The sequence below is a fragment of the Carica papaya genome, chromosome 4, assembly GCF_054855325.1.
Source record: "Carica papaya isolate Zhongbai chromosome 4, ASM5485532v1, whole genome shotgun sequence".
Taxonomy (NCBI): domain Eukaryota; kingdom Viridiplantae; phylum Streptophyta; class Magnoliopsida; order Brassicales; family Caricaceae; genus Carica; species Carica papaya.
In genome coordinates this window covers 14,341,700-14,405,596 of record NC_142312.1, presented here as the reverse complement: position 1 = coordinate 14,405,596, position 63,897 = coordinate 14,341,700, and the positions used below count along the sequence as shown (strand labels likewise).

The 63,897-nt window shown below is 34.9% G+C and overlaps 2 protein-coding genes across 3 annotated transcripts; both read left to right on the top strand.

Annotated features, from left to right (window-relative positions):
• Nucleotides 1–11,862: 11,862 nt before the first annotated feature.
• On the top strand, nt 11,863–12,818 carry LOC148266301 (uncharacterized). Its single transcript, XM_088219074.1, has 2 exons — nt 11,863–12,036; nt 12,165–12,818. Exons 1-2 carry the CDS (start codon nt 11,863–11,865, stop codon nt 12,816–12,818), a joined length of 828 nt encoding a protein of 275 aa, XP_088075200.1.
• A 16,053-nt stretch (nt 12,819–28,871) lies between these two features.
• Nucleotides 28,872–34,243, top strand: LOC110820074 (Transducin/WD40 repeat-like superfamily protein). Of its 2 annotated transcripts, XM_088217925.1 has the most exons (9): nt 28,872–29,120; nt 29,217–29,307; nt 29,717–30,883; nt 31,058–31,148; nt 31,301–31,458; nt 32,318–32,369; nt 32,776–32,855; nt 32,976–33,069; nt 33,275–34,243. In XM_088217925.1, exons 3-9 carry the CDS (start codon nt 29,744–29,746, stop codon nt 33,856–33,858), a joined length of 2,199 nt encoding a protein of 732 aa, XP_088074051.1. In that variant the 5' UTR covers nt 28,872–29,120; nt 29,217–29,307; nt 29,717–29,743; the 3' UTR covers nt 33,859–34,243. The 2 variants fall into 2 exon arrangements, with proteins under 2 accessions (XP_088074051.1, XP_088074052.1); XM_088217926.1 differs by lacking the exons at nt 28,872–29,120; nt 29,217–29,307 and having other exon boundaries at nt 29,717–29,819; nt 29,920–30,883.
• The last annotated feature ends 29,654 nt before the right edge of the window (nt 34,244–63,897 follow it).

Sequence of the window (63,897 nt, the reverse complement as noted above, 5' to 3'; positions counted from 1 at the left end):
AAAATATTTACGAAACATTTATTCTAATCTCATCCAAAAAGTTAAACTCTAAACCTAACTTGCAAATCAATGTTACGTGATAATACTTTAGGGGTTGTATATACATAATTTAATTCGTGTATTGTTAGAAATTTATTATTTTCATATCCATAAATATGTAAATAAAACACAAGTAATCTTATTAGTAGAAATGAAATGGGTATTTGTGCGTAGAGCGGTAGCGTGAGTCAGTATCCACACACACACACATATATATATATATATATATGTTTTGTGGGTAGTGACTATACATTAATTAATACATTTTATATGTATATCCATTAATAAGATTTTGTCCGTCTACTATACACGCATTAATTTTGCTATGCCTTCTTAATTAACCACCATTTCCAAACAATGCAAAAAAAGGAAATTACCAGTCACTTTGCTGTATACGTTCAAATCAAATTGTTTTCATATGATCTTAAAACATAAATTCAGGTTTAAAATTTTATATATTAATTGTTATCAACAAGAACTAAATCTTATTAATCTAATTTAATTATTCTTATTTTCTCATATAAGACTAAGGATAATACTTTAAATCTGATGTTCTTTTAATGTTCTTCAATGTCAAAACACTTTATAATTAATGAAATATTTTTATCAAAGGTAAGATCTTTTTTCACTTATTGCCTTTTTATACATTCTTTTTTAGTTCATAATTTACAACTAACTAATTCTATTTTAAAATAACAATATTTTATATAGTTACAATAGTTTTTTTTTTTTTTTTACTTACATTTTCAGGGAACAACTATTTATTAACTGCCTTAAATGAGTGTTTAAGTATGTTGTAATTTAATTAAAAGTAATATGGCAAATAAGTGTAATTAATAACTGTAATTAGATTAATGATTTTGCTTATTAATTAATGTTTCTATTGATGAGAATGATTAATTTGATTTGAATTTTAAGTCCAAAATCACACGCATTTAATGGATGAAGACGTACACATTCAAATATTTTATGACTTGACTGAACCACAATTATCTCTTTAAATTGCTTTTCTTAGAACCTGCCAATATGCAGTACAAAATTAATCTCCCTTTCCCTTCTCATTTGCATTTTAATTATACAACCAAACGAGGCATAAAACTCTTTTTCCAAAAAGGAAAAAAAAAAAAAGAGAGAGATAAGATATATATAATGAATTGCTTAAGTACTTGGAGGATCTCAATGAAAGTCAATGTTATATTATTTTCTCACTTTTGATGGGTGTCTAAAAGGGTAATATTATTGGAAATTGTCAAAAGATATAAAATTATATTCAACGAATACGAAAATCTACACTAATCAATTTTATCTCATAGTTTGATCATAACACTATATGAGGAGGAATGATATTAAGGAATGTGATTTTATTATCATTATATAATTTTGGATTACCATGCAATATAAATTTTTATTATTACGAATTTAATTGGTTTAATCAGTTTAAATATTAAGAGTTTAGAATTTTTATTTTTAATTTTAATGATGTAAAATGAGGTATAATTTAACATGGCTTTGGTTGAGAAATATTTTTTATTTTTCTCTATGTTTTGAGAGATAATAGATAAATTTATTGAAATGTAACCTTCAATTATCTTTACTTTTGTCTGATATTGAGAACCTATCTCAATATTCCACTATGTGAGAACAAACCATAATTTCCAGCATGAATTTTTTGCACTAAAATTAAATATTAGTTAAGCATATGATAGGATTTTTTAGAAATGATGATCCTTAAATTAGGGTTTGGCTTGAGGCTTTTATCTTTTGTTATAGAGTGTGTAAGGATTGCGTGTTATTCTATTTTAACCAATACAGAGTTAAAAACATGTTTTACACCCTTGTAAAGGTATTCAAACAAAATGATCCTTTATTTCCTAATTTATTTTATTCTATTTCCAGAAGGTTTTTTAGGAATACTTCAAAAAGCTGAGGTTGAAAGCAAATTACAAGAAGTTAAGATTGCAGGCTCAACACCACATATATCATATTTGTTATTTCCAGACGATAGTATGATCTTTGGTTGAGAATTTGTGGTAGATATTTCAACCTTTTTTATTATATTAAAAACTTATAAGAAGGCATCAGGGTAGGCAATCATTCATAAAAGTCTACCATATGTTTTTCTAAGGGAATAAGATGGTAATTGAGGATTGAGCTCTAAAATATACTTGGAGTTAACTTGATGGACAATCATAGTATCTATTTGAGCTTCCCAACTTTTGTTTCGCAATTAATATCTAGCATTTTTCAATTATTGGTGGATCATGTTGCAAAGAATATACACGGATAAAAGATAAAGAAATTATCACAAACAAACATGACAATTTTATTGAAAGTAGTGATGTAATCAATATCCACTTATTACATGAGTATTTTCTTACTTAAAATGTTTAAATGCTTACAATTGGAAATGATTATCTCTAGATTTTAGTATGAACAGAAAGGGGAGATAAAAGTATATTAGATGCCTTATCAAAGCTTTTATTCTAGAAAAATAAAAGGGGCATGGATTCTATGATTTTCACAATTTCAACCTAGTTATTCTTCAGAAGTTAACATACTGATTGCTTACTAACCTAGATATACTTTTATATTTGTTGCTACATGCAAGATATTTCATAGAGGAATTTTCAAATATCCCTTATAAGTTCAATATTTAGTTATACATGAAGAAACATTTTGGCAGAAAGGGACTTTATGGTTGAGGGTCTAAGATGGGGAGTGGAGAATGGTTAATCTAATTATTTTTAAGAAAAAAAGTGATTATAGAGCCATGAAAATTACAAGATACGAATCCCAATATTAGCTTCTTTGGCACCATCAAATGTCTCTTTTTTGTTTTTACCATAATTGACATGATATATACCTTTTATTAATAATCTATTTGTGCTTTGTGAAGATGAATATATCCTTAGTTTTTCTATAATTAGGAGATTACCATAGGACAAGTTAATTTAGGAGTCACTTAAATGATGGCAAGTACTTGGTAAAAACTTGCTACTAGATAGCTTGGAATGCAAGGTGTTGACAAATAGAGTGTATTTATTTAAGCTCTAATCCTTTATAGAAGAAACTTTAGCATGCCTTGGTTTTACGCTATGGTAAGCATATGATTTGGCGGGTATCTAAAGGTATTCTTTCTATTAGATTCAATTAGAGAGAATGAGTTTAGAAATTTTATGCTTCATGTATGAAGAAACTGATGAGACGATGGATCATTGACTTAGAAAATGTGAGTTACACATAAGGTTTGAGAGGTAAGTCCTATCAAAAGTAACTCTTCTTCTTTGGTCCTTTTTAATATGTGGCTACCTCAAGAGGTCTCAAACCCACTGGCTGATTATACTTTCGTTATGGGTACTTAATGGGATGAGAATATGTGGGTTCACTAACAAAAATGAGTAGATGCTAATATCTTGATTAAGAAGTTACATGCACTTTTTTAAATATAATATTAAGGTAGAAAATTTTAATCCTAAGAATTTGTCTAGGGTGAGACACCATCAGATGTGGTATCCATTATCTCTAGGCATTTATAAACTTAATTTTGATGCAACAATGGAGAAAAAGAAGTGGATAGGTATTAGTGTAATTAGTAGAAGATGAGACACAGAGGTGCTATTTACAAGAATAAATAGGATGCTACACCCTAAAAAAGTGGAGCTCACTAAGATTATGGCCATGGTATATCATCCCAACAAAAAACAAATACTGACACACTGTTAAGGATTAGAAAACTAATGAAAGAAAAAAGAAGTTTTAGAGGAAATCTCTACACTGAATTGAAATTGCCTTACATAATAAAATATAGTCAGAATAATTTGCATAAGTCTATCAAATTCTAATGGCGTGAAAAGACTAAATAAAACAAACATGAATCTCAACAAAATAGAAATTTATTGATTCATGTTGCTTCTTTTCTATCTTCTTATATTTAGTTTTAAGAATTTAACATTATATTTACATTACTAGATGCGAATGAAGAAAATATAATTAAACATTATTTATAAATAAAATATATAATATCAAATACCTTTAAAACTCAAAAACTTAAAACATAAAAAAGAAATGGAAATGGACATCATGTTTGGTTACTTGCTAAAATTTATTGTCTTATTCCTTTCGTTTTTGTTTTTCTGCTTCTAACATCTTCAAATGTAATTGAAGCTTTCCCTTTTAAGTGCCTAAAAAGATTACTTGCTAGTACAAGTATTATGAGCTCATTAACTTAAAAATTTTAAGAAAGAATTCTTAAAACTAAGGTTATAATCTAAAAATTATGTTTACAAAATTAAAGAAATTTACTTAAGGGACTTTTGAAAAGAATGGAAAAGAAAATTCTTGTGAAATATGATTTTTGGCTGAATCTTATCAAGAGAAGTGTTACTTTTAATTCCATGTGGAAGAAGAATAGAAAACAAAAAAAGAACTTGTCTTCTCCCAAGGGGTTCTCTTTTTCCAACTTCACTTAACATCAAACATAAGGTATGTAAATGTACAAAATTTGTTAGGTTTAAGTCTATGCAAATCTGGAAAACATTATAATAAATAATTTTACATGTTTAGGTTTTAATCAAATATTAAGATTCAATGTGATTAAATTAAATATACATCTCGTCAATACTAGTAAATTAATAGGGTTGATAAAGTTTATTTGAAAATATATGTTAAGAAGATCGATATCATATATATTAGGGCAAATCTAAGGTTGAGAAAACATTAAATAACAAGTAAAGGTTGAATATTTTTCAAGTTAATTTTTACTATTATCTTAACTTGAAATAACAAGTAAATTTAGTTTTACCCACCTTATTGTAAATGTGAAGTGATGTGGACATTGCAACTGTGAATTAAAGAGAGGCAGGGTAAATGGGTTTGACATTTTTGTTTTAGGGAGAGTAACCAAACCTGGTGAGAGTAGGCTAGAGGTGCAGCACCCACTAAAAGAGGTAGAGCCCATATGGCCATAAAGTTGGACCACTTTCGGCCTTCATTCTGATTGGATCAGAAATGTTGAATCCATTCCTAATTATTTATCTACAAGTTTAAATCGAATTATATAAATTATATATTTTAATATATTCATTGTATCAAGAAACCAAAAGAACATCTTATTTTTCTTGAAAGAAGAAGATTGTCATTCATTTTAAATAAAATTACTCTTTTATTATACGATTTGAATTTGAATTTTATCTTTTATCTGCTCTTTGAAAAAATCGCAATTAATCTAAACATGTTTTAAACAGCCTTCTCAGCTCATTCAATAGAGACTTTAGAGGACCTAATAACCGGGACTAGACGAGGAGGTTTCGAGCTCAGGGCCTTATGGGATCGTCTAGATAGTTACTACTGGGTTGGGCTAGGATGACAGGTTATCAATGTTGTTATTACTATGAATCTTAAAATATTGTTTGAAATTTTATTGGGTTTTCCTAAAGCCCAAGTATAATTTGTATAGAGAACAATAATTGTTCAAAGTCGGCTTAACTTAACTTGGTACCAATTTGGGCTTCAACTTGAGTAAGCTTGGATTATGTTCATGATAAAAATTTATGTTCTTTATATTTTCTACTATAATTATTTAAATAAATACGTATTTATATTAAAGTTTGATGTATGTAGATTCTTTGTTTTCTTTAAACTATTTTATATTTAATATAATATTTATTTATATATAAATATATTTGTTGAAAATTAATATAGAAATTATAAATTATTTTATTTATTAATTTTAATTCAAATATTATTTATCTTTAATTAGTTTTAGAACATGTTTATTTTTTAAATAACATGTTATAAGTGAGAATTTATTTTTTAGGAGATTTGATTTATATTTATCTCTTAAATAGTGGTAGATTATTTTTCAGAAATTTTAAATTTGATGTAAACTTATTTAAAGGTACTTTAAGTTATTAATTTTAAGGAGTAAGTGAAATCAATAGAAATTTAAATTTTCTTCATCCTGAAAAAATTATAACAAGTGGTATCAGAGCCTTTCTTAATCATGAGTCTGTGAGAAAAAAAATATACAGAGAAAACAATGAAGTTTCATACATCAAATATAATCTTAAACACTTTTTCTTTGGCTTTACCTCCCATTTTCATATGAAAAAATTATTAATTATGTTGTGTGAAAATGCAAATATATCTACAATCTTTTAATTTGCGAGATGTGATTAAAAATGATGGAATTTGGAGAGAAGTACTCCAAGAAATTTTGATGAAAAGTGCATCAAATAATTAAAAATTGATGAGAAGTGCATCAATAATCAGAGGTTTGTGAGAAATATATCAACAATTGAAGAGAAGTACTTTAAAATATAAAAATCAAATAAGAAATATTATAAAGAATTGCTCCAATAAAATAAATTTGGTGATTATAATTTATACATTAAGAGAGAGTGTAAAAACCAAAACTAAAAGAAAATGATTTATTATCTAAATGCAGAAGCGAACAATAAAGTTTAGGTTTTCATTCTTTACATAGTAATTTGAAATCCACAATAGGGTTACGAGAATGCCCTTCTACATTGGATCATAAAAAAAAAAGAAAAACGATAATTAAAAACAAATAAATAGATATCTTAGGGGTTAACTTCCACTAGCACTTAAAGGGAATCCGGGAGGTGAACTACCCACAATTTCTTATTGATCGGGATCTGAATCTTGGTCTTCTTGATATGAAATGATTAATGAAAGAGTGAGCTCTATTATCTCAATAAGAATATTACACTAATTACTGAGACGGAAAACTGAAAGTTGATAAAAATTACAAAATAACTAATGAAGTCCTATATTTAAGTAAATTCGTTTGACAATAGAGAAAACTGTTTATTCCATACTTATCGTTGCAAGTTTTTCAAAATCAACCTATAATGACAAATACTCAGATAACATTATGATTTTATGTACAAGTGAACAAGATTAGCAATTCTCATTTTAACCTGCTTACTGGGACCCCTGGAGGTCCATATGGATATTCTCCTATTCGTGAACAAAATATCTAAATTTATCAGTTAACTCGGCCGTCTTCATAATCCATCTGGTAATGGGCGTCAAACACACCATCGCCTCGATACACCGTCCGGTATGAGGGAGAACCATATCTCCCAAACCCTTCTGGTATGAGATTTCTCAGCCCCGTCCAGCTGAGGTAATGTTCACAGTAGGGTTCCCTATGTATCGAGCTCGTCCACCATTTTCCAAGGTACTTAGTAAGTCTTTCATACATATATCTATATCATCAATCAATCGTCAATTTCATGCCAACATTTCGTATTCACAAATCAATAGTAGGTTATGTAACCAGACGATATGTACATTAAGAATATAATTGAGATATTTTATTTCAAAACAGACCAACACAGGAATGTGAAATGAGGTAAACCAAACAATTGAGAGAGCAATTCAAAATCATCAATTAAATATACACAATTTAATAGTAAGCAATTCAAACAGTACAGAAAAATATACAGTGAATCAAGACAAATATGAACTGACTGGTTTCGTATCCACTAGTGACTTGTAATTATTTTTAGAATTTTTAATTTTTCACAAAATATAAGATATTCGATTATTAAGTTTTAATTTACCATAATAGGGAATAGGGTGAGGAATTTTTATCGGAATCAGTATTTTGAAATGTTGTGCTATGCACTACGCCTCCTAACGGGCCCGGAGTTTCCCGAATTTTTCCTGCAAGAATCAAAATATTTGTCACGTACCCAAAAATACCCTAAAACCCCAAAATCGGTGTTGAAAATTCTTTTCAGCCAATTTTAGGGTTCCAGCATGGCGGCACCGCCATGCTCCGGTGCTAGCTCCACTGCCCAAACGGCGATTCATCTCAGTCTAACCGGCTTAGTCATTTTTACATGTATCCTTGCAAAAAAATACATTAGGAAGCCTTGGTTGCTAGAAAAATAAAAAAATTGAACGTATTGGCTGGGGTCTTCGAGTGCAGCGGCTCTGCCGGTTCTCCTTCACGGTTGGAGTTTCTCCTTCGCCTAACCTGCATAGAAAGGGATAATGAATACAATGGTCAAAGAATTGTGTGAAAGGGAAACAGGAATGGGCTCATCAGATGGGGTTTAGGATTTTGGCCACAATGGCTCCGTTAGGCTTTACCCGCCATTTTTGACTCACCCCCAGTCCTTTTTGCTCCGATATAGCTATAGGGAGACTCAGAATCGAATTTCAAGTGGAAATGAGAAAATTTTACTTTTTTTGGCTGTCGACGGTGGCTTTGGTGCTGCGACGACTGAGGTTCGATCTTTTTCTCCAGCATCTGGTTCTTCTTCTTCGGCGGGGCCTGGCGGCTAAGATTAGGTTCTCCAGCGAAGAGGAGTTTAAATACCCTCTCCTTTTCGATCCGAGCTGTCTGTTTATGTCGATGTAGAGCGAGGAGGACCGTTCGATGGTTTTCCATTTAGACTGATGGCGTGGGCGAATCCAGGCCGTCCATCACGATTCACCTCATTCATCCAATCACATCTAGATACGGAATGCATCTAGGTCGTTCACGTGCGTGGGACGAGATCTGGGTCGTCGGATCACTGGGCACACGGATCACTCGCATGGCTTCCCGCGTGGTGCCGATGTCAGCGGAGTTGCCACACAACGGTTCCTATTCGTCGGGGCTACTGACTGGACCGTCCTTCGTGGTTGAACTTTTTTTTTACATTTTAACCCCATGTTTCTAATTTTTCTTTCGAAAATACCTTTTGAATTCAAATTTTCATCTTTCCCCAAAATTCTTTTCAATTTTGTCCCTAATTTATTTTTTAAAAAATAAAATAAAATAAATTATTTAAAAAAATTTATAAATAAAATATAAAAAATCATCATGGACTGATTTTCAGGCCTAGGTATTACAACTCTTCTCCCTTAAGAAAATTTAGTCCCTCAAATTTGTTACACTTTCTCTTAGTTAAACAATTAGGGGTACCGAAATTTGAAGTCTAATTCTAACTCCCTAGTGGCCTTTTCCTGTGTGTGATTCTGCCATAGGACTTTGATGAAAGCAATCTCTTTATTGCAAAGGACTCTACTCTTTCGATCCATAATGCCTACTGGTACCTCCTCATATGATGATCCTCCTAGAGTAAGAGGGACTTGTGGGACAGGATGTGTGAGGGATCAGGATTGTACTTACGTAGCATGAACACATGAAACGCATTATAAACTTTAGATAGCTCTAGAGGTAGTACTAGTCTGTAAGCAGACATACCAATCCTGTTTAAGATTTCCAATGACCCAATAAACTGGGGATTTAATTTTTTCCTCTTGTCAAACCTGCTGATTTCCTTGAAATGGGTGACCTTAAGAAACACTCGATCACATTTTTCAAATTCTAAAGCCCTCATTTAGGTGTCTGCATAACTCTTCTGTTTGCTCTGAGCTATCTGGATGTTCTTCCTAATTTTAACTATCTTGGTTGTAGTCTCCTCTACAAGATCCAGGCCAAATAATTTTTTATTACCCACCTCTTCCTAGTAGATCAGCGACCTACAAAGTCGACCATATAATGCCTCATACAGGGCCATGTCGATGCTTGCTTGATAGCTATTATTTCTAAATTATACAAAATACCATATTATTATTTATTTAGACTTCAATTCCATACAAAGAATAGGGTAAGGGATTCTTACTCAATTCGATAACCAAAAAATGGAACTTGTTGACTGCGCTTACTAGTGGTCCCCAGATTCTCTGAATTTTTCTTTAAGAATTAAAACGCGTTATAAGTACATAAAAATGTCCCAAAAAATCCAAAATCAGTATGAGGACCGGCGACAGCCCCACCGCCCGCAATGGTGATTAGTCTCGGGTTGGCAGTTTTTTGGCCATTTTCGATAAAATTTGACTGATTTTGCATCAACTCCTGTAAGAAAATACGTTAAGAGACCTCGGTTGGCCAAAAAACACAAAACTGAAACTCACCGGTGGTAGGGCTCTCATTAAAGATAGGTGATCATCCCAATGGCCCACAAAGTCTAGAATACAAGCTCGCAGTATATCTTCCAGTGTGCGAATCGTTCTCTCTGATTGTCCATCGGTTTGAGGGTGGAATGGGGTGTTAACAGACAGTTTCATTCCCATGGCTTACTGAAGACTAGACCAAAATCAAAAAGTGAATCTAGAGTCTCTATCGGATACCACTGTCACCGAGACTCCATATAACCTAACTATTTCCCGTATATAGATTTTTGCTAACTTGTCCAATAGATTGGTCATCTTAATAGTTAGGAAGTGAGAGGACTTGGTGAGTTGATCGACAATTACCCATATATCATCATGTCCTAAGCGTGCCTTAAGTAACCCTATCATGAAGTCCATTGTAATATGTTCTCATTTTCACTATGGGATCAGTAATAACTGAAGTAGCCTACCTGGGCATTGATGCTCTGCCTTAATCTGTTGGCATACCAGACACTTGGAGATAAAGTCATCTCTCTTTTCATCCCGCTCCACGAAAATTGGGATTTTGATACATCTTAGTACTTCTGGGATATATGGCGAACTATGAGCTATGAGCCTCTGTTTTGATGTCCCTCTTTAGTTTACTATCATCTGAAACACACACTTTGTCCTGAAATCTGAATAACCTATCGACAAAGACTCGTAATTTTGGATTTATTCCCTATTTTGCATCCTTCTTGAGCTGCTATGTGGAATCGATTAATTGAGCTTCCTCTATTCTCTGGATCAATTCGAGCTGGATAGTTAGGTGGGCTAAGTATGTAACCCTCTTCAAGTCCTGAAGTCATATTTGTTGTGCAACCCTTGTTACCCCTCATTCAGAAATCATTAAGTAAGCCAACATACCTGTACTTTTTATGCTTAGCATGTCGGCTACCATATTGCTCTTACTCGGGTGATACAAAATCTTGCAATCATAGTCATTAAAGAGCTCTATCTAATGTCTCTGATGCATATTGAGATCATTTTGAGTGAATGTATGATTCAAGCTCTTATGGTCTGTATAAATATCAAAAGTCTTCCTATATAAGTTGATGATTTTACCGATCTTCTCCATTTACTTAATTCAAATTTAAATTCAAAAGTAGGTTGTGAAGAAAGTGCCTCACTGCAGCCTGCGCAGCTGCCATGCAGCCGCTTAACATGAATCTCTGAGTTTTATTTTATCGAGTAATCTTTGGTGTAATCAAGCACAACTCCGTGCTTATAAATGTAATCGTGCAATTCAATAAAGTTAGTTTTTTCCTCTCTTCAAAAAAAAAACGAAAAGAAACCAAATTCTTCTGAAATTAAAGAAACAGAGGGTGCTGCAGCCTTGGACTCTATTTTGCAGTTCTCTCTCTCTCCTTGACTCTCTCTCTCTAAATTTGCTCACCTTCTCAGTTTCTTTTGAAGCTATTACTCATCCGATCAAACAAGTGGTATCAGAGCCAGGTTCTCCTACGTATCAGGTGAATCAAAAATTTCTCAAACCCGATGGCTACCTCAGGAACTACCCCTGCGCCGTAGTTTAAGGGAGAAAATTACCATGTGTGGGCAATAAAGATGCGAGCTCACCTCAAAGCTCTGGGTTTATGGGATGTTATTATAGACGATAGCGAACCAACCCCACTGCAAGAAACTGCTACATTGAACTAGATTAAAAGACACAAGGAAGAGAAGGCCAAGAAACCAAAAGCAATTGCCTGCCTCTTCTCAGCGGTTTCGGATAGGGTTTTCTATAGGATTATAAACTATGAATCACCCAAGGAAGCGTGGGAGAAACTGAAGGAAGAGTTTGATCGAGGAGACAGAAGCAAGAAGATCAAACTACTAAGGCTGAAAAGTGAGTTTGCATTACTCAGAATGCAAGAAAATGAGTCTGTTAGGGACTATGCCTCTAAACTCTCGGATATTGTGAATAAAATGAGATTGTTGGGGGAGAATTTTCCTGAATCAAGGGTGGTAGAACAAATTCTTATAAGCTTACCACCAAAATTTGAGTCTAAAATCTCAGCCTTGGAGGAACTTGCAGATATTGTAAGATTTCTTCTGCTGAACTAATCAATAAGCTGCAATCACAAGAGCAACGTGTCAACATGCATGCTCGTGTACCTACTGAAGGAGCCTTATTCTCGTCTTAAACCAAAGCTACCCCTTTAAATCAGTATCAAGGCAGAAGGAATGAAGGAAATCAAACTGGAAACCAAAGTTTCAGAAAACAGAAGAAGTATCCTCCTTGCAACATCTGCTCCCTCACAAATCATTTTGAGAGTGAATGCTGGTATAAGGGAAAGAAAGCTGTTCGATGCAACTTCTGCAAAAGACTTGGCCACAAAGAGAAGTTCTGTAGGCAAAAACAAAAGCTGGAAGCAACACAATCTAAGCAGGAGCTACAACATGTAAATGTCACTGAGATATCCAGTGAGCAAAGTAATACAATTCTTATTGCTTCAAGTGAATTGACAGTGGAAGACGACAGCCTCTGGGTTGTTGATAGTGGTTGCACTTCTCACATGTGCAAGAATGAAGCCATGTTTGTGTCACTTGACAAATCAACAATAGGCCAAGTAAGAGTTGGAAACGGTATGCTGGAATCCATAAAAGGAAAAGGTAATGTTGCTACAAAAATGAGGGAAGGTAGGAAACTTATCATTATTGTGAATTTCGTTCCCACTCTCTCTCAAAATATGCTTAGTGTAAATCAAATGACCAATAATGGATACTCAGTTTCATTCAAAAACCAATGCTGTAGAATCCATAATCCTGAAGACAAATTGATTGCTCTCATTCCAAAAAGAATGAGAGCTGGGTTACTTTAGTTGCAGAAGGGAGACCTAACCAAGGATCTTCCAAATATAGGAGCTACCGAAAAGGTTTGTGGTGTCTGTCAGTTGGGAAAAATGGCTCGACAAGCATTTCCTACTCAGACATATTGGAGGGCAAATCAAAAGCTTGCACTAATTCACTCGGACATATGTGGTCCAATGAGTGAAAACTCAATGAATGGAAACAGGTATTTTGGTTTATTTATTGATGATTTTACCAGGATGACCTGGGTGTGCTTTCTGCAAAACAAAGCTCAGATAGTAGACGAATTCAAAAGATTTAAAGTCATGACAAAAAAGGAATGTGGTTGTGTGTTGAAGTGCGTAAGAACAAATAATGGACTTGAGTTCAATTCCGGTGAATTCAAGGAATTTTGCTCCAAAAATGGGATCAAACAACAACTTACAGCACCATATTCTCCACAATAGAATGGTGTCTCGGAGAAGAAGAATAGAACCATCGTGGAAATGGAAAGAAGTATGCTTGCTGACAAACATTTGCCAAAAGTACTTTGGGCTGAGGCAGTAAACACTGCTGTATTTCTGCTCAACATGTTGCCCACAAAGGCAGTGGAAGGAACGACACCCGTGGAGGCCTGGAATGGCATAAAACCATCAACTCAGCATCTAAAAATGTTTGGGTCGATTTGTTACTATCATGTTTCAAATGACAGAAGAACAAAGCTTGACGAGAAGGCTGACTTGGGTTTATTTTTAGGATACAGTGCAGAAGCAAAAGCATATTGGGTTTGAGCTTGAAAAACAATAAGCTCATGATCCGAAGAGATGTGTTAGTAGATGAAACAAGCTACTGGAACTGGGAGAAAAGAAAAATAGAAACAGATTGTTTAACTGTTGAAGCTATAACCAAATCCAGTCCAACTCTAACATCTAGCTCAATTGATGTAATAGAGGAAGAAGGTGACGATTTAGATGAGGAAAGCATAAGACCAAATAAAATTAAAAGCCTCGTTGATATTTATGAACGTTGTAGCCTTGCTGCGGATGAACTTGTAACCTTTGAAGCAGCTACAAAACAAATTCAGTGGGTTAAAGCTATGGAAGAGGAAATACGTGTAATTGTGAATAATGGAACCTGGACCCTGGTTTCAAGACCGGCAAACAAGAAACCAATCGCAGTAAAGTGGGTATTCAGGCTAAAGCAAAATCCTGAAGGTAAAATTAACAAATATAAGGCTCGGTTGGTTGTAAAGGGCTTTGCGCAAGTACCTAGTGTTGATTTTGCTGAAACGTTCGCACCAGTAGCAAGACATGAAGTCATACATCTTATTTTGGCACTTGCTGCCCAGTTTCAATGGCAAGTAATGCACTTGGATGTCAAGGCTGCCTTCTTAAATGGTGACTTGAAGGAAGAAATATTTGTGGAACAGCCGAAGGGATTTTTAGTTGCAGGAAAAGAATATCACGTGTATATCCTGCATAAGGCTTTATATGGATTGAAGCAGGCACCCCGAGCCTGGTATGAGAAATTGAATGATTATCTTCTATAGTGTGGCTTTAAGAAAAGCAAAACTGAATCTACTTTTTATGCCAAAATTGAAGGAGAATTAAAGATATACACTGTTGTGTATGTGGACGACATATTAGTCACGGGAAACAATGAAACAGAGATAGATGGATTCAAGAAGCAGTTAGAAGATCAATTTGAGATGTCAAGTCTAGGGGGAGCTGCTTATTTTCTTCGACTGGAGATCAATCAAATAAAGGGAGGGATCTTCCTAAGTCAGTCCAAATATGCTCGTGAAATACTGAGTAAATTTAAAATGGAAAGGTGTAAAGCTGTAGGAACTCCATTAACACATAATCTAAAGCTGTCAAAGGATTACGGTGGAAGTGAGGTTGATGAGGGTACCTATCGAAGTCTAATTGGTAGTCTTCTCTATCTCACTGTTTCAAGGCCAGACATGCTATATGCAGTGAGCCTTCTATCAAGATTTATGGGGGCTCCCAAACAGATGCACATGGCAGCAGCTAAGCATGTGTTAAGGTACCTGCGGGGATTTGTAATTTTGGAATATGGTATGATGCTAAAGTAGGTGAGCTGCTAGGATATACAGATAGTGATTGGGTCAGTTGTATTGATGATGTAAAGAGTACTTCAGGTTATGTATTCTCTCTTGGCTCAGGAGCTTTCTCGTGGGCTTCAAAGAAACAGGAGGTAGTTGCACAATCAACAACTGAAGCAGAATACATTGCAGCTGTTGCGGCTTCAAATCAGGCCATCTGGTTGAGGCAAGTAATGGCAGACATGGGGTATGCATTACACAGACCAACCGTGATACAAGTAGATAACAAGTCTGCAATTGCTATCACAAAAATCCAGTCATGCATGGACGAACCAAACATATCAAAGTAAAGTTCCATGCCATTCGAGATGCTATGAAAAACCAAGAAATTAGTCTTCTACACTGCCCAACTTATGAGCAGCTTGTAGACATCTTTACAAAGTCGCTGCCTAAGGCTAGGTTTGAGGACTTGCGAAGAAAAATTAGAATCAGAGATAAAATTGTTGAGGGGGAGTGTTGATTTTACCGATCTTATCTATTTACTTAATTCAAATTTAAATTCAAAAGTAGGTTGTGAAGCAAGTGCCTCACCGCAGCCTGCGCAGCTGCCATGCAGCGTGTTAACATGAATCTCTGAGTTTTATTTTATCGGGTCATCTTTAGTGGAATCAAGCACAACTCCACGCTTATAAATGTAATCGTGCAATTCAATAAAGTTAGTTTTTTCCTCTCTTCAAAAAAAAAACAAACAGAAACCAAATTCTTTTGAAATTAAAGAAACAGAGGGTGCTGCAACCTTGGACTCTGTTTTGCAGTTCTCTCTCTCTAAATTTGCTCACCGTCTCAGCTTCTTTTGAAGCTATTACCCATCCGATCCAACACAAGTAGTGGTGTCAGGCCTTCAAGGCGTTGATAATGACAGCAAGTTCGAAGTCGTGGGTGGAGTAATTCTTCTTATGACTATTCAACTATCTAGACCCATAGGCTATGACTTTCACATACTGTATCAGAATACAATCCAACCCCAAGTAGGAGACATCACTATATACTGTGTATCTACCTGTCTTACTCGGTAGAGCCAACAAGGGTGCAGTAGTCAACCGCTTCTTGAATTCTGTAAAATTTTTTTTACAATCGTTCAATTCAAACTTAACATTCTTCTTTGTGAGCTGGGTTAAAAGAGCAGTTATGCTAAAAAATCCTTTCACAAACCTGTAGTAATAATATGTCATTCCCAAAAAGCTATGAATCTCTTTAACTGATGTCAGTTTCTCCTAACCAAGTACTGCCTCAGCTTTTTAGGGATTCAATGATACTCCATCTCTCTATATGATGTGCCATAAGAAGGTAGTATGCTTAAGTCAGAACCCATACTTGCTCAATTTTACATACAATTTCTTTTCTCTAAGAACCTGTAAACCTGAGTTAGGTGATGAGCGTGTTCCTCTCTACTCTTTGAATAGACTAGAATATCATCAATAAACACAATAACGAACTGATTCAGGAATTATTTGAAAATCTTGTTCATCAAGTCCATAAAAATTATTGGCGATTTGTTAGCCCAAACAACATGATCAAGAACTCATAGTGTCCGTACCTAGTTCTGAATGTTGTCTTAGGAATGTTCTTTACCCTGATCTTTACCTGATGATAACCCAAATGTAAGTCTATTTTAGAAAAAATCTGGGCACTCTGCAATTAGTCAAAAAGGTCATTAATTCTAGGGAGGAAGTACTTATTTTTTATCGTGACTCTGTTCAATCTCCTATAGTTAATACATAATCTCAATGTTCTATCTCATTTTCTTACAAATGTGTCTCTAACACCCCAAAGAGACACACTATATCAGATGAACCCACTATCCTGTAATTCATTAATATATTTTCTCAACTCTTCTATCTCAACATGAGTCATGTGGTAAGGAGCAACCGAGATAGGCTAGGTATTAGGCTGAAGATCTATGGTGAACTCAACTTTTCTGTCTATTAGCAATTCGAGCAGTTTATCAGGAAACACATCTAGAAAGTCTCATACTCCATAGATCTCTTAAATACAAACTTCTTTCTTATGTTTGCCTAATGTAGAGAAGACAACTGAGTTAAAACGCTATGTAATAAGAAAATTTTCATGAAGGAATAATATTTAAAACTTTTATTAACTTGTAAATGACTTTTCGTTAGGAGAGTTAAATACAATTTTCTTATGAAAACAATCTACTGTGGTGTGATACGCCACTAATTAGTTCATTCTCAGAATTATTTCAAAGTCCCCCATGTCTATCTCTATCAAGTCTACACTTAGTTTTCTCTTTGCTTTGTCTATGATATAAGCTTTGTATATAATCTTCCCTACTAGTGTCCTACTTCTAGGAATAGATATAAACATCACATAATCAAGTTCTTCAGGTAATACATTCAAGTTTTTTGCAAAGGCATGTGAGACAAACGAATATAAAGCACTAGTATCAATCAAAACATATGCAAGGTAATTACAGATAGTGTACGTACCCTATATCACATTTGGGTAGCTTCAGCATCCTACTGGTTGAGTTATAAGCTCTACCTTGAATATAAGGTCTGGCCTTATTCTGATTTCACAGGCACTCTCTCACGTAGTATTGGACACTCTCATATATACGACAGGTGTTGTTGAGACGATAGTAGGGTCGATCCCCATAATATTAAGTACAGTGCTGGCAAGTTCTATCGCGTCCTGTTGCCAGAGCTTGAGAAAGAGTCTGAGTCACTGGCCTAGGCCTCTTGTTCTGCTGAATCGATATAGTGGATTCTAGTTTACGGTGTGAAACCGAGAGTTTGGGATTTTTCACTGTTAGAGGGAAGATACGAATGTTTCTCTCTACTAGCTGTGTTTTGGTCAGAACGGCTGAGTAGGTACTGAGCTCAAATATGTACAATTGCTGTCTGATTTCAGGATGGAGGCCCCACTCGAACTTCCTTACTTTTCTACCTTTATCCATCATACTCTCGGGGGAATACTGGTCTAATTTTAGGAACTTTCAAGCATACTCTGACACAGTCATATCACCCTAGACTATGTGTGAAAACTTTATTTCTTTCAAATGTCGAAGGTGCTCTGGAAGGTACTCTACATTGAAGGCCATTAGGAACTGTTCCCAAGTGACTGGAGTGGGCAGGGTGGCCCGCTTGAGCTGTTACCAGCGACCTGCCTCTCCCACGAGCATGTAGGTGACAAATACAACCTTCTCTTCAGAAACCACCCCAAGAGTCACGAAGGCCTTCTCTGTCTCAGGTAACCAATACTCAGACTCTTTGAAAGAGGATGCCCCTACAAAGGTAGATGAATTTAGTCTTTTATATCTTCAATGTAGCCTAAGTCCATAATGGGTGGAATCGGGTCCCGTGAAAGAAGGACTAGATTGTGCTAGAGAGTGGCTGAGTGGTCCACCCTATGACGGCACCTGGTTGTATGGTAAGGACACCAAATTGTACTGTAACGGTGCCCGATGATGCGGTGGAGGAGCGGGGTTGTACCGGGGTGGCTTTGGATCTTTTCGCTGCAAGGGTGGCTCAAACTGTGGTAGCTGGAGAGGGTCAAACAACTCCCTCCTTTCCTCCCAGGTCTGTAGGTCAAAGATGAGTCTCTCCAGCATTTTAAAGAGTCGATCAACATCCTCTTGAAGTGAACCATCTCAGGCTGTTCGGTTTAGTGAGGGCCTTACTCTCCTTATATCCTTATACCTGCATTTCACAAGAAATGATTGAGTGACAGTATGTATTTGGTGTTTTTAAGTCTTTGTGTAAGGAAAGGTTCTGAGGAACGCGGCTTTGATACCAACTGTAAAAGTCTGAAACTAAAATAAAATGATTTATTATTTAAATATGGAAGCGAATAATAAAATTGGGGTTTATATTCCTTACACAATAATTTAGAATACCCAATAAGGTTACGAAAATATCCCTTCTACATTGGTTCATAAAAAAAGAAAAATGATAATTAAAAATAAATAAGTAGATATCCTATGGGTTAACCGCATTAGTACTTGAAGAGAATTCAGGAGGTGAACTACTTACAACTCTCTTACTGATCAGGATTTGGATCTTGATCTTCTTGATCTAAAATAGTTAATGAAATGGTAAGGTATACTAGCCCAGTAAGAAGATAACATTAATCACTGATACTGAAAATTAAAAGTTGGTAAAAATCATAAAACAACTAATAGAGCTCTTTTATTTAAGTAGATTCGTTTGACAATAGAGAAAATCGTTTATTCCATACTTATCGTTGCGAATTTTTCAAAATCAATCTATAAAGATAAATACTCAAATAACATTATGATTTTATGTACAAGTGAACAAGATTAACTATTCTCCTTTTAACCTGCTTACTGGGACCCCTGGGGGTCCATAGGGATATTCTCCTACTCGTGAACCTAATATCTAGATTTATCAATTAACCTAGTCGTCCTCATACCCCGTTCAGTAATGGGCACCAAACACACCATCAGCTCGATACCCCATCCAGTATAAGGGTGAACCATATCTTCTAAACCCTTCCGATACGGGACTTCTCAACCCCGTCCGGTTGAGATAATATTCACAGTAAGGTTTTGTATGTACCGGGTCCGTCCACCCTTTTCCAAGGTACCCAGTAAGCCTTTCATACATATATCTATATCATCAATCAATCGTCAATTTCATGCCACCATTTCGTATTCACAAATCAATAATAGGTTACGTAACTAGGCGATATGTATATTAAGAACATAATTAGGATTTTTTATTTAAGAACAGACCAACACGAGAATGTGCAGTGAGGTAAACCAAACAATCAAAAAAAATAATTCAAAATCATCAATTAAATACGCACAATATAATAATAAGCAATTCAAGTAATGCAAAAAAATACACAATGAATCATGGCAAATATGAACTAACCATTTTCGACTCCACTAGTGACTTGTAATTATTTTTAAGATTTTTTAATTTTTTACAAAACACAAGATATTCGATTATTAAACTTCAATTTACCGTAACAGGGAAGAGGGTGAGGGATTCTTACCGGGATCAGTATTTTGAAATGTTGTGTTACCCACTATGCCTCCTAGCGGACCCAGGATTTCTTGAACTTTTTCTGTGTGAATCAAAAGACTCGTCACGTACCCAAAAATATCCTAAAAATCCAAAATCGCTGTTGAAAATTCTTTCTAACCAATTTCAGGATTCTGGAACAGTGGCATTGTCGTGCTTCGGCGCCATCTCTGTTGCCCACGGCAGCGGTTTGCCTTGGCTAGCCAGTTTTTGGCTGGTTTTGACCGGTTTTACATATATGCCTGCAAAAAAATACGTTAGGAAGCCTCAATTTGGTAGAAAACCAAAAAATCGAACCTATCGACGGGTCTTTAGGTGCGATGGTTCTGTCGATTCTTCTTCGCTGCTGGAGTTTCTCCTTTGACTAACCTGTACAAAAAGAGATGGTGAATACAATGGTCAAAGAATCGTGTGAAACGGAAAACGGGAAGGGGTTCGTCGAAGGGGGTTTAGGGTTTTGGTTGTGGTGGCTCCGCTGGGCTTTGTCCGCAGCTTTTGACTCACACACTGTCCCTTTTGCTCTTATATGGTCATAGGGAGACTCAGAATCAAATTCTGAGCGAGAAGGAGAAAATTTTATCTTTTTTAGTGATCGGTGGTGGCTCTAGCGCGGCGGCAACTGGGAGCCGGTCTTCTTCTTCGGGTCTGGTTCTTCTTCTCTAGCAGAGGCTGGCGGCTAGGGTTAAGTTCTCCTGCGAATAGGAGTTTAAATACCCTCTCCTCTTCGATTTGAGCCGTTCGTTTATGTCGACGTGGGGCGAGAAGGACTGTTCAATGGTTTTTCGTTTAGGCTGGTGGCGTGGGCGAATTCGAATCGTTCATCACGATCCATCTCGTCTATCCGATCACATCTAAAGGTGAAACGCATCTCGGCTGTTCATGCACAGGGGATGAGATCTGGGCCGTCAAATCACTAGGCAGACAGCTCGCTCAACGGGGTTGCCAAACAGCGTGCTTCGGTTCGTCGGAGCTGCTGACTGGATCATCCTATGTGGCCAAACTTTTTTTTTTGTATTTTAACCCCCTATTTTTAATTTTTCTTTAAAAAATACCCACTAAATTTAAAATTTCACCCATTTTTTTCAAAATTTTGTCTCTAATTCTTTTTTTTCCTAAAAAATTCAATAAAATAAAATTAAAATTAATAAAATTAATTATTTAAAAAATTTTATAAATAAAATAAAGAAAATCATCCCGAGTCGATTTTCGGACCCGAGTATTACAGAGAGTGTTGAAAATTAATGTAGAAATTATAAATTATTTTACTTATTAATTTGAATTCAAATATGATTTATCTTTAATTAGATTTAGAATGTGTTTATTTTTTAAATATCATGTTATTACCGAAAATTTATCTTTTAGGATATTTGATTTATATTTATCTCTTAGATAGTGGTAAATTATTTTTAGGAAATTTCAATTTGATGTAAGCCTATTGAAAGATACTTTAAGTTGTTAATTTTAATAAACAAGTGAAATAAATAGAAATTTAGATTTCCTTCATCGTGAAAAAAATTCTAACAAGTCCTTGTTGAAGATTAATGTACAAATTATAAATTATTTTATTTATTAGTTTGAATTCAAATAAAATTTATCTTTAGTTCAATTTAAAATATATTTATTTTATAAAAAAAATTATATTATTAGTGAAAGTTTATCTTTTAGAAAATTTGAATTATATTTATCTTTTATATTATGATAGATTATTTTAAGAAATTTGAATTTGATGTAAACTTATTTAAAAACACTTTAAGTTGTTAATTTGGTGGAATGAAGTCAATGAAAATTTAGATTTTCTTCATCTTTGAAAAAATCCCAAAAATATTAAAATAAAATTAATATGGCAATACATAATAATTTATAAAAAAAATGTAATTTTATTTTTTTTTATAGTTATTCTAGTATTTAACTAAATAAAGAAAATGTATTTCAAGTAGAAGTCACTTAAAGAAGTAACATCAGGATAAATATATAAATTCCAAACTATATATTAATTATCTATTTACCAAACAGTTATCAATGAAAATTATTATATATTAAGTTGTAAAACATAATATTTAAATAAAAGTAAATCGAAAGATAAGTAATTATCCTCTGCGTTCCATTAATCTCCTTTAACCTTAATTTCCCTTAAATACCCATTTTAGATTTGTTCCACATATCCCTCACTAATCCTGGAAGGATGACACATAGCCTATTTAATCCCCGTACTTGCCAGTAGTTAACACATTTCCTTTTTATTTTAGATTGCACCCCGTGTTGCCAACTATTCTCTACTTCCTGTTTCATTTTTCCCTTCATGGACTCATTTAAATTGAATGGTCTGAGTCTCATTCTTCTTTGTGAGCTCGTTCTAAGTGTCTACTTTCTATCATATTTTTCTTCATGTGAGCTCGTCACCTTATAATTCCCTCCTATTGAGAGGAACCTTGTCCTCAAGGATAAGATAAAGAATAGGTTGTTAAAGAAGGAATGTGGATTCTCTTTAGAATAGGTTGGTGTGGACCATGACTTTCTCACTTTTTGTATATGGTTTAATTCTCTTTGTTAAAGTTTCTATGGAGCAAATATAGACCATTAAGAGCTATTTTGATGTTTTTTGTAATAGCTTCTATTAAAATACTAGCCTTGTTAAGTACAAAATTTTTTATCTAAGAATATCATTAGGGAGCTAAGGCATCTGTTATCTATGACTGGCTTGAAATCTAATACTATCGCCTTAGGAGATACTTTGGGGTCCTCTTATTCTATTCTGGGACTGACCAAAATACTTATTGGGAGGTGGTTGGTTGTGTTCAAAAGAGATTAGTTAGGTGGCAAATTCCCCACTTTTCTATGGTGGGTCGATCACACTTACCAAGTCAATCTTGGTTATTATCCTATCATATTCAACGCATACCATACTTTTTCCTAGCTCGATTTCTTCTTAGATGGGCAGTCATTACGGATTTCATCTGGGGCTCTATTAGTTCTAACTAGAAAGTTCACCTCATGGATTGGAAAGTTGTTGATAAGAATAGTGTTAATTTTTAAAGAGATGTCTGAATCGGAGATTATTCCCTCATTTTTCATCTTTACTTGTCTGTCTTTGTTGTCCATCTTGGATGGTGTATTATAGCCTCGTATGCTAATCCCGATAGTTCTTGAAAATAACATGGGTGCGTCGATCTTTTTCTTCTTGATGTTTGTTTGAACATCACTCCCATGCGTATTTGACCTGATACTCTTAATAATTCAATCTAGCCCCAAACATCCTATAGGATATTCACGGTTGCGTACTCTAAGTTTACGCCCTTATCCTATGGGCACGGTAGATGTGGAACAGTGCCAGAATTGCCATTTGAGAATAAAAGATAAGTTACACATCGCTAGAGATTGCTTTCTGACACTCTAAGTTTGGAAAATTTTAATTGAAAATCATTTTGCTAATAATTTTTTTTTTCTATTCCTTTTAATAGGTGGCCAAAACGAAATCTCAACACGAATATCAGTATCTATAGTAGTGCTAGTTAGAGGATGATGATCTTTCTTACTGCTGTTCGGATATTGAGGAATAAAAGGAACGAAATTATCTTTGGGAATGCTTAGTACATTAGTATCCCAATTAACCCGTCCATTATGAATATAACTTTGGAGTTTCAGGAAGTTTGGGTTATCTATTTTAACCTACTGGACATACTTACCTTTCCAAACATCCTTAGGTTAACTAGAAGACTCCATCTCCTGAGTGGTTCAAGCTTTAATACAGATAGCTCTACTCTTGGTGATCTATGGTCTACGTCTTCTACTGGCCTCATTAGGTGATGTGATATTGGATAACATAAATTTGGTGTCAATGATGTCAATCTAGATGAAAGAGGAATCCAGCAGGTCCAACCTCAAACAAGAAAGTAAGTTCTAGTTTCCTAAACGAGAATGCGCAGAATAGGAAAGTAATTTCATTCCTGACTACTTTTGCTAATTTGGATTATTCTAATGAATGGGCCAAGTTTGCCCAAAGGAAGCTTAAGGCCCAAGTAAGGTTAATAGATTTGGAGAATAAGTCATGACCTAAGAAGAGTCAAGACTCATGGCCAAGGAGGCCCACGACCCAATTAAGAATGGGCCTTGGAAGGCCTTTGATCGCACACACAATCCGTGCAACTGTGTGGACCAAGCAGGCCCCACGCTTGGTGCACGCACACATGCACGCAAGGGGAAGACAGCCCACATGCACACACCCCTACACGTGTGCACGAGCTATTCAGCCCATGCCCCACATGGGCCTACATGTGTGGCCCGAAGCCTATGCCCAATAGTAGCCCCGCGTGGCCCAAAGGCCCGTTTGCATGCCAAACGGCCCAATTCAAACAACCTTGAAGCCCGAGTGGCACCTATTCTTGGATAAGCTTTAAAATTTATTTATTTTAATCCTTCCTACTCTAAAAAGGTTTTCACAGCTAAGCAACTTTAAATAATTAATTTAATTGAATAAATATAAGGAAATTAGAGGAAGAAGTCTGCACAAGGTGGATGTCCAAAGAAGGCATGGCTATCTTGAAGATTTGGATAAATGGGAGTATTATTTTAATTTTCCAGCAACCCTATTAATTAGGATAATGATATATCTTAATTATTTTAATATTTATCTAATTTCCACATCTAAATTAATTTTTCCATGTGTTTTACATGGAAATCACATGAGATAACGTCTCATCTTATTTTTATTATTATTTTAATATAAATTTTATTCCAATAATTATTTAATTAATTATTTTGTATTTAGATGAGATATAATAAATATTTTATTATGTAATTATCCTCAATTTAGATAAAATTTTATTTATGATATTATTTTATTAATTTATGCAAGAGTTTTGTACTCATTTAGATTATCGTAAAAAATGCTATAAATATGTATTTACCCATAAGTTGTAAATACATCAATTAAATTAATTTGAGAAAATTTTTGAAAACTTAGGTTATTTTTCTATTAACAATTTTGTTAATTTTAGTTTCTTCAATTTCTTCGAGAAGTAGGAGTCTCAGAAGTCTTGATGAGCTAAGAAGCAGATATTAACTTATCAGCAAGTCTGTAGTATATATTTTTTATTTTTTTATTTTTATATTTTTTATTTTTTGCATTCTTTTTATAATTGTAGATTCAATTAGAGAGAAGAATTTATCTAAACGGTTGAAGTTTCGGTATTTCTTAATGTTGAGTGAGTTATAAGAGTTGATTCGATCATCTCCATACTCTCCCCCGTCATTAGGGATAACCATAACAAATGGGTGTCTGACTTCATGAGCAATTAGGGTGTGGATCGGGCCGTAGCTACTGAGTTATAGGGTATCTTTTATGGACTCAAGCTTTTTGAAAAATTAATTTTTTTTTTTTAATAAAAAAACATAATTGAGGTAAACTCCTTCCATGTTAAGCATCTCCTTGAGATATTTAATTGTCTCACATTCACTACTGATCTGATATAGCACATGAAGTCCATCATGTTTCCTTGGGTTGCTTAATTGTCTCTACTGCTGGGACGAAGCTCCACAATCAAATTGTATTTGGATTAAAGGCACTAGTATTTATATATATATATATATATATATATTTTTTTTTTTTTCTTTTTTTTTGTTTCCTCTGTTTCCCTTTGTTTTAACAATGGGGGTATATATGAGAAAGATAGAAAAGTCCTCATTTGGTTTGATTGCCTGAAAGGATTAAAATTAATTGAATAGTTTTGATATAATGAGTAATGAAGAAAATGTTAATTGATTTTTCCTTCATAATGAAATTTCGTTCAATAATTAGAAAGAGAATGAAATATACTGATGACTACTCAATATTGACTGGTTGGTCCGCGGAAAATTATTTAGTGTAAGCATGAGAATTGAGAATGTCAAAGTCCAACTCGTGTTGACACGTTAAAAGTCTTAAAGTTGCACCACACATTTCAAAAAGTTTATTACCAGTAATTATTCAATACATTCATTAAGTGTGTCTCAGTTTATAAATTGAATTCACCATTTAATTATTTTTTATTGGTACATAAATCTCTTAATTTTTACTATATTAAATAGATTTCTTTCAATATACAGAAATTAACTTAACGATTTGTAGTGGAGTTAATGTCTTATATGTACACATATTAAATTAAAATGAACTAATTCTTTATAAACTAACTGTAACATATATGGATACTTTATGCTTGAAATAACGATAATTTTTATTTTTATTTTAATCCGAATTAAAAACTGAAAAATATAATAATCTTTTGTTCTGTAAGATGAAAAATATAATTATAGAAACATAATATAATATAAATCAATAATTTTTTTTTTTAAAAAAAGGAAACATGAACACAATAATATTAATAAAATGAAATTACATTTGATGGGATGAGAGAAGCAACAATATTAAGAACATCCCAAATTAAGTTATTAGTGAAAGACAAAGCAAAATTTGTATAGTACATGAAATTTGATTATAAATTTTATGGACAAAAATGAAAACTAAAATTACAATTATTTCATACAATTAAGTCACAAACATCATCAACTAAAAGTGTAGACGGTTGATGTTCTCTACCACAACTAGGCAATCGTTCTACACTAAAATTGAAAAATTGTACATATTAAATAAAACAGTAGTTTATTTAACCATTATAATTAAGAGAGGTTTCTCAATGAGCTTAATTGCATACAATAAGACTTGGCCCTCCACACAATAAAGACCACTCTAAGCCTATAACAAGTTAATAAGTGAAACTAAACATGTATATTAAACTTTGTGTAACAAGGGGAAGGCTTGTGCCAATTTATAAGCCATGTAGGTAGTTTTAAAGTATTCCCAAGTTTTATAAGCATAAAACTCTAAATAAAATTAAATAAATAATACCGAACATTTTATAGTTAAAGAACAATAAGTTTGAAAATAGTTTGGTTTCTTATCTTTTACAAATCCCCAACTATAGTCTTATCATATGATCAAGAAAAAGATTATTAGTGATTAATAAATTATTCAAACCAAGAGCATAAGAGGGCATTCAGTGCATGATCATTAGTCAACTTTTATAGGATAAAATGTCATATCAGTTTGGTACCCAAAATTTTTTAACACAACCTTTAATAAAAAAGAATATCACATAAAATAAATTATTCTTTTATTGGTAGTAAAAGATGAAGATCAACATATTTATCAACTATAACTCTTAAGTCCTGTTTGAATGATGGTATATTAATGTACGGTATAATTTGTTTATAATTTTATCTTGTTTGCTTGTATTTTCATATATATGATATAATTTTTTTTTTACAGTTATTGCATTATTCAAAAATTACAATTTTTTTTTAATTTTTTTTTCAAACCAACAAATAAGTAGTTTAATGTGATCTAGATGATTTTTTTTCCATTTATACTCTTAATCTTTTTTATTATTTACATTTATACTCACTTTTTTTTTTCTTTTTTTTTTTTCATCTAATTATATATACATACATACATACATATAGGCACTTGATTTCATTTTGTATTGTGACTTGATTTTTTTATATTTTATTATATATACGTATATATATATTTAGTAATATATATACATATATCTGTATTAATCATTTATATACATATATAATATACTTAATTAGATATATACATATATCTATATATTTAATTACATATATACATGTTTACAATATATTTAATTACTTATATACATACATATATCGGTATATTTAATTATATATATACATATATAATATACATAATTAAATATATATTTGTTTAATTATATATATTATTTATCTTTTATATTTTTAAATTTTTATGTATTATTATATATAATAACATATAAATAAAATAGATAATATGATTTAAATATACAACTATATTATTTTATTAATCAAAATAAAAATAGCTGAATTATCATACATTAATACACAATCTTTTCAAATATACTCTATTCTTAACATACAATACCGTACATTAATAAATTATTATGAAAGTTATCCAAACAACACTTAGAAATAGTTGAAAGAGCGACTCTTAAATGCTGATGGATAAGATGAGTTAATGAGCAAAACCACATCATTGATTTACCTTTGCTATGATACAAACTGATGATTTCTGTCAAAATAAAGTGTTTAACCTACTTGGGATGTATATATTGCTTTCATAGCTTTGCCAAGGAGAATGACTAGATTTTGAACATCATAAAAAAAGTCCATGTTAGAGAGGAATTGTGAAGGATAATGTAATAACTCAATGAATATACTTTTCTATTATGCTGCCAAAACAACTTAGAAAAGGACTTATGTTGATTTATATGAATTAAAAAAATTTCTCTACTTAAAGAAAAAAAAAGAATCTAGATTAATTAAAGTAAATTTCAATAATTTTAATCATGTCGAATGAAATAACCCATAAAAATTTGAAGGTAGAGCTCATGATAGACACCCAAATTCGATATTTATGTTAAAAGAATGATATTTCTATTAAGAAATAAAAATTAAAAATGAAATCTAGAAAATGTTCATTAGAGACTTTTTCTATTAATTGTTACCATCTATATGTTTTGAATAAAATAAACAAATCTTATTGTTAATTTTTAGAATGAACCTTCAAATAAAAAATCACAATTTGAAATAATTTTTTAAATTTAAAGATTGAATTATTTAAAAAAATTCACAACTAAATTCTAAAATAACAAGTAATTCATGAACTAAACAATTATAAAAATGAATGGGATTTTCTACTAAACAAACATTTAATTTGAAAAAAATATATACTATACTAAAAATTGTATTTCTAAATAAAATATATATTTTTTAATTTTTGAAATAATTTTTTTTTTTATATTTAGGTGGAAAATAAGGAATTTAATAAAATATAATTTGATTAAATCTTAATTTCACGTGAATCGTCCAAATAAGACGGCCGGTAATATACAAATGACGGACCAACGCCTCCATGAATTTTTTGGCCGCTAAAATAATAAAAACTATTAAACAAGCAAACGAGTCACCGAATCCGACCAACCAAACAGTACTTCGACACTCAAACGAAAATCAATTTCCATGGGATTGACTCGTAAACAGAGTAAAACACCATAACCAAATCTTCTTCCTCTTTCTTCGTACCTTTCCCCCTCCTTCTTCGTATTGACGCCGAAACCGATGCAGTTTTGGCCTTACCACTTTTAATCTGCTTGTCATTGAACATGGTATTATATATATATATATATATGCGTAGTTACTCTTTATTAATTTGTTTTTACAATGTTTACTGATTTGTTTCTTTGCCTTTTGTCCTACCCAAGTGGAAAGTTGTATAGGAGGGAGATTGGAGAAGCGGAAAGCTCCATGGTGAGTGGAATCCTGGGGTTTGACCAAGATTTTAAGGTGACCCAGGTGAGCAAATCTTTCAAAAACGTATCTATTGTTTGTTTTGTTTTCCTAATTATTTTTTTAATAAATTTGTTTCTTTGTTTTGCTCCAAAGCAATCTCCTCTTGGATATACTTGAATGTTATGCTTTGGTGTATGTTAGGTAGAGTCAGGAGTCTCTTTCTTTATTTCCATTTCCGGGTCATGTTTCTGGACTGAATTGTTTATTGCAAGGTCTCTTTTGGTGTCCTTGTTTTCAAGTTCATGGATTTGATCTTCGGTATTCATTTGATTTCGTTTTGCCTTTTGGGTGTTTCCTTTTGCCAATCAAAAAGAAGAATTTCATGTTGTTTAACACAGATTTGACCACGTCAATATACCCTTTTGAAGCTTAATTTTCTTTTTTCTTTTTTCCTCCGTTTTTCTCGAGTCAGGATTCTGCGAGTTGAGCAAAAGCAACGATGGGAAATTATAGCGAGGAAGATGGGGACCAATTCTTTGATGCCCGTGAAGAGATATCTTCTGTCTCTGATTGCAGTTCTGATTGCTTTGATGATTTTAATTTTGAGTTCATGGATAGTTTGAAATATGATTTTTGGACTAGGAATTTAGAGAGTGTTCATAATCGACGCCGCAGGTTCATGGAATGCATGGGTGTACGGTTAGATAACAACTTAATCACCAGAGTGGATTCGAATATCATCTCTAATCAAATCCAACTGATTGCTGACAGAATTACAGAAAATAGTGGAGCAGTATTGAGGACTTCTGGTTTGGGAGATCAACTCTCAATAGATCAGTCTTCACTGTCATCTTGGTCAACTTCTACACATAAATCAATATCAAATGATGTTTTGGGGGATAATGTCCAAGACCTAATGGAGTTTACAATTGAATCAAGTCAAAGTGAAATACCTAACAATCGGAGTGAATCGGGCTCGAATCAGTCAGTCAGTTTTGAAGAATTTCAGAGATCTACACCCTCATCTCCTTCGTTTCAGCAACACCTGTGTACACAAGTTGATGAAACAAGGAATTCGGTTGGTGCAAAGGGGAAAATGAAGAAAGGTTGGTTGAGGAAATTAGGTGCCATGACACATATTCTTGAGAGACATAAGGATGCTGCTACAGAGAACTGTAAACGCGAATCAACTTCAAGGGCTAGGATGAAAACTGTTCATGTTCAACCCCGTAAAAAACGTTCCAAGGAACTGTCTTCTCTCTATGTTGGACAAGATTTTAAAGCACATGAAGGCTCAATTTTGACAATGAAGTTTAGTCTTGATGGGCGATACTTGGCAAGTGCTGGTGAAGATTGTATTATCCGTGTCTGGAAAATCATTGAAGATGAAAGAGCAGAAAAAGTTGACATGCCTGAAACTGATTCTCCATCTCTCTGCTTCACAATGAATCATCTTTCCCAATTAGCTCCTTTTGACAATGATGATGAAAAAATAGATAAAAAGAAAAGATTCAGGAGGGCATCAGACTCAACTTGTGTGATTTTACCCCCAAAGGTCTTCCGGATACTAGAGAAGCCTCTAAATGAGTTCCAGGGACACCAAGGTGAAATCGTGGACCTCTGTTGGTCCAAGAAAGGAGTAAGTATCTATTGATGCCAGCTAGTATTCCTTGGTTCTATCTGTATTTGCCCTTAGCTTTTTCTAACATTGCTATTACTTATTTACATTTGAAGGATGGCACTTCAGAGCTTGTATTTTGCTTGTGGACATTGGAAACTGATATTATGTTTATCTTATATCTGCTTGCTGCAGTTTCTGCTTTCGTCATCCGTGGATATGACTGTTCGTCTCTGGCAGGTTGGATATGACAGATGCCTCGGGGTATTTTCTCATAACAATTATGGTGAGGGCTTTTTCTTTTTGTAAGTTTGTCCAAATTTTGATATATACAATCAATTATTGGTTTACAGAGTGGAAACAGTTTTTGTTCTCTCTTGCTATTATTTTCAAATTGTTTGATGTTGATTTTTTGTACTATTCTTTCTATTGTTGCAGTAACTTGTGTAGCTTTCAACCCTGTGAATGATAATTATTTCATCAGCGGTTCAATAGATGGGAAAGTTCGCATTTGGGAAGTACTTGGCTGTCGGGTTGTTGATTATCTTGACATAAAAGAGATCGTTACAGCTGTGTGTTATCATCCTGATGGAAAGGTTTTAAACTTCATTTATTTTAAATTTCATATAGTAGAGATTTGTCAGGGTCGTGGCTCATATATTTAACTCTTCTGGAATTTTGGTATAAATCATAACTAGTTTGTTTGAACAACATAGAATATGGCAATCTGAAGTAGAATTTGGATGGAAGGAACTTGGGTTTCAGACATTGATATCACTGATTTAGTATGTTGCTCGGACTTGGTGCAGTTATCTGGTATGGTTATGGATCTAAGTCTGTGACTTGACAATTTTATGGTCAAAATACAATGGCTTAGTAAAGAAGGGCTCAACATGGGACTGGTATTTGTGTGTATTTGATATAAAAAAAAGTAGTAAAATTAATAAGCCTATAGGAAACTTAGACAATGTCATATTTGGAGTAAAATTTAGTGTTTTAGCACAAAAATAAAGCGGTTTCATATTTTTAGTGAAATAAGAAAAAATAAAAAAAGTTTAGTGCTGATTAGTGATATATAACAGATTGAGTATTGTAGATGCAAAAAGGTTAATGGTTTAGACATGAAAGAAGGTTCCATTTCCATGGTATTTCTCTACTTCTAACCTAAAAATGTTAATCATCCTCCTTTCCGTATTATCATATATCATGACCTTGAGTCCTGAATTATCAAGTGCTGGACATAGACTCAACGCAAATCAGTGTTGTGTTGTACTCAACACATTTGGCAAAAAAAAAATTAAGTCCGAACAACATAACCCTGTAACATGAAATGCTTCCATGTGCTAGGCTGTTTCTCTCAGCTTAATTTTTTGCAAGAATACATTTAACTTCAGTAATTGCCAATAAAAGTTTGAGCAGAAAAATTCAAATAAACCTTTACTTTTGTTGCTGCAGGGAGCAATTGTGGGAGCGATGACTGGAAACTGCTGCATTTATGATGTTGTCGGTACGTTTATATTTGAAATGAAGCAAAATTACTGCGAGAAAAGCCCATCTAGTCATTTGAAGTGTATTGGATTTGAAGACTAGATTTTAACGTGTGCTTATTCATTGTTCTTTTCTCTATATTCCGTTTTAATCATTATAATTGATGTTTCTTCATTTAATAAATTCAACAGTCATGGTGATTTGATGGTTTTGAGTTGGATTACAGAATTACAAAACCTTGTTCTGTTTGCAGCATGCAGAAATATACTAATTCTCTCATATAGAAGCCTGTTGATCCAAAACATGGTCATTTTTACTGCTTTTATGCGGGCAATATATAAATTTGGGAGGATCGAGTAATTGACTTTCACGTGAATTGTTCTTTTTTAAGATTGCTTGAACGGTTATATTTGGTTTTGTATCAGATAATAGATTGCAATTGGACGCTCAAATAAGCTTACAAGGGAAGAAAAAATTACCAGGCAAAAGGATAACTGGTTTTCAGGTGGTTAAATTTCATCATATTTTTTAAACATCAGCTTCTTATCTTAATTCAGCAAAAAGTTATAACTCAGCCTCCAATTTTGTTGGGAAAACTCTTACCAATTAACTTTCTGCCCTCTAGTTCTCTCCAAGTGATCCTGACCAAGTTATGGTCACTTCAGCTGATTCAAATATTCGGATACTATCGGGAGGTGACGTGATATGCAAGTTTAGAGGTAAGATTTTCTCTCTAACTTCTCATTTATTTACTTTCTTTCCTTTTGTGTTTAGGGAGTCCAGTTTTAGATTTACAAGCAAGCCTCACCATCATAAACATAACGAGGACCATGTTTGGACCTTAAGTGCCATTCAATGGACTGACTCTGTATTCTTTGGAATTGAGGTTTCATTTGGTAGTTTGCTGATTTGTTGTCTTTCCAGCGTCTGGACTTAGAATTGCGGCAAGCCCTATCTTTGCAAACTTCTCCTCGGATGGCAAACACATTGTCTCAGCAAGTGAGGATTGTAATGTCTATGTATGGAACTATTCTGGCCAGGAGAAGACTTCTTCTCGGGTGAAGAACATCTGGTCCTGTGAGAGTTTTGTGTCCCACGATTCATCGGTTGCCATACCTTGGCATGGGATTGAAATGATACCAGGAACACTCCCATCTCCCACGCTTGGTGGGGTCATTGATAATGGGCCAAAACACCCCCAGAGTCTTATTGGAGAGTTAGATGAGAAAATATCTCATTTTTCATCAGATTGTTTCTCCTTAACCCGAGGGTTTTTGCTCGAATCTTTGATGAAGGGATCAAGTACTTGGCCCGAGGAAAGTCTTCCTGATAGTGGAAGCTCAGTGTCAGTTCCACCAGCAATGTGCAAATCTCGGTTGAAGATTTTGAAGAGGGCTTGCCAGAACACGTTGAGCTCGCCTCACATGTGGGGATTTGTGGTGGTTGTTGCGACGTGGGATGGGCGGATAAGAGCTTACCACAACTATGGGTTACCAGTCCACCTGTGAGGCATCCAGATTCAGCAACAGAGATGAGGAGTTGAGTCTTGTGCAGTTTAAAGGCAATTACAGCTTGGAAGTCTCCCATGGGTGATCCGCAGTATGTGAGACAGAAAAGGGGAATAGGATTTGATATATGGCATAAACCACTGGTAGGTATATAGCAAATCGAAGAAGAGAGTGATTCAGGTATAATTGTATCATATAAATTACCATTTTTTTAGGTCAACCAATACGATTCTTTGATTTTTTTTTTTGTTTAGGGGTTATCACCGCTAAAATATGCAAAATCATATGGCAAAGGATCCATGTGATGGGGGTGTGTATGTATCATATTAAACTCATACCATTAATATTTTTACTTGTCTGATATAATGTTTAGATTCATTTTGTATTGTCAAAGGAGTTGGATAAACATATCGAGTGGGAAAGAAAAATGTTAAAAACTATATCCGGACAAATAAAGCATAATAATAAGTAATTACTATAATGGAACAAAAATTAATAAAAATTTACCTTTTTAAGTCAGTAAATTTTGAGTGAACATCAAAGTTAAAGTTTTTCGTTTAAGTTAAATTATTAAAAGCTTCTAATTAGTTGTTGTTTTGTTAGAGTTTCTTACATAGCAAAACATTTATAAGACACAGTCTCCTTTAGGAGATCAAACTACTCCCAATTTGCTGCAGTTTGACCTCTTATTATTATATATATATTTTTAATTTAAAATTATTTACTATATAACAGTTCAAACTTTGCATAGTATTTTATTGTATTTATATCAAACAATTTGAAGAATTTTATGATAATCGTCCTCAAACTTTTTTTAAAAAAATTATTGCATTGGCATGCAACCATTTTAATATTTAATTTAAAATAATTTTGAGCTGTTTATATTTAACAAATAAAATAAAAAAATTAGGAAAATGTTCAAATTCGGTAGCAAATACTAGCATAGGATGTTATGAAAGGGACAAGTTCACACTCGTATAAAACTGTAAAATCAATTTGCTCCATACTCGAAGTAAATAAAAAATTCTATATACGCGATTCACTCTATAATAAATTTTCTACTTACTGTTTATCCTATTTAGTTCTTTTAACTTTAAATTTTTTTTATGAGATATTTAAATAACAATTGAAAGTCTTAAATGTTAATTAAAACAAAATATAATTTAAAATAATATGTAAACATAATTTATTCAAAATAATATTATTAAAATATATTAATCAAAATTTGATGATTTGAATAGAATTAAAAATATATTAATTAGATATAGCGAGGCTGAGCAAAGCAAGGTGTAGGTAGTAAATTATTTAGTCCGCCTCTTATTTATTTTGAATTTTGTCACTTTATACTCATGTTCGTCTGTAACATATTAATTACTGGGTTTTACTCATCTTGTTGAAACATACACTTCTAATATATTGTAAATTTCTGTTTGGGAATATAAGGCGTCATAGTTTTATTGTTGAATGTGTTATGTTTTAAAATCTGAAGATTATGAGTTGCTTTAGAATTTTATCAAAGGAGACTTTTATAGGTAAAAATTGTTAGTGACAATTATGTAGCTACTATATAAATATTCCTGATTGAGTTAAAATCTTGATTATGTGAAATAAGACATAATGATCTCTTATTTATATATCTCTAAAACTTTTAGAAAAGGAGTTACTTTTTAACTTTATTGAAGATGATATTGAGGATTTTAGTTATAATAAAGAAATAATTTTTATATTTACTATGATAAGATGGACATTTCTAAGATAATTTTATGTAACAGTTCAAATACTGAACTTCGAATTTTATTAACGAAATTCAGGAGGAAATAAGAAAAATTTGTAAAATAAATTAAAATTAAAAATTTAAATTCCCTTCCCCTCCTAGGTTGCCACATCACCTAAATTAACCCACCTCACCACCCTTATCATTTTCCCACTATATAAACACTCAAACAACATATTTTCCTCTCTTTTAGTCCACCAAACAAAAAAAAAAAAAAAAGAGGGAAGAAAGGGAAAGAAGAGCGAGAGTGTGTGTCGGGAAGCTTGGCACGACAAAGGGAAGAAGAAAAAAAAAAGGAGAGAAGACGCTAAGGGTGGGCTAACCACCGTGAGAGAGAGGCTTTCAGAATCGAAAGGAGTTGTAAAATCGAGACATTGTGGGTCCTTTTCCCTTGCAACCCGAACGTCCAAATGTGAGTTCTTCTTCTTCTTCTTCTTTCATGATTCCCTTTCCAAAACATTTTTGTTAACTTTAAAATTCTTATTAGGAATAAACAAAAGAACTTCTCTACTTGACTGCAAAATCAAGAGAGGATGAGCAACGAATTAGAAAACACTTAAGATTTTTATCAAATAGGTTCTAGGTGGAACAAAGAATGTTGAAGAACTGATATGATTTCATTATATCTAGCCAACAAATTTATACACCAAAGTCGCAACCATAAACTCACAAAATCAGCCACTAGATACCCATGATAAATACATCCCTAAAATATCTACAACCTATCCACTAGCCATAAGATTAGGACAATTAATTTAGATAATTAAAAACATAAAAGAGCATATGATTAAATAAAGAAAACATGTGACTTACTAATTTTTACATTATATTTAATACTCTCCCATAATGCATAAATTTACAATATGAAATCTGAATGCTTCCTTTTGCTACCAATTCTCTAATAAAATAATTTCGAGTATCAATATGTCCTGTGCGACTATGGTAAATAAGATTATTCGTCATGGTAATGGTAGATTGATTATCAAAATAGATCATAGTTGCCTATTGCTTTTGCTTTATGGCTTCTAAAATTATTTGCAATCATATTGTCTGATAAGCTGTTGAAGTTATAGTCATGTATTTAGCTTTCAATAATGATAAAGTTGTAGATGCTTGCTTCTTTGAGCTCCAAGATATGACATTTGATCCCAAACTAAAAATGTATCCCGTGGTGTTTTTGTGATTATCAACATAACCTGCCCAATCACTATCTGAATATCTATGCAAATTCAAATTTCCAATGCTATAAAACAAAGCATATGAAGTTGTTCCTTTTGAGTATCTCAACACATTTTTTGCTGCCACATAGTGTATCTTGCTTGGTTTTTGCATAAACCTGGACAAAACACTAGTAACTTTCAAGATATCTGACCGAGTGTTAATGAGATTGAGTAGGCTTCCTACCAAGTTTTGATAAACATGAGCATCAACTTGTTCTTCATCGTCAACACTGAACTTTTAACTAGCTGTCATTGAGGTTTTCACCAAATTGCAATCTTGCAATTAAACTTGCTAAGAAGATCATTTGCATACTTTTGTTGACAAATGAAAAATCATGCATCACTTTGATATATTTTTAGTCTAAAAAAATAGTTCATCAAACCCAAATCAGTCATATTAAATTCTTCAATCATAAGCTTTTTGAAATCAACTAACAATGAAGCACTATTGCTAGTGTAGATTAAATTATCCACATGAAGGTAAACAATAAGTACTTTATCAACTCTCTTGCTTTCACATACAAGGTAGACTCACTAGTGCTTCTTTGAAAACTATTGTTGTTGAAATTTCTATCAATCCTTGCATATCAGACCCTTGGAGTTTACTTAAGACCATACAAAGCCTTTTCTCAATTTGTACATCTTTATCTCTTGCCCTTTCACTTTATGCCCCGGGGACTGCTTACATAGACACCCTTATCCAAAAAACCATTTAAGAAGGTTGATTCGATATCAAATTGATAGACACTCCACTTGTAATGTGAAGCTATAGCTAGAACAACCATTATGGTGTCAAATATTGCCATCGATGCAAATGTCTCTTTAAAGTCAATACCTTCACATTGCATGTAACCATGAGCAACTAGCCGTGCTTTATACTTCTGAAATGAGCCATCAGGTTTGTACTTTAATTTATAGACCCATTTCAATCCAACTATTTCTTTACCTTTAGGCAATTCAACAAGTTGTCATGTCTTGTTTCGTTCCAAGACATTCACTTCTTCATCCATAGCATCACACCATTCTTTTGAGCTTGCAGCATCTTTGAAGTAGCTAGGTTATTAAATTTGTGTAATTTGGAAACATTCAATCTTTATAAAATCTCCTTCAAAGATTCCCACTTCCTTGGAGGTGTATCATTTGAGCTTGAACTTGAAGATGCAATTGTTGATGGACTAGTTGTGCTAGATGGATTAGAAGGGTCTAAATTATTGCCATTATTATTCACCGGAGCTGCTAAGTATTATATGCATCATCAACAGCTTCAAACAATTCTGCACAACCTTGTTTCTCATACCAATTCCACTATTTTTAATTAGCCTTCTAGTGATAGGATCATAAAAACATTACCCTTTTGTTCAATCATTATAGCCCATAAATATGCATTTAACACTATTTTCATCAAGCTTGTGTCTTTTTTTAGAATGAATATGAACATAAGAAATACAATTAAAGACTTTAAAGTGGATTACCTTTGGTTTTCGTCCACTCCAAGCTTCAAAGAGTGTTTGAAAGGTTGATGTAGGGCTCCGATTAAGAAGATAAGCATCCGTGTGAATAGGTTCACCTCAAAAAAATCTTGGAAAAGCTTTTGCACGTAGCATGCAGTTTTCCATCTCCACTAAACTTCTATTCTTTCGCTTTACCACACTATTTTGTTAAGGTTTGTAACTAGATGTCAATTGTCTTTTAATGCCACAATCTTCATAAAAATCATTAAACTCAATTGAAACAAATTCACCTCCACGATCAGTTATGTGAATCTCTAAAGTATTCCTACTTTATTTCTCAATATAACTTTTAAACTTTTTAAAGACAGACACGGTGGCAAATTTTTCTTTTGCAAAATATACTCAAGTCGTCCTGCTATAATCATCAACAAATACAATAAAATATAAGCTGTTATTTATTGAAGGAATTCTCATAGGCCCACTAACATAAATCAACATTAACTAGCTCAATGGGACTAGATGCTCTCTTTGTCAATCTTTTTAGAAATGCATCTCGATGTTGTTTTCCAAACATATAGCTTATATATATATCATTCACATGTTGAATCACTGGCAAACCATCCACAAAGCTTGATTAGACAAGGATTTCAAGCTATTAAAGTTTAAATGCCTATTCATGTGGTGCCATAACTAGTCATTATCATCTAATGAGACTCTAAGTGCTTGATTTTTACACTCCAAAGAGAGAGGAAACATGTTGTTATTGTCCATAGACATTTTGAACAACATGTGCTTCTTGGTTTTGTTAGAAAAAATAGCACATGTCATATCGTCAAAAACAACAACATACCCTTCTTTTAGAAATTGTCTCACACTCAACAAGTTTGAATCCAAATAAGGTACAAAAAGAAAATCTTTAATGTAGCTGAAACTATTAAAATTTATCTTGAGAGTCCCCTTTCCACATGTTTACGAACAATATCATCTCTCATCTTCACTCACTTCTTGATTGTCTTATCTAAGCTGATGAAAACATTCAAATCTACTGTCATATGGTCATTGCAGCCGTTATCCATATACTAAATATTTGACAAACTTTTATTTTTAGAAACATAAACCATAAACAAGTTTTTGGTCTCATCTTCTTTTTCTTTCTCTTTGGTAAATTTTACTTGTTCAGCTTTGAGTCAATAAAACCTTGCAATATAACCAATTTTCTTACAAAAAAAACATTGCGGCTTCTGATTCTGATCTTCACCATTGTTCTTGGTATCTTGGTTGTGATTATAGCTTCCACGTTTACCACCTCGACCACCTCTACCTCCTCTTCATCATGGCCGACATAACCTTTGCGCCTTGATTATTATTTGACTCATTAGGATTTTTAGAAAAATGCATTTTTATGTGAAATACATTTTCAACACCATGCTCTTCACGTTTGTTCAACCTGTCTTTATGATATTGTAATGAGCTAAACAGTTCATGAGTTGTTAGTTGACTCAAGTCTTTGGATTCTTCTATGGTAGCCACTACGTGATCATATTTTTTTGGAAGACTTTGTGGCACTTTCTCAATAACTTTTTATTCCGATAATTGATCACTATATTTGCGTATATGGTTAACAACCTCCAGTATTTTACAAAAATAGGCCTTCATAGTCTCACTATCCTTTATGGAGAACTCCTCAAATTGTCTTGTAAGTGTTTGCAATTTGATAAATTGAAACTTGACAGTCCTCCTATAAGCCATTTGTAGTGCATTCCATGTATATTTTAACTTTGATGTAGCTGTGATTCGTGAAAAGATATTATCATCAACAACTTGTTGAATAAAAAAGATAACTTTAGCATCTTTCTTCTTGAATTCTTTAAGAATTTCAGTTGAAACACTTGTTTTATTATAGTCATTCTCAACCAGCTCCCACAAGTCTTGGGAAATGAAGAGAGTCTTCATTTTCATGTTCCATACTTCATAGTCATTTCGTTTGCATAATAAGTGTATGCAGCAGAGCAAATTATTACAAATCCCTTACCAAAATATATATGAGTTCCAATTACACATATATAACTGAGGCCGGAAGTGACAACAAAATACAAAATAGCAAAATACAAAAAATGTCGCTTCTTTCACTATGTGAATGGACTTATCAGAGTGCAAGACAAGTCATGCACTTAAGGTTTGTGGATCCATGGGATCCTCATAGACTTCAAGGGGTAGGTCAACGATCAGTTCTTCTTTATCTTCCTCATCTGTGGGGGGCATGGGGTGAGTTCTATATACTCAGAAAGAAAAACAGTATTTAAATAACATTATAAGATTTTAAAAATGAATAATTATGTCATCAACACTTACCACTGGGGTCACTTCAGAGTCATTTCTTACTTTATGAAAATAATTTATTTATTAAAGATAAATATAAGATCCATCATATCATAGTCATATCAATCAAATCAAATAATGCATGATAATAGAAAAAATCAAAATAAATCACGAAATGCTCGGATTTTCGTGTCATACTTGGCAAAGTTGTTCCGACTTTCATCTACTGAGGGCAAATATGAATTTTTGACTATTCATGTGAAATGACCAAATCAGATATATAACGGCAATTTGCTCATGGCACATTTCCAGCTTGCCAGACCATGCTATGATTTATGACCATGGTCCCAACCACAGTGGTCCTATTAGATATTTTATAATCATAACAGTACTTAGCCAAAGGTGACCCCTAACAGATATTTGTGTCATCACTCTCGTCAGAGGGTACGCCGTCATCCATAGGGAGTGGTTCTTTCATGTTTTTCCAAACCAGATGGAGGAGGGGGAAACTAAAGCTCCTCAGAGATAAAAAGTCTAATGAGGCACTTGATGCATTATGTATGTCAATACAAATCCATGTTTTACGTACCATTTCAGGCTCATTCCTCTTTTCATATTTCATACAATTATCACCAAAATCGTGTTATTTAAATTACATGCAAACCATCAAGTGCCTATAACATCTCATAATATGTTTAATTCAAGAATAATTCACTTTATTGGAACAATTATACGTAAATAATGCAAGTCATAAATCTCAAACTTCATAATTTTAATTTCTATTAATGCTCCTTAAAATTTTTAAGGAAATATTAAATTCCTTACCGAAACTTTGAAGTTTTCCTACACTTTTCTTTTTCTTTTCCTCTCATTCTCTCTATATTACTCCCTCTCTCTCTAAGCTCTTAGAAGATGGAAGAATGAAATGGAAGTCATGAGGAAAATGGAAGAAAGGAGTCCCTATTCATAAAAAATTGGGGCTGTTAGATTTGCACCAAATGGCAAAATCTAGTGAGGAGAGAAAAAGCTGAGTGGAAAAGAGTAATATGACGCGATGTGATGGCAACACAAAAAATGGATGATTCTTTCTCCAACCGGCGGCGGGAACACATCACCCAAGGCAGCACACAGCACGCAAGGGACACACTACTCGAGGCAGCAATGCACCTCCCCAAGTCGGTCGCGCATTGCAAGCCTAGCTTGTAGCAACCGGTCTATCCTACCACGGGTAGGGCTAGTCTGTGCGTGCGCAGACCTATTTGCGTAGGCCTACTGCGCAGATAGCACACACATAGGGCACACGACGCCTGGCCTTGTCTGTTTGCGATGTCGCGCTTGCTGGTTTGTCTGCGCATGATGGGACACGCGCACAGACCAGCCTCGATGGGACATACACATAGTGTGCACTTCCTATGCTGACCGCGTGTGCACGCACGCACGCACACTGTGTGTGATGCCCACGCAGGCGGGTCTTTCCCGTTGGTGTTTTTCTGTAGGATTCTGCTTCTTTTTCACGTCTTTTCTCCTGAAAATTATTTTAATAAAAATAATAAAATAAAATAAAATAACGAAATCAGAATAAAATTAAAATCACAAATTTAAATCGTGAAATACGATATAAAACTATGAGATAAGTTTAAATAAGTTCAAGTAACCTTAAGCCTCGAATAAATAGGGGTTTCCAAATAATAATTTAGTACGATGGTGAACGGGATGTTACATCCCCCATACCTTAAAAATTTTGGTCCCCCAAATTTGTTTCGAATAGGTTTAGGAACTTTTCTCTCATCTCGCTCTCTAACTCCCACGTCATCTCATCCGGAGTGCGGTGTTGCCACTGCACCTTCCCCATAGGGATCTTCGTGTTGTATAAAACTTTATTGGTCTAATCCAAAATTTTCACGGAGAGTTTTTCGTAAGTCATATCAGCTTGTACTTATGTCTCATTATGAGGAATGATATGAGAAGGGTTAGGGTGGTATTTTTTGAGCATGGAGACATAGAAAATATCATGTAGACACATAAACTCTCGAGGCAAAGTAAGGTGGTACGCCATGAGTCCAATACGCTCCACGATTTAAAAATGTCCCATATAACGGGGGCTCAACTTCCCTCTTTTACTGAACTGCATTTCTCCCTTGTAGAAGAAAATCTTGAGGAAGACTTGGTCTCTAACAGTGAATTCCAGAGATCTTCTATGATTATTAGCATAACTCTTCTGGCAATTCTAGGTGATAGTTAAGTTCCTACGGATAATCGCAACCTTCTCAATAGTCTTCTGGAAGAAGTCTGGTCTCAAACGATGCTGATTTTTGATTTCGCTCCAACAAGTGGGAGAACGGCAGGGCCTACCATACATGGCTTCATATAGAGTCATGTCGATGCTGGAATGATAACTGTTATTATAAGTAAATTCACACAAGGGAAGATACTCATACCAGTTATTGCCAAAGTTGAAGACGAAAACACGCAACATGTCTTTCAATGTTTGGATAGTGCGTTCAAACTCACCATCAGTTTGAGGATGATAAGTAGTGCTAAAGTACAATCCAGACCCAAACACTTTTTAGAAGTTGTCCCAAAAGTGGGAAGTGAATCGAGGATCTCGATCGGATTTATATGAGAAAACGCCATGGAATCGAACAATTTTATTGACATAATGGTGCACTAATCTACTGGCGGAGTCAGAAGTTATGATGGGCAAGAAATGGGCAGTCTTTGTTAGTTTTTCAATGACGACCCAAATGACACTACGACTAGAATAGGTCCTGGGTAGACCGATGACAAAATCCATAGTTACATGCTACCACTTCTATTCTAGAATTGAGAGGCCCTGTAATAAACTTTTGGCTCTCTAATGTTATGTTTTAACTCGTTGGCAAGTAAGGTATGGGGAGACATAGTTGACAATGTCCTTCTTCATTCCCAGTCATGAGTATTGGTGCTTTAGGTCCCGGTAATCTTGGTACTCTCAAGATATATAGACAGTTTGGAGGCATGTGCAACCTTACGAACATCCATCCTGACAGTGAAAAGGACTCAAATTCGGTCCCAAAATCTAAACGACCCATCATCTAAGAGCTTGAAATAAAGAAACTTGTCAGAAGAGAACTTACTTAAAGTTTTGGTGATTTCTTGTCCTGTACACTAAACTTCCCAAATCTTCATGAAAAACTTAGGTAAAGCTCGGATCTGAGTGAGATAAACACCATTGCCATAGTGGTTGAGGCGGAGTGCCTACATAACATCTACTAACTTTCAACTAGAGACCATGGTTTGGGCTAACACAACAGACTCCTTCTAACTCAGTGCATCAATGACTACATTCCTTCTATCGAGATAGTAGATGATCTTGTAATCATAGTCCTTTACGAGGTTCCTTTAATGTCTCTATCTCATGTTCAACTCCATCTGCTAGAAAATATACTTTAAACTTTCGTGATCAGTATAAATTTTAAAGGTCTGACCAAATAGGTAATGATGTCGTATCTTTAAGGCAAAGATAATGATCGTCAATTCTAGGTCATGAGTAGGGTAGTACTGCTCATGGGATTTCAACTATCTGGATCCACAAGACCACTCTACAATGCTGCATCAAAACACACCCTAAATCAATATGAGATGCATCATATTAGACATGAAATCTTCCAGTGTTGTTAGGGAAGATCAACATCGAAGCAGATGTAAGATGGTGCTTTAATTGCATAAAATTTTTACCACATTTATAATCCCAGACAAAAGGTACGTCATTCCAAGTGAGACGAGTTAACGGAGCAGCAATCTTAAAAAATCCATCGATAAATTGACGACAAAAACTTGCCAAGTCAAGGAAACTATGTACCTCAACTATATTGGTGGGCGGGTTCTAGTTGATCATCGCTTCAATCTTGGCTGGATCAACAAAAACTCCTTTACTTGAAATCACGTGACCAAGAAAAAAGACTTAATCCAACCAAAAGAAACATTTGCTTAGTTTAGCAAATAGCTGCTTCCGACGAAGTATCCCCAACACTTCAAATAGGTGGACTGCATGTTCCTCTGGGCTCTTGGAGTTGATTAGGATGTCATCAATGAATACGATGACGTACTAATCCAGTGCATGCCGAAAAACCCTGTTCATGAGATCTATGAAGGCAGCAGGGACATTAGTTAACCCAAACGGCATCACCTTGAACTCGTACAGGCCGTATCTACACTGAAAAAATGGTCTTCAAAATATCTTCTTCCTTAACTCTCAGTTGGTAGTACCTCAATCTGAGATCGATCTTGGAGAATACCATGGCTCCTTGTAACTGGTTGAAAAGATTATCGATATGAGGTAGAAGATACTTATTTTTTATTATTACTCGGTTGAGTTCTCAGTAGTCTATGCATGGTTTGAGAGAGTCGTCCTTCTTTTTCATAAATAACACTAAAGTGCCCCAAAGAGAGTGACTAGGGCGAATAAACTTCTTGCCAAGAAGCTCGAAAAACTTGTTTTCAATTCTACGAGCTCAACATGACTCATGCAATAAACTGATTTCAAAATCGGTTGAGTTATAAGAAGTAGGTCGATAGAAAACTCTATCTCCCGCGGGGGAGGTAGACTAGGTAATTTGACTTGAAAAACTCCTAAAAAGTTACAAACAATGGGAATGGAATACACAGCAGGATTAACATCCATATTCCTATTTATTCAATTGTTAGAGAAAATAGATTTTTATTTCTTCTTTAGAATTCGCAAGGTTACAACTTTACTTTCACAATTAATAATTGACCTATATTTTTCTAACCAATCAATTCCTAGAATAACGTCAAATCTTGATAAATTTAAGAACACTGAATCTATAAATAATTCTATTTCTGAAAATTTTATCTTACAATTTTTATACACATAGTGAGGTTTAATAATCCCCTAAAGGGAGTCATTACAGCTAATATTTCTTTTAAAGGTTTAGGTCTAATATCTAATTTACAACCAACTGCTCAAGAGACAAAAGAGTGGGTAGCACTTGTATTGATCAAAGCTCTAGTAAGAGTATCATGAATAGAAAACATACCTTAAATAAGGACAGGAATGGGGAGGGCACTGGCTTCATCTAGATGGTATACACGACCCTGGGTTGTAGGTTTGGTCACGTTCTTCGGCCGCTGAGGGTAGTCCTTTATAAGGTATTAGGTGTTTTTGCACCGATAGCAAGTGTGATTAATATTCCGACAGGGTAATTCACCATGTGAGGGACCACAATGTTAACATAGTTGGGAAGGTCGGGCAGGCTGTCCAGTAGGTGGAGGTAGAGCAGGGGGAAGGGGCAACTCGGGTTTGTTTATCAGGGTGGCTACTTATCGGATCAAAAAATCTTCTTCTGGGTTGTTGGGGTTGTTGTTGCTGGGTACGAACTCAGGCAATGCATTAGTGCCTGGCTGAGATAAATTCTTCAACCAACTAGCATGTTTTAGTACCTCAACATACTAGCTGGGTCTCAGCATCACAACCGGTCATTAGATATCGACACGAAGGCCTTTCAGAAACTTCCTAACTTTACGATTTTTGGGGATGACCATTAGAGGAGCAAACCTAGACAGTTGGACAAATTGGGCTGCATATTGGGCAACCGTCAAATTTTCCTAATGAAGATCCTGAAATTCCTCCTCCTTTTTCTCTCGGACATAGACTAGGAAGAAGTTTTCAAATAACACATCTATGAAAACTTCCCAAGTGATAGGGGTAGACATGACTGCTTTCTTAAGTCGCCAATAATGTTATGCTTCACCGGTCAGCATAGAGAATGCTAGGGGGACTTTCTGTTCCTCAGTTAGGTGTAGGATGAAGAAAAGCTTCTCTATCTGCAGGATCCAAGCTTCGGCTACTAAGGGGTCAAGACCACCTCTAAAGTATGGCAGGTTAAGCTTCCTAAACTCTGCTATGTTGTGAGAGATAGACGTTTCGGGTGTTTGGTATTCTAGGGCAAGGTGCTAATAAGGGTTGGCTTGGTTATGTCCTACGGCTATGGTTAATCCCTGGATAGCTCGAAAGAGTTCAGTAAATTTGGCCCTCGTCGGATGATTCTAGTTCTCGAGTTATTCGGTACATTCTACATAAGGTCTCCCTCACATCATTCCTACAAAAAAGGGAAGACACGAGTTAGTGGTCTAGTTTTTGAAAAAGATGACTTATTTTTCTAGATATCTTAGGAGTCTTTCTACCTATAGCCTCAGTTGTAAGGGATTTCGTCCGCATAACAGCTTTGACACCATCTGTGACATCTCAAATGCTAATTAAGATATAAGAGTGCCAGATATAGAAATAGATTATGAGTGCATGATAAAAATTGCATGAAGCGGACTAAATTATTACAAATCCCTTACCAAAATATATATGAGTTCTAATTACACATATATAACTGAGGCAAAAAATGGAAACAAAATATAAAATAGCAAAATACAAAAAGTGCTACTTCTTTCACTATGCGAATGGACTCATTAGAGTGCAGGACAAGTCATGCACTTAAGGTTCGTGGATCCACAGGATCCTCATAGACTTCAAGGGGTAAGTTAGTGATCGGTTCCTCTCTATCTTCCTCATTTGGGAGGCATGAGAAAGGGTAAGTTTTATATACTCAATAAGAAAAATAGTATTTAAATAACATCATAAGATTTTAAAAGTAAATAGTTATGTCATCAACACTTGCCATCGGGGTTGCGTCAGGGTCCTTTCTTACTTTATGAAAATAATTTATTTATTAAAAAAATATCAGATCCATCATATCATAGTCATATCAATCAAATCAAAGTATGTTTGACAATAGAAAAAATTAAAAAAATTACAAAATGCTCAGATTTTTGTGTCATGATTCGCGAAGTCGTTCTGACTTCAATCTACTGAGAGCATATACGGATTTTTGACTACCCATGTGGAATGATCAAATCAAATATATAACAACAATTCGCTCACGACACATTTTCAACTTGCCAGATCATAATTGTAACGGCCCCGAAAATTTAAATGAAGATGTATGTATTCATAATCTTAAATGCGGAAGCGTAATAAATAATTTTGATTAACATCCCTTACACAATAACCCAAAACGTATTCAAAACATGAAAGAATAAACTAATTAAAAGAGATACTCGAAATAAAAACTATAAATACAACTATAAAGTCCTTAGGCGTCTAACTCACCGTCTTCCTACGGAACGGGCTCGGGGACCACGTCTTCCTGATCTGAAATGGTTAAGTAAAGAATGAGCTACACTAGCCCCGTAAAGACATCATACTATCTCACTGCCACAGAAGTAAAGGTCGGTAGAAAACAAAAACGACCAATGGAGCATAATTTATAACAAACTCATTTATTAACATAAAAACCTTTACTGTCCACTTACCTCGGTGAGATTCATGAAAATAACCTATGAAAACAATAACATGATAATCATCATAAAATCATATCGATTTTGTAACAGAACACATGTCCTACTTTTGTACTTCAATAATCAGACAATAAATTTCCTCTTTTACCAGCCTACTAGTATCCGTGGGGATCCATAGGGGGTCCTCGCTACACGTGAATCATTATCATTAATAACCTGATTCCAGGGCCGTCCCCATACCCTGTCCGGTATGGGCACCAAAACACATAAGATCTCCATACCCCGTCCGGTATAAAAGACCACGTTCCCGGAAAGGTTCCCTACGGACCCGGTCCGTCCACCATGTCCCAGGATATCTAGTAAGACTGTCCACATTATCCGTTTATCAATTCACATAACCTCTTTGCCTTTTTCCTTGATCTCAATGATCCAATCATACACAACATGTAAACCAGTAATTGACACCAAATAAGATAACACAGTATCGGGTTCACCATAATACAAACCATAATAAAAGAAACTATGATTCATGCATACGAGACCATAAAATAGTTACATCAAACATCATACTGTATTTAATACTGAAAATTAGATCAAAAAATAACTGACCAACAATGTATCAGACTCGGGCTCCATTGGCAACCTTAATCAATTATACATCTATAAAGTCACAAAATACCGTTTAATTATCTATTAAGCTTTACAGTGCACCTACAAGCTGTCCCTAATTTTTCTGAATTTTTCTCCGAAAAACTGAAACGCACTACCTGTGGTCCCTGCGATAAAACAACCCTAGGGCCCTCGGTGGGCCAAAAAATCACGAAAAACTGAGACTTACTGGCGGTGGTGCTCTCGGGTGCAGCGGCTCCTCCGGCGTGAGTCGCTTTTTGGTGTTTGGCTCCGATCAACCTGTAGAAAAAAGAACGGTGATCACAGTGGTATAAAATTTGCATCGAACAGAGGCCGGGAAGGGCCTCATCGGAGGCAAATTCAGAGGGGAGTCGCGGAGACAGCGGCGCCGGACTTCGGCGGGGTTTTTCAGTCGATTGGCCGATGGTTTGGCTCCGGTTTGGCCATAGGCAGATTCAGCATCGAAAAACGAGCCAAGAGGAGAAAATTTACCTCGATTGGCGGTCGAAAAATTCTCCGGTGTAGCGGCGGGTGGCAGCGACCGGCTCCTCCGGCGTCTGGTTCTTCTTCTCCGGCGAGGCACTGGCGGCTAGGGTTTTGTGGTCAGGTGTGGGTGGGGTTATTTATACCCTTTGCCTTTTAATCTCAACCGTCCTCAAGATTAAATCTGGACCGTCCGATCGCGATTTAATTGGGATTAAATCTGAGCCGTCCGTGCCTGATTGAATCTGGGTCGTCCGTACGCGTGAAAACTGGGTCGTCCGTGCACGCAGGAACGGATCTGGGCCGTCCGATCGCGCGCACGCGGATCGCCCACGTGGCCCGTCCACTGTCAGCGTTTCCTTGCCACGCGGCGTGTCCTAGTTGGCCGGGGCTGCTGACGTGGCTACTGACGTGACAACTTTTTTAAATTGCGTTTTGACTCCCGGTTTCTGATTTTCTTTTCAAAAACACCCTCATAATCTAAATTTTTACCCCTTTTTCCCAAAATCAATTTAAATTAAATCCAAATAATATTTTTACCCAATTTTATCATTATTATTATTTTTATTTTCATTAAATTAAATTAAATTAAAATCTAGAAAATTCAAATACAAAAAAATAAGTAAAAATAATTCAAAAAAATATTTTGGGTGTTACAATAATAAGATCTATGATCACGGTCATACCAACCATAGTGGTCCTATAAGATATTTTATAGCCATGACAGTACTTAGCCAAATGTGGCTCCTAACAAATATTTGCATCACTGCTCTCATCAGAGGGTACACTATCATTCACAGGGAATGGTTCTCTCATATCTTTCCAAACCAGATGAGGGGTGGGGAACAGAAAACCCTCAGAGATAAAAAGCCTAACGATACACTTCATGCATTATCCATGTCAATACAGATGCATGTTTTTCGTACCATTTTAAGCTCATTCCTCTTTTTATATTTTAGAAAATTATCACCAAAATCATGTTATTTAAATTACATGCAAATCATCAAGTGCCTATAAAATCTTATAACATGCTTAATTCAAGAACAATACACTTCATTGGAACAATTAAGCATAAATCAAGCAAATCATAAATCTCAAACTTCATAATTTTGATTTCTATGTTCAAAGAAATATTAAATTTCTTACCGAAACCTTGATGTTTTCTTACATTTTTCTTCTTCTTCTCCTCTCCTTCTCTTTCTAGATCACTCTCTCTCTCTAAGCTCTTGAAGGATAGAAGAATGAAATGGAAGTGATGAGGAAAATGGAAGAAAAGGATCCCTATTTATAGAAAATAGGGACCGTTGGATTTGCATCAAGTGGCAAAATCTGATGAAAAGAGAGAAAGTTGAGTGGAAAAAAGTGATTTGACGCGACGTGACGATAGTGCAAAAAACGGAGGAAGAATCCTCCAATCAGCAGTGGCTCTCCACCTAAGGCAGCGGTAGCACACCGCCCAAGACAGCGCATGGCGCCCAAGGGGTGGCGGCACACTGTGCGAGGCAGTAGTGCACCTCCCTAAGTTGGTCGCGTGCTACAAGCCTAGCCAGCAGGCGTCGTCATATCCTACCACATGTAGGGCTAACTTGCGGGCATGCAGGGCCTATAGCATGCAGGGCGTTGCGCACAGGCCTACTACGTGGATGTGCGCACAGTGCACACATTTTGTGCTGGCTGCATGCGCATGCAGGCACTCAACGTTTGATGCCCACACTAGTGGGTCTTTCCCACAAGATTCTACCCATTTTTTCCGGCTTTTCTCCTGAAAATTATTTTAATAAAAAAATAACAAAATAAAATAAAATAAAATAATAAAAGAAGAATAAAATTAAAATTATGAATTTAAATCAGAAAATACGATATAAAATTATGAAATAAATTTAAATAAGTTCAAGTGACCTTAAAGCCCGAATAAATAGGGGTTTCCATATACAAATTTGATGTGATGGTGAGCGGGGTGTTACATGAACTCACACTCATTGAGTTGTTTGCCATCTCCTAAGTAACCCAACTTTGATACCAAATGGTAACTTTAAAATTTTTGTTATGAATAATAAAAGAACTTCTCTGTTTGAGTGCAAAATCAAGAGATATTGAGGAACAAATCAGAAAACACTTAGGACTTTTCTCAAAAGGTTCTAGGTAGAAAAAAATGTTAAAGAACCGATTTGATTTCATTGTACCTGACCAGCAAATTTTGACACCAAAGTTACAACCATAAAATCACAAAATCCCCAATTAGATACTCATGATAAACACATCCCTAAAATATTTAACACTTACGCACTAGTCATAAGACTAGGACAATTAATTTAGATAATTAAAAACATAAAAGAGCATGTGACTAAATAAAGAAAACATGTGACTTAATAATTTATGCATTATATTTAACAAATTTAGAGTGGCTAACGAAGGAAGAACAGACATTTCAGGAACTTCGAAACCCCACCGAACGCCTTTCAAAGCTAGGGCTCCTCTTTTTCATATTGGAGAAGTCCCAGACTTCACTGCCATGAAGCCGAGGCATATTCGGTTTCACGCCTGGGTAAGAATGCTATAGTTCTAAAATTCATAGTTTCTATTTTTCCAAAATGTTTAAACGCCTTAGTAATCAATTTCATTCCTACGATTCATATTTAGCGAAATAGGGTAATTAAATGATAGAGAACTCAAATGTTTTAACCAAAGAGAAAGTAGTCCTGTAAATTTGCAAACAATTCCATGTGTATATATATAGTTTATATGATTGTATATGAGTATATGTACCTATATATATGTGTGTGAGTATTATATGGAAGTATAGTAAGTACATATATACATATATATATATATATGCATGTTTGGTGTGTGTATATGTGTGCATGTATAAATTTATATCAGATTTTATGATAAATATGTATCTCCAAATAATTATATAAATAATATAAACATACCTATATGTCATATGATATAAGTACAAAAATATTAAAATAAGGTATATATAATCATATGTATTATGAAATTATATAGTCATATGTATATATATATGGTGGAAAAATAAATAAATTAAGATCTAAATTAAGATTTGGGTAAATGGTGAGTTATGAGAATTGAATTTGATTAAATAAGTAATTCATGAGAATTTAATTTGATTGAATAAGTAATTAATAGGCAGGTTAATATAGCCATGATTTATAATAATTAGGTAAAGGTAATTTAAAATATTAAAAGCAATAATTTTTAGAAATTATTTTGATTTAATAAATATGTAAACAAGTTACTAGATGTTATTTTGGATGGAATAGATATTATACCAAAATAATTTTGAAGTAATAGAAAAGAATTATTCTGTAAATGATTTTTGGAATTGAATAAATAATAAATAAAATAAATTAAAGACAAAAATTAAAGTAGGATTAGTACTTTAAAAATAATCATAAGCTATTTGATCAAAATAATTAAGATTATGAGTAAATTAAATAAAATGAATTATCTGTAAAAGTAATATAAAATGAGAAGAAAGTAATATTTAAGAAACTATGTAACTAATTAATAAATAAATAAATTAGATAACATCTTAGTAAGTAAAATAGCTATAGAAACGAGACGTGCATGCAATAGGATTGCATGAAAATCTCGGGTTCATCATTAACTTGAGAAGACGTAGTTAATATATAGGCTTAGGCTAATTTTGGGATGATTTTTGAAGCTCAAATCTGGATCATTTTTCTCCAAAATTTGTAAGTATAATTAGTAACCAACCCGAAAACTTCATATCATCTTTTTTTCCCCCTAAAAAAAGTGTTTTCATTATAATTTTATGAAATTAGAGCACACAAATAGGTAAGGGATGATTTGGTATGAAAATGGAATTTTATTGATTTTTATAATTCTCATACTCATTTGCTTGGTGATAATTGTGAATGCATGGTTCCATCTTTTGTATATTTCTAAACATGTTAAAAGATTGAATAGAATATATTACACATAAAAAAGATGACCACAATTACTCTCTCTAATATCTCTATCACTGAAAAGTGCGAGGCTCCGTCGTGCCCGGATGATAACCGCTCTACAAAAAAAAGTACGGATAAGGAAGGACGTCATTACTTCATCTGAGGATGGCGATGAGGTTATGGATCAGCAGACTGATGAGGAAATGACAGAGGTGAAGGAGATTGAATTGATAGCCTCTGAAGATGAGGACTAGGGGATTATCGAACGACAGGTAATAAGCCCAGTAGAAATCTGAGGCCCGAACAGAGAATCCTTCTGCGACAAACTGACCAACACCAGGTCCTCGGATTGAAAACAAGATGATTTTGAACTCAACGAGGATGATGTGACCCTGGACACAAAAGGCAAATTCCCCACAATTTTCTTCTCAAACAGGGTCCACAACTACATCTCTCAATCAATGAAAAACTCAGTCATTATTCGACTTCTGGGCAGAGACATCGGATACCTTTTAACTGATTGACCTGGAAAACAATTACTACATCGCCAATTTCAGTGACCTAAATGATTTTACACACACGCTCGCTAGCGACCCCTGGGTCATATTCGGACATTATTTAACAGTGCAACCTTGGACCTCGTCCTTCTTAGTGAACGACGATAAGATTGCTTTAGTGGTGGTGTGGGTCTGCTTCCCTAGTCTACCCATTTAATATTAATAAAAAGTGTGAAGAGAGCGATTGCCAAAGCCATAAGAACGGTGGTCTGTATTGACGATAATACGGAGTCCTCTGAGATAGAGAAATTTGTTCGGCTCGCTATGGCAATGGACCTTACCAGACCATTGGTTTTAAAAATCTCGATCGAAGGGTACCTGTAAAGAGTGGAGTATGAAGGATTACCTACCATCTGCTTTAAGTATGGATGCTACGACCAACTCAAGGATTAATGCCCCTAAACCATGAACCCCAATACTGTGGAAGGTGGAGAAAATGGTGGCCTCGATAAGGAATAGACTCCGACATCAACGGCCCTTGAAGAGAAGTTTGGCCCCTGGATGTAGGTGACTTACTGGGGAAGGAAGCCCAACCAAAGAGACACCGCACAGACCAACAAAATAACTACTGCGAATAAAGGAAAAGGGATTTATGGGCCAAAGTTTGATTTAATTGCGAAAATTGGGGATGCAATTCCGAGAGCCAACGGATACATGATGGAAATAGAAAGGAAGATCTTAGAGGCGTCTGCTGTGGGTGGGAAAGCAAGAGGAAAAGAAGGAAAAAATATGGGGAAAAAATATAGAAAGGAAGCGGAGTGAGGAAAACGGGCCCTAGCAATTTAGACAGGCCCAATCACAGTCAACCCAATACCACTGAAGGATTGGGGCAAATATATGGGCCGCTTGAAAGTGGTAAGAGGCCTGCAATACAGACCCAAGAACACAGGACCATATGGAGAAAACATATCGAAGCCCAAATTTGGGTATTCCCATTAGGGGAAGCCCACATGCCACCATCCAAAGAGTCAGTTCCCTATTGGATCAATGCAGGAATTTTGTGGTCCAGATCTTGAATAGGTTGGGCAACCCGTGACCTCCCTTTCGTCTCCTACACACTCGATCACCCTTGAGAATTCGAAGATTTTATTGTAAAAATTAGTGAAGGGAGCAAAGCTTCTTGTTGGGATCATAAACTGAGGAAGTGAACGGAGGAACTTCCTAGTGCCACCAAGTTGTCCTTCAAAACGCTAATAGAGGGCCTCGAGATGGGAATTGGAATCCATAGTGATAATGAGGACGACCTGGTCAACATTCCAATCAACAATGTCGTCTGAGTGGTGTCTCCATGGATTCCCACTGCTTTTCTGTTTCTTTCAATGGTTGACCAGTTGTTCCTTATGTTCCCCTCCGGTTACTTTTTCCCTTTTGATAATTTGTTTATGGATTTTACATTTTTTACATGGAATTATCAACGAGCCGCTAAGATACAATTCGGAAGCACTCTCACAACCTTTCTTAAGCAACATTCTCCATCTGTAATGGTATTGATGTAGCCTCACATTGCCAAGGAAAGAGCTGATAAAATTATTAAGAAATTGGGTTTTAACTCTTCCCATAAGGTGGAGGTTAGGGGCTTTTCCAGGGGCATTTGGCTACTCTGGAATGACCCCATTAAGGTGAAAATCTTAGTCAATAATTGTAAGTTTATTCATATACGAATACATGGGAATGAGAAGGACCTAGGTGTTATGTTCACGGCCATCTACGGAAGCTCGTAAAGGCTGAACCACCGTCACTTGTTGGAGCAACTCCACCAACTTAGTCGTAAAATCGACGAGCCTTGGTTACTTACCAAAGACTTCAACGCGATCTTGGATAGCTCTTACAGATGAGGCAGTGTTACAAAAGGCAATAAACACTTTGAGCGTTTCAACCAGTTCATCAGAACCCACTTGCTTCTCCAGGTTGATTAATGTGGCCCAAATTTCACCTAGAGAAGAGGCACCCTCCTTCAAGGACTTGATAAAGCCATTGTTAACGCTGCTTGGTATAATAGATTCCCTAAGACTATGGTCCATCATCTCCCTCGGATCTATTCTAATTACTGACACCTCTTTATCAAAACCGTGACTAGCAAGTCGCTCTGCAGGAGACAACCACCTTTTCGCTTTCTTGCGGCCTAGCTCACCCACTCTGACTTCCCCAACCTTGTCAATCATAGTTGGGAGGCCGGCAGGTCCTTCCAAAATAACCTAGCTAACTTCTTGAACCTTGCTAGGGAGTGGAACACTATCGTGTTTGGACACATATTTAAGAAAAAATGATCTCTGATGGCTCGCATCTCCGACATTCAGTGCACTTTGGAGGTCTCCCACTCCGACTACCTAATGCAGTTGGAGGAAACTCTCTAGAGAGCTGGATGACGTCTTTGCACAGGAAGAGCTATACTGGTTATAGAAGGCTCGGTGCAATTTTATCTCCTTTAGGAATAAAAACACTATCTATTTCCATGGCCACACCATGGCCCACCGTAGATGGAATAAGGTTATGATGTTCTAGGACAACACTGATAAGTGGATCACGGATGCTGAGGGCCTTAAGTAGATGGCCTTTGACTTCTTTCGTAATCTGTATACGGACGACCATTAGGGGGGCAAAGCCTCACGACGAGGGGTAGATTCCTAGTCTTGTCGTTATATATGCTTATTATTTTTCGTGCTCCTATCACCAGTGCCAATATACGCACAATTCTTTTTGATATGTAAGGGCCCAAGGACGGATGGGCTCCATGCGACCTTCTTTTAACATCACTAGGACCTTGTTGAAGAGTCTGTATGCGAGATGATGAAGAGTATTTTTCACAATGACGACTTGGATAGAGGCCTCAATTGCACATTAATTACCTTAATCCCCAAAATGGCTAAACCCACGAACATTAAAGAATTCTAACCAATTAGCCTTCTAAACATTGTTTATAAGATTATCACCAAAATCATTGCCAACAAGCTTAAGGGTATCATGTCTAGGTTAATCAATGAAAACCAAGCTAGTTTTGTTGAGGGGCGTAGTATTTTTTATAACATCATCATTGCTCAGGAGGTCATCCATTCCATAAGGCAGAAGAAAGGCCATAATGGTTGGATGGCTATCAAAGTTGACCTTGAAAATAAATGTCATAGGATTAATAAGATGAAGACTCGTATTTTCTTTTCCCATAATGTGGCCACAGGAAGAAACGCAATATTAGTGCTGAGTTTGGTTTCCAAACCTCTTAGAATCTTGATAAGTATTTGGGGGTCCCTCTTCTCCACAGTAGAGTTACTACTGATACCTACAAGTACCTTCTAGAGAACGTTAGGGATAAAATTATTGGCTGGAGGGCCAACCTCGTTTCCATAGTTGACCGACTGACATTAGCTCCTTTGGTCCTTATGGCCATCCCGACCTATGCCATGCAGTCCACTGTTTTGCCCAACTCCCTCTACGACCAAATTGATTGCATTGTGCGCAAATTTATATGGGGCTCCTCCGGTGAGTCCAGGAAGCTGAGTTTGGTCAACTGGGATACCTTGTATCGACTTACATCCCATACAGATGGTGGTGTACTACGACTCAAGGACCTTAATAAGGCCTTCCTCATGAAGGTGGGTTTCGCCATGATCACCAAATCGCATCTCTTTTAGGTTAAAGTTCTGCACTACAAATATAATCAGAGTTATCTTGGTAGGAATACCTCCCACTTGAGTAATTGCTCTCGCTTATGGAGTAAGCTAAACAACATCTAGGACTCCTTAGAGTAAGGTTTGGCTTGACACATCAGATATGGGAACACTATAAGATTTTTAGAGGACAACTGGTTGGGAAGCAGTGGCTCGCTTAAGCTTTTTTCCTTCCAACCCATTAACGAGACCTAGTGTACTGATTGCATTAAGGACTATGTGACTCCGACCGATAATTGAAATTGGGAGCTCTTGCAGAACGTTCTTTTGATGGGTATCCTTCTCCACCTGACCGCGATCAGAGCCCTGCGTGATGACCTGAGAACAGATGCGCCCTATTGGGGGCTCACTTCTAATGGTAAGTTTACTGTTCACTCTGCTTATAATATGATTATTGATACATCTTCTCTTTTTGCAGATAACAAGTGGAAGCTCGCATGGACTTAGTCGAGGGCTGAACGGGTTCGACATTTCCTGTGGCTAATCTTGCGTAAGAGTTTACTTTCAAGAGGAACGGGTCTATAGACATATGGTTGGTGACTCCGTGGCATTGAGGATCTTAACCATGTCCTTAGAGAGTGTCACCAGGCCAAGGGTCTTTGGCTTAAGATCATCCCTCAGACAGCAACACAATCCTTTTTCAACTCTGACTTTGATGACTGGTTTACCAACAACGCACAGAATAAATACAGTTGGTGTCCCTCTTTCAGTGACTGGAAGGTTGTTTTTAGTATCTTGTTGGCTTCTCTGAAAAAAATATACTCAATTGTGTTTGATGGCAACTCATCCAGCCTTGATGAATTGAGACAAGCCGCCTTCAAAATGACCTCCTGCACTACTCAGGCTATTACCATTAGGAATGTACTTCTAGGCACCGGAGTAGGAAGGAGGAGAGTCTTATTAGCTCGACCCCACCAACTCAAAGCTGGATCAAAGCCAACACAGACGGGGCTTTCCGTAGTAGCTCTTATATGGCCTACGCTGGTGGTATTACTAGAGATGACCAGGGGAGATGGCTTGGAGGTTTCTTCGAAAGATTGACACTTACTCCGTACTTCAGACCGAGCTCTGGGGGGCACTGGACGGTTTAGAGTTAGCTTGGAGGCTAAGTGTCTGCCATGTCATCTTAGAGATGGACAATGTTACTGTGGTCTAGGCCCTAACTAAAATTCAGAACAAAGAACCAACTCCCACCAACGCAAATTCCAACCTGCTCTTGACCTGGCAAGAGTAGTTGCTCAAGGATTAGAATGTCAAGATTCAACATGTTTACTGGGAGGGGAATTCGTGTGCAAATTTGTTAGCTAGTATGTCCTTTACTTGGTTTCCCAGTTTGTACCATCAATATTATCCTTCTGCGGAGTTCACCGAGATCATGAAGGCTGACACCATTGAGGTTTCCTAACCCAGGATCTACAACATATAGACTTGTCCTTTTCGTTTATCTGGGTGTTTTCTTTCTCTTGTATAAAAAAAGAGATTGAATATATATGATATTAGTTAGAAGGAAACAAAATTTCAAGTAGAATGTCTATTTTCAAAAAAAATTAAGAAGTGAAGTAGGAATTAGGCAAAAATAATTTATGAATAAGACTTAAAAGAAATACAAAATAAAAATAAAATACATCAAGTTGATGAAAATAAAATAAAGCAATAATAATAGATAACAAATAATATCAATAATAGTAGATAATAAATAATAACAATAATAATACTAACTAATTTAATCCTTAAATCACAAAGAGTTACATAAAGCAAATTAATATTAACACATAAAAATTTAATTGATAAAATAAAATATCAAGATTAATTTAGGAAGATTAATTAGAGAATAAGGGAAGAATGACTTGTTAGAGAAGGTTGACAAGGATGAGTAGAATTTAAAATATGAAAGAAATAAATAAAATATCAATCTTAACTAAAATAGGAATAAAAAGAAAATAAAACAAAAACTTAGAAAAACAAAAATTTAGAGACAATCCGTGTAAGATTGGTATGACTGAAATTTAGCGGTATGGTGAACCCTATCTTTGTGTGGATGAAAGCCCTTCTAGAATATGTGTTATGTTTTTAATCACTTGGTAACAGACTGTTGTGACCAATTTACGTGCTTTGTCTATGTGTGTCTACCCATGTGATAGTGGAAATGCTAATCCCGCAATAGTACCAATTGGATAACGAATATATCCCTTCAATCTCAAATAAAATTAAAATTTTAATAACTCTAATTAGATAATTGGTTTGAGGCAAATTGAGAATTGGGGATATCCGTGAGGGATTATGAATGTCTCGATTTGGCTGAAAATTTATGAAAAATTCTGGTATGTGGATTTGAGGAAAAAATTTGGCTCACGATGAATTCGATAGGTAAAATAAACCTAAGGAGATGTTGAGGGATATATTGAAAGGGGAATTCTGAGGGATAAATAGGTAGGGGAATTCTGAGGGATAAAATATGATTTAGGGAGATTTCGAGGGATAGGTTGAATTTAAGAGAATTTCAAGGGATAAATGAGAATTAGGGGGAAAGTGAGGGATAAATTGGAAAAAAAATTTGAATCTCCTTACATTTCATAGTTTTCAAATAAAAAGAGAAAGAAAACTTTTACATCTCTGATTGACTGATTATTTATATGTCGCATGTCTGGGGCATAGTTTACTTTATATACTTATTAAGTGCGTTGTTTTGCTCACCCCATTCAAATTTTAATCTTTTTTCATACAAAAAAGATGGATAGTTATGCCCAAATAAGAATTTATTAATTCTACTTTGTACAGGTAATTTAGTTTTGACTCTATAAAATTTTGTTGCCTTATGTATTGTAATTTAATATTCAATGATACAAGAGATAAATACTTATGTAAGTTTGTAATTCTATGTGTTGTGAATGACTAATTATCCAAATTAATCGGTATCTGACGATTGTAGTTTCTTGATGGGACTACGGGACATTAATGGGTATCAGAGCAACACGAACCTAAGATCATCCCTTGTATATGAGGCACAAAATTTGTTGTGGAGTATTAGGACTAGATTTTTAAAAGAAATATTTGCAAAATGGGGGATAATATTTCCCAAATGGTAAAAAATTCCTCAACCTTAAAGAGATTGCCCTAACGGGATAAGTCCTCCATGTAGGAAAAATTCCCCCATTTTTGTGAGAAATCCCCCATGTTTATGGAAATCTCCCTTATGGGAGAAACATTCCCTAGTGGGAGAAATCCCCCATGTAAAGACCCAGTTTGTGTAAGTTAGAATTTGAATACAAATTCATGCTTTAGAGAGTTTATTTATGCATTCGGGGTATTTTCAGAAAAAAATGATCCTAAGAATATAAAAATATAAAATGTAATAAAAAATCAATAAGTTTGGGAAAATGACCAAATTAAAAACAAATTTGGAAGTTTAGACTACTATGTAATTAAACAGAAACCCAAATGACTAAAATTACAAGATTTGGTGTCATTATGTAATTTTTAGAAACCAGCCTATTTGCTTTAAAATGATGTCATTTTGAGACTAGGCACCAGAAGCAGATAAGCCTAAAATGACATCGTTTAGAGGACCCCAAAACAACGCAGTTTTGATAAAAAAAATCAATAGTTTAGATTTCATCTTGCACGGACGACCACAATTTGATCCTTTTTACTATATAAAGGGCTCTATTCACAAAAAAAATAATAATAAGAAACCCTAGGAGCAAATGACTGGCGGTAGAAAGGAGGAGTAGAGGAGAGATGTGTGAAAGTGAAGAGGAAGATAGGAGATATTTCAATATTGTGTACGTTGAATGGCCAAGGTAGGTCACAACGAGGCTAGTCCATAGTGGGTAAGCCGTAGTCGCACCTTCTCCTCTCGTTCAATGTCTTTCTCCTTTGTAAATGAAGACGAATCAGTGATGAGTTTTGTAGGTTGAGTAAAGAAGAATAGTCAAAACCTTTGTGATCACCTCGTCGATGGTAAGATTAGTTTACACTTTAGAATCCCTATATCTATTATAATATAGTAGATTTAGATCTCATTCGATATTGTAATGTTGTACAAGCAAGGAGTGTATAATGATTTATGGATATTTCTATTTATAGATGCAAAAAAAAAATGAAATATATAAATATACCAATCGCCAGTGTAGGCTGCGAGCAAACTTTAAATGCCATAGGGCTTCAAGAGGAAGAAGACGATAGAAAGGGAACATGGGTAATTGATCGGGTCGACAAACCCATTAGATCCAAACTCTAGATTTTGGTAGCTCGAGCCCGAGCCTAATAGAGCTTTGATGGGCTTAGTTTTTTTTTTAAAAAAGTTAGGCTTTAGGAAGCAAAAGCCCAATAAAATCAAGTTGGAAGATGGGCTCAAGTCCCTGATGGGCTTAGTTAAAGAAATGAAAATAAAAAAAATAAAATAATAGACAAAAAGAGTGTAAAAACATAAACGGGTTGAAATTAAAATCTAGGTGGACTAGATCTCTATGGGTCTTCGATCCATGAAAAATGAATATAAAACATATATTAAGGGAGTAGGTAGATTATCATTTAAATTGGGCTAGTAACGGATATATAGTGAGCCTCTGATACAAAAATCATCGAAACAAAATGTCTATATGAAAAATGACAAACTGATGGTGATGTGGAACCCAAGATCAACCAAGTGATCAAGAACTCACACAATTTCATTTAAATGCATCAAATGAATTAATCCCATAAAACCCCTTCCTACTTAACCTGCTATCAAGAATGATAAAAACTAAGGTCACTAGAAATAAAATAAATAGAATGAAAAAATGCAACAAGGTTGTACCTTGATAAGTAGATTTATATTTTACTCAACAAGATGGTAGAAGAACCTCTCTTGAAAAGAAACACTCTTAATATTATTGAAATAATTTCTAAATGCCTTACAATGAAAACTTGGTGGCCTATTTATTGGTTAAGCTAAGTAAATAAAAAAGAAAATAAAATCTCTTAATTTAATTTACAATTACATAAAAAAATTAAAAATTAAAAATTAAAGACTAATTTTTTAAGTAAGATAAATTTAGTCTTCCCTTTTAATAAAAGAGATTGTGGCCAAATTAAGAGGGGAGACATGAAAATAAATTAAAAATTAAAAGCTAATTTTTTAACTAAAATAAATTTAGTTTTCTCCTTTAATTAAAAGATATTGTGGTCAAATTAATGGAGAGATATACGAAAATTTAGCGTCGGCCATAAGATCTCCTTGTTGGCCTATTCCATCCTTTTTCTTTGGATTGGACCATCTCTTTATGGTCCATGTCTATGCTCACATCATCCCCTCCCCCTTAAAAAAATAATTCGTCCTCGAATTGGACATTTCTTATGCAGGAGTTTCACCAATCCTATTTTCTTTGAGAAAATGTCTTGCAAAACAACACTATTAAATAAAGAATGTTTGACGTGAGTTAATAATTTTTTTCTTGAAAGATGGTCTCTTTAGCTCCTGTTTCATATAGTAACATTCTCTTTTAATGTTGCTCAATCCTTTATTTTCTCTAGACTTTATGGAGTTTTTGAGTTGCTACTGATCTTTAAATACCTCCTCAGGTGATAGCGATGCAAGTGTAAAATTCTGACCACTCATGTTAAAGGAATAACGATTCTTATAGCCATCATAAGTTGCACACTTATCATACTGCCAAGGTCTTCCAAGTAGGATGTGACTAGCATGCATGGACATAACATCACAACGTATTTTATTAGTGTATCGCAAAATAGAGAAAGAAACTAATACTTGCTTAGTCACTTTCATCTCTCCACAATCAGTCAACTACTGTAATTTGTAAGGGTGAGGATAGTGCGTGCATAGCAACCCAAGTTTATCAACTAGGATAGAACTAGTAATGTTGGTGCAGCTACCCCATCTATAATGAGACTGCATACCTTCTCATTTATAAGGCAATGAGTGTGAAAGATATTCTCTTTTTAGTTATTTTTTTTCCAGCTTGACTTGGACATTCAGAACTTTCCTGATAACTAAAGCTTCCCCCTGAGTTGGATATTCAACACTTTCCTCAACACTCTCCAATGGTGACGTGTTATCATTATCTTTGCTCTCGCAATCACTAGCACTATTAGTTCCACCATCATCTCTCAATAGTATGATTTTCTTATTTGGGCATTGAGAAGCGATATGTCCAGTTCCGAGACATCTAAAGCATTTAATTGTACTATACTTTTGATATGAGTTAGGTGTCATAGATTTTGTATCAAGTGGTGCAGACTTTTCCTTCTTCTCGTCTGCTCTATTATTTTTTTTTCTTTCTTGGGCCATTCCAAGCTATAGGTAGGGGGGACATATGATGTGCCCTCCTTTTGTACTTAAGTTGTCTCTCGATTTTCATGGCCATGTGCACCATGTATTCCACCTCCATATAGAGTTGTAATTCCACCATGTTAGTGATGTCTTTGTTTAGAGCTCCGAGGAATCTCGCCAAGGTTGTTTCAAGATCTTCTTTTATATTGGCCCTGATCATGGCTATCTCCATCTCCTTGTGATAATCCTTAACAGACATAGACCCTTGCATTAAGCTCTGTATCTTTTGATGCATCTCTCTATAGTAGTAAAAGGGTACAAACATTTTTCGCATAATTGCTTTCATCTCTCTATAAGAGGATATTGGTCGCTCTCCATTACGTCGTC

Excerpts from the sequence above, each read along its gene's own strand:
- LOC148266301 (XM_088219074.1), top strand. The coding sequence starts at position 11,863 with ATGCAAGAAAATGAGTCTGTTAGGGACTATGCCTCTAAACTCTCGGAT. Across the intron at positions 12,037-12,164 it reads TGGAGGAACTTGCAGATATT|TATCAAGGCAGAAGGAATGA; the intron begins GTAAGATTTCTT and ends CCTTTAAATCAG.
- LOC110820074 (XM_088217925.1), top strand. The coding sequence starts at position 29,744 with ATGGGAAATTATAGCGAGGAAGATGGGGACCAATTCTTTGATGCCCGT. Across the intron at positions 31,459-32,317 it reads GTTATCATCCTGATGGAAAG|GGAGCAATTGTGGGAGCGAT; the intron begins GTTTTAAACTTC and ends TTGTTGCTGCAG. Across the intron at positions 32,856-32,975 it reads AAAGGATAACTGGTTTTCAG|TTCTCTCCAAGTGATCCTGA; the intron begins GTGGTTAAATTT and ends TCTGCCCTCTAG.